Here is a 72,089-nt window from a genome sequence, read left to right as displayed (position 1 = left end):
TTTTGACAAAGTAACCCTTTTGGCGAAGAAAAACACAGAATGAGCCACACAAAAAGGTTAGTCCAGTGAAATAGATTGCTCAGAGGGTCAGTCCATGCTTTTCTTTGCCAAAAGGGTTATTTCTGTCAAAATCTCCGCACTGCAGGTTTGCAGCACTGAAAAACCTTGCGTGCCAGTCAACATCACTTCCCGGAAAGGTTGAAGCATTTCGAGGCCGTGACTGCTCTCCCTTCCTCTTCTCCTTCCGTGTGATCCCTCTTCCACCTTTTATCCTTTGCAACATATGCAAAAAATTGTCCGTGACTTGTGCTCACTGAAGTGTGGGACCTCACGCATGGGAACCACACGTAAGTGACAGACCTGTTGGTGTAATAATTCGGGTGATCATTATACTGTATTAGAACTTCGTACAAAGTTTCGTATGGATTCAAGGGTAGGAAAGCCAAGTTAGTAACTCACTTTTTCCGCGCGTGAAGGGAGGGGGTGGGCAGTATGCTACCCTGAATTTGTGTGACCCCCAAAAACTAGCAAATACGAGAGAGGCATCGAAATAAACACACTTGTCCCCTACCTCCCCTCCCCACTAAATTTGAAATCAAGCCAAACAAAAAAGGCAATCGAAAAGCATGGATTGTTCATCTTTTTCTATATAGTTAGGGTTAGGGTTTAGGGTTTATAGAGATGTACATACTTTCATTTTACATTTGTGATGTACCATAATACATAGGTAAGATACCAAGCATGACCTTTGTTAGAATAACCATTAACGTGTTCTCTCACCTTTAGATTCAAATGGGCATAAACATTCAGAAAAAATCAAAAAACAATGAAAAACCAAAAGCGCACATATATAGTCTTCTTATGTCATATAGTAGGAATTGAAGTTAATAAACAAGGTCTAGACATATTCAAACCAAACAAATCATGTATCTACACCTAACCCTAAACTTTGTCTTATGAAGTCAAGCATGGAGAGAAATGGTTTTGGGTTTCAAACATGGAAATTTCAAAAACCTCCCAACAAAAGCTTCATTTTAGAGTGACTAATAAGGATACACGCTTACCTTTTCATTTTCATGTTTTAAACTTGTTTAAATCTAGGCCAAACCTAGGATTTGACCAAGATTCAAATGGGCATAAACATTCAGAAAAACAAAAAATGAAAAACCATTGCACATAGAGTCTTCTTATGTCATATAGCTAGTAAGCATTCAAGTTGATAAATAAGCATGTATAGACAAATTCAAACCTGACAAATCATGTATATACCCCCTAACCCTAAACTATTTCTTATGAAGTCAACCATGAAGAGAAGTGATTTTGGGTTTCAAACATTATATTGAGATTCAAGAACCCCCCAAAAGCTTCATTTTAGAATGACTAAGAAGGATCCAAGCTTACCTTTTCATTTTATGTTTTAAACTTGTTTAAATCTTGGTCAAACCTAGGATTTGACCAAGATTCAAATAGGCATAAACATTAATTCAGAAAAAACAAAAAAACAATGAAAAACCAATGCACATATAGTCTTCTTATGTCATATAGTAAGCATTCAAGTTGATAAACAAGCATGTCTAGACATATTCGAACCCGACAAATCATGTATCGATCTACCCCCTAACCCTAAACTCTGTCTTATGAAGTCAACCATATGAAAGAGAAGTGGTTTTGGGTTTCAAACATTGAGATTTCAAGCACCCCCCAAAAGCTTCATTTTTGAATGACTAAGAAGGATCCATGATTACCTTTTCATTTTCATGTTTTAAACTTGTTTAAATCTAGGTCAATCCTAGGATTTGACCAAGATTCAAATGGGCATAAAAAAATCAAAGCACATAGCCTTTTATGTCATATAATGAGCATTCAAGTTGATAAACATGGTCTAGACATATTAAAACAAGAAAAATCATGTATCTACCCTGGCCCTAACCCTAAACTCCTATCTTATGAAGTCAAACATGAAGAGAAGTGGTTTTGGGTTTCAAACATGGAAATTTCAAAAACCTCCCAAAAACTTCATCTTAGAGTGACTAAGAAGGTTCCATGCTTACCTTTTCATTTTCATGTTTTAAATTAACTTGTTTAAATCTTGGTCAAACATAGGGTTTATGGTTTAGGGATCATCGATCGAGTGCACACACACATTATTAGAGGCACATGCGCCTTTGCGCATAAAGTGCATGCGTATATATATAAGTGTGTTTCTTGCCCACCAACGATATATAGATCTAGAGAGAGAGATTGAAATATATTTAGGGTTTAGGGTTAGGGTTTAGGGTTTAGTGTTTAGGGTTTAGGGCTTAGGGTGTAGTGTTTAGGGTTTAGGGTCTAGGGTTTAGGTTTTAGTGTTTAGGGTGTTTAGGGTGTACGTTTAGGGTATAATTAGGGATTAGGGATTAGGGTTTTAGGGTTTAAGGTTTAGGGATCATCGATCGAGTGCACACACACATTATTGGAGGCACCCACGCCTTTGCGCATAAAGTGCATGCGTATATATATAAGTGTGTTTCTTGGCCACCAACGATATATAGATCGAGAGAGAGAGAGATTGTAATATATATATATATATATATTTCCCCAAGAATATGTTCAAATATATATTGAAATATATGCACGAAATGATATGCAAGGTATGCCATGCGCGCATAGCATGAAGAGAAGTCGTATTGGTTTCAAACATTGAAATTTCAAGAACCTCCCAAAAGCTTCATTTTAGAGTGACTAAAAAAGATCCAGGCTTGCCTTTTCATTTTCATGTTTTTAAATTGTTTAAATCTTGGTCAAACCTAGCTAGTATTTGACCAAGATTCAAATGGGCATAAAATTAAAAAAACATAAAAATGAAAAACCAAAGCACATATATAGCCTTCTTATGTCATATAAAATAAGCATTCAACAAGTTGATAAACAAGGTCTAGACATATTCAAAATAGAAAAAGCATGTATCTACCACCCCTAACACTTAACTCTGTCTTATGAAGTCAAGCATGAAGAGAAGTGGTTTTGGGTTTCAAACATTATATTGAGATTTCAAGAACCCCCAAAAGCTTCATTTTAGAATGACTAAGAAGGATCCAGGCTTGCCTGGTCAAACCTAGGACTTGACCAAGATTCAAATGGCATTAAACATTCAAAAAAATAAAAAATGAAAACCAAAGCACATAGCCTTCTTATGACATATATATATATATATATTAAGCATTTAAGTTGATCGATATGAACAAGGTCTAGACATATTCAAAACAGTAAAAGCATGTATCTACCCCCTAGCCCTTAACTATGTCTTATGAAGTCAAGCATGAAGAGAAGTGGTTTTGGGTTTCAAACATGGAAATTTCAAAAACTTCCCAAAAGCTTAATTTTAGAGTGAATAAGAAGGATCCAAGCTTACCTTTTCATTTTCAGGATTTATGCTTGTTTAAATCTTGGTCAAACATAGGATTTGACCAACACACATATAGTCTTATTATGTCATATAGTAAGCATTCAAGTTGATAAACAAGCATATGCATGTCTAGACATATTCAAATTAACCCGACAAATCATGTATGTACCCCTAACCCTAAACACTGTCTTATGAAGTTAACCATGAAGAGAAGTGGTTTGGGTTTCAAACATTGAGATTTCTAAGAACCCCCCAAAAGCTTCATTTTAGAATGACTAATAAGGATCCAGGCTTACCTTTTCATTTTATGTTTTAAACTTGTTTAAATCACTGTCAAACCTAGGATTTGACCAAGATTCAAATGGGCATAAAAAAAAAACAAAGCACATAGCCTTTTTATGTTATATAATGAGCATTCAAGTTGATAAACATGGTCTAGACATATTAAAACAAGAAAAATCATGTATCTACCCTGGCCCTAACCCTAAACTCGATCTGTCTTATGAAGTCAAACATGAAGAGAAGTGGTTTTGGGTTTCAAACATGGAAATTTCAAAAACCTCCCAAAAACTTCATTTTAGAGTGACTAAGAAGGTTCCATGCTTACCTTTTCATTTTCATGTTTTAAATTAACTTGTTTAAATCTTGGTCAAACATAGGATTTGACCAATAAGATTCAAATGGGCATAAACATTCAGAAAAAAATTAAAAATAAGAAACCAACACACATATATTCTTCTTATGTCATATAGTAAGCATTCAAGTTGATAAACAAGCATGTCTAGACATACTCAAACCTGACAAATCATGTATCGATCTACCCCCTAACCCTAAACTCTGTCTTATGAAGTTAACCATATGAAGAGAAGTGGTTTTGGGTTTCAAACATTGAGATTTCAAGAACCCCCCAAAAGCTTCATTTTTGAATGACTAAGAAGGATCCATGCTTACCTTTTCATTTTCATGTTTTAAACTTGTTTAAATCTTGGTCAAACCTAGGATTTGACCAAGATTCAAATGGGCATAAAAAATCAAAAAAAAAAACAAAGCACATAGCCTTTTTATGTCATATAATGAGCATTCAAGTTGATAAACATGGTCTAGACATATTAAAACAAGAAAAATCATGTATCTACCCTGGCCCTAACCCTAAACTCGATCTGTCTTATGAAGTCAAACATGAAGAGAAGTGGTTTTGGGTTTCAAACATGGAAATTTCAAAAACCTCCCAAAAACTTCATCTTAGAGTGACTAAGAAGGTTCCATGCTTACCTTTTCATTTTCATGTTTTAAATTAACTTGTTTAAATCTTGGTCAAACATAGGATTTGACCAAGATTCAAATGGGCATAAACATTCAGAAAAAAATTAAAAATAAGAAACCAACGCACATATAGTCTTCTTATGTCATATAGTAAGCATTCAAGTTGATAAACAAGCATGTCTAGACATATTCAAACCCGACAAATCATGTATCTACCCCCTAACCCTAAACTAGATTGGTCATCTTAGAGTGACTAAAAAGGATCCAAGCTTACCTTTTCATTTTCATGTTTATGCTTGTTTAAATCTTGGTCAAACATAGGATTTGACCAAGATTCAAATGGGCATAAACATTCAGAAAAAATTAAAAAACCAACGCACATTAGTAGCCCAAAATCGAACCATTCAAGTGGATATTTTTGAACTTGATCTGTAGTAGTGGGCAAAACCCTAGATTAACCTATATTTAATCATAGATTCGTAGGTCGATTTTTCTACTTTTTTATTATTACTATGCAGCACATGTGTGTTTGCCCGTCGCGTGAAACTCGGAGGAAGAGGGATCACTCGGAAGGAGAGAAGAAGGGAGTGCATTATGGTGTCTCCCCTTTTTCGGGTGATGATGTTGACTGTTGTGCAGGTTTTGTCAGTGAGCAGGAGGTGCGAGCGAGCGAGCGAGTCGAAGCGAGGCCGAGAATGAGAGAGATTTTTTTTGTGAGAGGGACAACCGAAGGATCCTGAAGGACCCACAGACTTCCAATACGCATCCTGATGCGTCTTCTCTTGACAAAGAAGATGGCTGGGAGTTTGCGTACCTACTGCACGTGACTTGTGCTCACTGAAGTGTGGGACCTCACGCATGGGCACCACACGTAAGTGACAGACCTGTTGGTGTAAAAACTCAGTTGATTATTATAGTGCATTAGAACAAAGTTTCCTATGGATTCAAGGGTAGGAAATCCAAGTTAAAACTCATTTACATGACATTAATTTTTCCATGAAGCAAAGTTAACACATCTATCAATTGGTACATTTTGGAGTGACTAAGAAGGATCCATGCTTAATTATTCGTTTTCACGTGTTAAACTTGTTTAAATCTTGCTCAAACCTAGGATTTCACCAAGATTCAAATGGGCATGAAAATGAAAAAATGAAATACCAATGCACATAGTCTTCTTATGTCATACAGTAAGCATTCAAGATGATAAAAAAGGTCTAGACATATTCAAACCAGGCAAATCATGTATGTACTCCCTAACGACCCTAAACTCTGTCTTATGAAGTAAGGCATGAAGAGAAGTGGTTCTGGGTTTCAAACATGGAAATTTCAAAAACCTCCCAAAAGCTTCATTTTAGATCTCGGTCAAACCTAGCTAGTATTTGACCAAGATTCAAATGGGCATAAAATTCAAAAAAATTAGAAAATGAAAAACCAAAGCACATAGCCTTCTTATGTCATAAAGTAAGAATTCAAGTTGATAAACAAGGTCTAGACATATCCAAACCCGACAAATCATGTATCTACCCCTAACCCTAAACTCTGTCTTATGAAGTCAACCATGAAGAGAAGTGGTTTTGGGTTTCAAACATGGAAATTTCAAAAACCCCCCAAAAGATTCATTTTAGAGTGACTAAGAAGGATCCATGGTTACCTTTTCATTTTCATATTTTAAACATGTTTAAATCTTTGTCGAACCCATGATTTAACCAATATTCAAATGGGCATATGATACGTCTCCGACGTATCGATAATTTCTTATGTTCCATGCCACATTATTGATGTTATCTACATGTTTTATGCACACTTTATGTCATATTCGTGCATTTTCTGGAACTAACCTATTAACAAGATGCCGAAGTGCCAGTTCCTGTTTTCTGCTGTTTTTGGTTTCAGAAATCCTAGTAACGAAATATTCTCGGAATCGGACGAAATCAACGCCCAAGTTCCTATTTTCACCGGAAGCATCCAGAACACCCGAGAAGGACCCCGGAGGGGGCATCTGGGCCCCCAGACCATAGGCCGGCGCGGCCCAGGCCCTGGCCGCGCCGCCCTATGGTGTCGTCGCCCCTTCGACCCTCCTGCGCCGCCTCTTCGCCTATTTAAAGCCCCTGGATCGAAAACCCTGATACGTTCGACGAAAACCACAGAAACCTTCCAGAGCCGCCGCCATCGCGAGGCCAAGATCTGGGGGACAGGAGTCTCTGTTCCGGCACGCTGCCGGAGCGGGTAAGTGCCCCCGGAAGGATTCTCCATCGACACCGCTGCCATCTCCACCGCCATCTTCATCACCGCTGCTGCTCCCATGAGGAGGGAGTAGTTCTCCATCGAGGCTCGGGTCTGTACCGGTAGCTATGTGGTTCATCTCTCCCATGTACCTCAATACAATAGTCTCATGAGCTGCTTTACATGATTGAGATTCATATGAGTTTGTATCACAATTTATCTATGTGCTACTCTAGCAAAGTTATTAAAGTAGTTCTATTCCTCCTGCACGTGTGTAAAGGTGACAGTGTGTGCACCGTGTTAGTACTTGGTTTATGCTATGATCATGATCTCTTGTAGATTGCGAAGTTAACTATTGCTATGATAATATTGATGTGATCTATGCCTCCTACATATGCATGAAGGTGACAGTGTGCATGCTATGTTAGTACTTGGTTTAGTCTTTTGATCTATCTTACACTATAAGGTTACTAAAATATGAACAAATTGTGGAGCTTGTTAACTCCGGCATTGAGGGTTCGTGTAATCCTACACAATGAGTTCATCATCCAACAAGAGTGTAGAGTATGCATTTATCTGTTCTGTTATGTGATCAATGTTGAGAGTGTCCACTAGTGAAAGTGTAATCCCTAGGCCTTGTTCCTAAATACTGCTGAGTTACTACTGCTTGTTTACTGTTTTACTGTGTTACTACTGCTGCAATACTACCACCATCAACTACACGCCAGCAAGCTATTTTCTGGCACCGTTGCTACTGCTCATATATATTCATACCACCTGTATTTCACTATCTCTTCGCCGAACTAGTGCACCTATTAGGTGTGTTGGGGACACAAGAGACTTCTTGCTTTGTGGTTGCAGGGTTGCATGAGAGGGATATCTTTGACCTCTTCCTCCCTGAGTTCGATAAACCTTGGGTGATCCACTTAAGGGAAAACTTGCTGCTGTTCTACAAACCTCTGCTCTTGGAGGCCCAACACTGTCTACAGGAAAGGAGGGGGAACGTAGACATCAAGCTATTTTCTGGCGCCGTTGCCGGGGACCAGAAAGCTACACCACAGGGATTTCCTCCCTCGTCAACCCCGCGCCAGTCCTGGACAGCATCAAGTATTTTCTGGCGCCGTTGCCGGGGAGGAAAGGTAAAAGGTACTCACACTCCGGACCTCGGCTACCAAGCTATTTTTCGTTGTTGTAAGTACTCGAAGCTATTTCCTTTAGATCCTGCAATTGCAACTTTTTGTTTCTTGTTTACACTAGTAAGGCATAATGGACAACAATGAGCTTTTTACTCTATTTCCTGATTTAAGACATGGATGGTTTGATCCGAAAATTAAAAAACCCATGGAACATATTAATATGAACACTTTGAACACCATTGTTGCTAATGATATGGAAAATTCTAAGCTTGGGGAAGCTGGTTTTGATGAGCATGATCTTTTTAGTCCCCGAAGAATTGAGGAGAAAATTTTCTTTGATGATACTTTGCCTCCTATTTATGATGATTATAATGATAGTAGTCTTTTGGTTCCACCTACTATGGAGAGTGAATTTGATTATGATTACAATATGCCTCCTATATTTGATGATAGCTACTTTGTTGAATTTGCTCCCACTACAACTACTAATAAAATTGATTATGCTTATGTGGAGAGTAATAATTTTATGCATGAGACTCATGATAAGAATGCTTTATGTGATAGTTATATTGTTGAGTTTGCTCATGATGCTACTGAAAGTTATTATGAGAGAGGGAAATATGGTTGTATGCATCTTAATAATATTAAGTTTCCCCTCTTTATGTTGAGAATCTTGAAGTTACTCGTGTTTTATCCTCTTATGCTTGTCACTTTGTTCTTCATGAATTCATTTGTGTACAAGATTCCTCTGCATAGGAAGCATGTTAGGCTTAAATGTGTTTTGAATTTGCCTCTTGAAGCTCTCTTTTGCTTCAAATACTATTTCCCGCGAGTGGATCATTAAAACTGCTGAGCCCATCTTAATGGCTATAAAGAAAGAGCTTCTTGGGAGATAACCCATGTGTTATTTTGCTACAGTACTTTGTTTTATATTTGTGTCTTGGAAGTTGTTTACTACTGTAGCAACCTCTCCTTATCTTAGTTTTGTGTTTTGTTGTGCCAAGTGAAGCCTCTAATCGAAGGTTGATACTAGATTTGGATTTCTGCGCAGAAACAGATTTCTATCTGTCACGAATCTGGGCTGTTTTCTCTGTAGAAAAATCAGAAAAATATGCCAATTTACGTGCGTGTTCCTCAGATATGTACGCAACTTTTATTAGTTTTGAGTTTTCTGATATGAGCAACGTAAGTATTTATTAAAAATTCGTCTTTACGGACTGTTCTGTTTTGACAGATTCTGCCTTTTATTTCGCATTGCTTCTTTCGCTGTGTTGGGTGGATTTCTTTGTCCCATTACATTCCAGTAGCTTTGAGCAATGTCCAGAAGTGTTAAGAATGATTGTGTCACCTCTGAACATGTGAGTCTTTGATTATGTACTAACCCCTCTAATGAAGTTTATGAGAAGTTTGGTGTGAAGGAAGTTTTCAAGGGTCAAGAGAGGAGGATGATATACTACGATCAAGAAGAGTGAAAAGTCTAAGCTTGGGGATGCCCCGGTGGTTCATCCCTGCATATTTCAAGAAGACTCAAGCGTCTAAGCTTGGGGATGCCCAAGGCATCCCCTTCTTCATCGACAACATTATCAGGTTCCTCCCCTGAAACTATATTTTTATTCCATCACATCTTATGTGCTTTACTTGGAGCGTCTGTATGCTTTTATTTTTGTTTGTGTTTGAATAAATTGGATTACATCATGCTTGTGTGGGAGAGAGACACGCTCCGCTGGTTCGTATGAACACATGTGTTCTTAGCTCATAATATTCATGGCGAAGTTTCCTCTTCGTTAAATTGTTATATGGTTGGAATTGGAAAATGATACATGTAGTAATTTGCTATAATGTCTTGGGTAATGTGATACTTGGCAATTGTTGTGCTCATGATTAAGCTCTTGCATCATATGCTTTGCACCCATTAATGAAGAAATACATAGAGCATGCTAAAATTTGGTTTGCATATTTGGTTTCTCTAAGGTCTAGATAATTTCTAGTATTGAGTTTGAACAACAAGGAAGACGGTGTAGAGTCTTATAATGTTTTCAATATGTCTTTTATGTGAGTTTTGCTGCACCGGTTCATCCTTGTGTTTGTTTCAAATAAGCCTTGCTAGCCTAAACCTTGTATCGAGAGGGAATACTTCTCATGCATCCAAATACTTGAGCCAACTACTATGCCATTTGTGTCCACCATACCTACCTACTACATGGTATTTCCTGCCATTCCAAAGTAAATTGCTTGAGTGCTACCTTTAAACAATTCAAAATTTATTACCTCTGATTTGTGTCAATGTTTTATAGCTCATGAGGAAGTATGTGGTGTTTATCTTTCAATCTTGTTGGGCAACTTTCACCAATGGACTAGTGGCTTCATCCGCTTATCCAATAATTTTGCAAAAAGAGCTGGCAATGGGATTCCCAGTCCCAAATTAATTAACAAAAATAGACACTCCTCCATGGTATGTGATTGTTGGACGGCACCCGAAGGATTCGGTTAGCCATGGCTTGTGTAAGCAAAGGTTGGGAGGAGTGTCATCATAATAAAACTAAAATAAAAAGGCACTCCTTCATGGTATGAGATTGTTGGCAGGCACCCGAGGATTCGGTTAGCCATGGTTTGTGAAAGAAAGGTTGGAAGGAGTGCCACCCAAAATAAAATAAAATGGGAGCCGCTCTTTGAAGGTTTGTCTGGCAAGGGGGTTAGAGTACCCGCTACCATTCGTTGACAACAACATACACCTCTCAAAACTTTATTTTTATGCTCTCTTTATGTTTTCAAAATCAAAGCTCTAGCACAAATATAGCAATCGATGCTTTTCCTCTATGGAGGACCATTCTTTTACTTTCATTATTGAGTCAGTTCACCCATTTCTCTCCACCTCAAGAAGCAAACACTTGTGAACTGTGCATTGATTCCTACATATTTGCATATTGCACTTATTATATTACTCTATGTTGACAATATCCATGAGATATAAATGTTATGAGTTGAAAGCAACCGCTGAAACTTAATCTTCCTTTGTGTTGCTTCAATGCCTTTACTTTGAATTATTGCTTTATGAGTTAACTCTTATGCAAGACTTATTGATGCTTGTCTTGAAGTACTATTCATGAAAAGTCTTTGCTTTATGATTCATTTGTTTACTCATGTCATTACCATTGTTTTGATCGCTGCATTCACTACATATGCTTTACAAATAGTATGATCAAGGTTATGATGGCATGTCACTTCAGAAATTATCTGTGTTATCGTTTTACCTGCTCGGGACGAGCAGAACTAAGCTTGGGGATGCTGATACGTCTCCGACGTATCGATAATTTCTTATGTTCCATGCCACATTATTGATGTTATCTACATGTTTTATGCACACTTTATGTCATATTCGTGCATTTTCTGGAACTAACCTATTAACAAGATGCCGAAGTGCCAGTTCCTGTTTTCTGCTGTTTTTGGTTTCAGAAATCCTAGTAACGAAATATTCTCGGAATCGGACGAAATCAACGCCCAAGTTCCTATTTTCACCGGAAGCATCCGTAACACCGGGAAGGACCAGAGGGGGGGCACTGGGCCCCCAGACCATAGGCCGGCGCGGCCCAGGCCCTGGCCGCGCCGCCCTATGGTGTCGTCGCCCCTTCGACCCTCCTGCGCCGCCTCTTCGCCTATTTAAAGCCCCTGGATCGAAAACCCTGATACGTTCGACGAAAACCACAGAAACCTTCCAGAGCCGCCGCCATCGCGAGGCCAAGATCTGGGGGACAGGAGTCTCTGTTCCGGCACGCTGCCGGAGCGGGGAAGTGCCCCCGGAAGGATTCTCCATCGACACCGCTGCCATCTCCACCGCCATCTTCATCACCGCTGCTGCTCCCATGAGGAGGGAGTAGTTCTCCATCGAGGCTCGGGGCTGTACCGGTAGCTATGTGGTTCATCTCTCCCATGTACCTCAATACAATAATCTCATGAGCTGCTTTACATGATTGAGATTCATATGAGTTTGTATCACAATTTATCTATGTGCTACTCTAGCAAAGTTATTAAACTAGTTCTATTCCTCCTGCACGTGTGTAAAGGTGACAGTGTGTGCACCGTGTTAGTACTTGGTTTATGCTATGATCATGATCTCTTGTAGATTGCGAAGTTAACTATTGCTATGATAATATTGATGTGATCTATGCCTCCTACATATGCATGAAGGTGACAGTGTGCATGCTATGTTAGTACTTGGTTTAGTCTTTTGATCTATCTTACACTATAAGGTTACTAAAATATGAACAAATTGTGGAGCTTGTTAACTCCGGCATTGAGGGTTCGTGTAATCCTACGCAATGAGTTCATCATCCAACAAGAGTGTAGAGTATGCATTTATCTGTTCTGTTATGTGATCAATGTTGAGTGTGTCCACTAGTGAAAGTGTAATCCCTAGGCCTTGTTCCTAAATACTGCTGAGTTACTACTGCTTGTTTACTGTTTTACTGTGTTACTACTGCTGCAATACTACCACCATCAACTACACGCCAGCAAGCTATTTTCTGGCACCGTTGCTACTGCTCATATATATTCATACCACCTGTATTTCACTATCTCTTCGCCGAACTAGTGCACCTATTAGGTGTGTTGGGGACACAAGAGACTTCTTGCTTTGTGGTTGCAGGGTTGCATGAGAGGGATATCTTTGACCTCTTCCTCCCTGAGTTCGATAAACCTTGGGTGATCCACTTAAGGGAAAACTTGCTGCTGTTCTACAAACCTCTGCTCTTGGAGGCCCAACACTGTCTACAGGAAAGGAGGGGGGCGTAGACATCAAGCTATTTTCTGGCGCCGTTGCCGGGGACCAGAAAGCTACACCACAGGGATTTCCTCCCTCGTCAACCCCGCGCCAGTCCTGGACAGCATCAGCATAAAAATTCAGGAAAAAACCAAAAGAATGATAAACCAAAGCACATAGCATTCTTATGTCATATAGTAAGCATTAAAGTTGATAAACAAGGTCTAGACATATTCAAACCAGATAATGATGTATATATCTGCCCCTAACCTTAAACTCTGTCTTAATTATGAAGTCAATCATGAAGAGAAGTGGTTTTGGGTTTCAAACATGAAAATGTCAAAAACTTCCCAAAAAATGGTACATATTAGGGTGACTAAGAAGGATCCAGGCTTACCTTTTCGTTTTCATATTTTATACTTGTTTAAATCCTGGTCAAACCTAGGATTTGACCAAGATTCAAATGGGCATAAAATTCAAAAAAAAAAATAGAAGAATGAAAAACAAAAGCACATAGTCTTCTTATGTCATATAGAAAGCATTCAAGTTGGTAAACAAGGTTTAGACATGTGTTCAAACCAGACAAATCATGTATCTACCCCCTAACCATAAACTCGGTCGATCTTATGAAGTCTAGCATGAAGAGAAGTCGTATTGGTTTCAAACATTGAAATTTCAAGAACCTCCCAAAAGCTTCATTTTAGAATGACTAAAAAAGATCCAGGCTTGCCTTTTCCTTTTCATGTTTTAAAATTGTTTAAATCTTGGTCAAACCTAGCTAGCTAGTATTTGACCAAGATTCAAATGGGCATAAAATTCAAAAAAAAAACCAGAAAAAAAATGAAAAACCAAAGCACATAGCCTTCTTATATAGTAAGTAATATGAACCTAAAAATGATTTTGGGGGATTTCTATGACCAAGTTATAACACACCTACATTTCAAATTTGAATTACTTCCAATAAATCAGCATATAGTCATTTAAATGTGTGAAACTGGCTAAAAACACTAAAAATCGTAAAGAGTTGGGAATTGGCACTAAAATATGTCATAGTTTATCTTAAAAATGTAGAGGCGCCATTTTGACCCGTATCTTATGTACCCCATTCGTTAAATGATAAACTATCACGAATTACCTTTTATTTTAGGCATTACTTTTCACGGTAAAATGATAAACTATATCACGAAGTTCCATTTCCGTCAAAATAGTCCGCGTTACTTTTTTGTTGAGATATAAACCCCCACAACGGCCATCTCCTCCTTAATTTATTGTGTAGAACCCCCACAACGGTCACCTCCTCCTTAATTTATTGTGTTAACCCCTACAGCGGTCATCTCTTCCTTATAAACAACCACAACGGTCATCCCTTATGTCAATAGGTTCTGCCTCTCTCTTCTTCGTTCACATACACTTGATCCCATTGCCATGGCTTCCACGTCTCGGACGCCGACCAGAAGGGGAAGGGGAAGGGGAAGGGGAAGGGGCGGCCAGGGTGATGGATCATAATCATTGCCACCACCACCGTCAACACTGCCTTTGATCATAGAGGAGTTCTTCATCGTCGTCTATGAAGACCCTTTGGTCAAGAAGGTACGTACGCGTTCCCACATATATGATGCATGTGATTGATTATGGGCATGTTCTAAAAAACCTTTAATTTTAAACGATCGGCGCTCGATCTCTTTGCAGGCTCTCCCAAAAAAGTTTGCAGACTATCTTGACGGCCAGGAGCCAGCTAAGGTGTATCTGCGAGCAGCTGACTGCGGTCCTCGTCTCTGGACCGTGGAGGTCCTATTTCACGGACAAGGCCGGATGTACCTCGACAAGGGCTGGGAGAATTTCGCCATCGCGCACGGTGTGGATTTCGGCTGCTTCGTACACTTCAAATATGAAGGCGATGATGTGCTCACAGTGAAGGTGTTCGACGGAACAATGTGCAGGAAGTACTACTACTCGGACGACGAAGATAATGACGATGAAAGCGACGACGACGTGAAGCCATGCATCCATCATCTTTAGATAAGGGGATTATGACCAAGAATATATATGTAGCCGCTACATATGCATCGATTTTAGAGGTGGATAACTGGAGAGAGAGAGAGAGAGAGAGAGTCTTGATGCGTCTTCTCTTGACAAAGAAGATGGGAGTTTGCCTACCTACCGCACATGACTTGTGCTCACTGAAGTGTGGGACCTCACGCATGGGAACCACACATAAGTGACAGACCTGTTGGTGTAATAACTCAGGTGATCATTATACTGTATTAGTACAAAGTTTCCTATGGATTCAAGGGTAGGAAAGCCAAGTTAACTCATTTACATGACATTATTTTTTTCATGAAGCCAAGTTAACTCATCTATCAATTGGTACATTCTGGTTATATTCGAAATTTTACTTGAAACTTGTTGGTCATGCCATTTTACTACTCGCCTAACACTTTTTCCGCGCGTGAAGGGAGGGGGTGGGCAGTATGCTACCCTGAATTTGTGTGACCCCCAAAAACTAGCAAATACGAGAGAGGCATCGAAAGAAACACACTCGTCCCCTACCTCCCCTCCCCACTAAATTTGAAATCAAGCCAAACAAAAAAGGCAATCGAAAAGCATGGATTGTTCATCTTTTTCTATATAGTTAGGGTTAGGGTTTATGGTTTATAGAGATGTACATACTTTCATTTTACATTTGTGATGTACCATAATACATAGGTAAGATACCAAGCATGACCTTTGTTAGAATAACCATTAACGTGTTCTCTCACCTTTAGATTCAAATGGGCATAAACATTCAGAAAAAATCAAAAAACAATGAAAAACCAAAAGCGCACATAGTCTTCTTATGTCATATAGTAGGAATTGAAGTTAATAAACAAGGTCTAGACATATTCAAACCAAACAAATCATGTATCTACACCTAACCCTAAACTTTGTCTTATGAAGTCAAGCATGGAGAGAAATGGTTTTGGGTTTCAAACATGGAAATTTCAAAAACCTCCCAACAAAAGCTTCATTTTAGAGTGACTAATAAGGATACACGCTTACCTTTTCATTTTCATGTTTTAAACTTGTTTAAATCTAGGCCAAACCTAGGATTTGACCAAGATTCAAATGGGCATAAACATTCAGAAAAACAAAAAAATGATAAACCAATGCACATATAGTCTTCTTATGTCATATAGCTAGTAAGCATTCAAGTTGATAAATAAGCATGTATAGACAAATTCAAACCTGACAAATCATGTATATACCCCCTAACCCTAAACTATTTCTTATGAAGTCAACCATGAAGAGAAGTGGTTTTGGGTTTCAAACATTATATTGAGATTCAAGAACCCCCCAAAAGCTTCATTTTAGAATGACTAAGAAGGATCCAGGCTTACCTTTTCATTTTATGTTTTAAACTTGTTTAAATCTTGGTCAAACCTAGGATTTGACCAAGATTCAAATGGGCATAAACATTAATTCTGAAAAAACAAAAAAATTAAAAACAAACGCACATATATTCTTCTTATGTCATATAGTAAGCATTCAAGTTGATAAACAAGCATGTCTAGACATATTCAAACCCGACAAATCATGTATCGATCTACTATACCCCCTAACCATAAACTCTATCTTATGAAGTCAACCATATGAAGAGAAGTGGTTTTTGGTTTCAAACATTGAGATTTCAAGAACCCCCCCCCCCCACCCCAAAGCTTCATTTTTGAATGACTAAGAAGGATCCATGCTTACCTTTAAACTTGTTTAAATCTTGGTCAAACCTAGGATTTGACCAAGATTCAAATGGGCATAAAAAAACAATGCACATAGCCTTTTTATGTCATATAATGAGCATTCAAGTTGATAAACATGGTCTAGACATATTAAAACAAGAAAAATCATGTATCTACCCTGGCCCTAACCCTAAACTCGATCTGTCTTATGAAGTCAAACATGAAGAGAAGTGGTTTTGGGTTTCAAACATGGAAATTTCAAAAACCTGCCAAAAACTTCATCTTAGAGTGACTGGGCAAAACCCTAGTTTAACCTATTTAATTATAGATTCGTAGGTCGATTTTTCTACTCACCTTTTTATTATTACTATGCAGCACATGTGTGTTTGCCCGTCTAGCTAGTGAAACTCGGAGGAAGAGGGATCACTCGGAAGGACAGAAGAAGGGAGAGCATTATGGTGTCTCCCCTTTTTCGGGTGATGATGTTGACTATTGTGCAGGGTTTGTCAATGAGCAGGAGGAGGTGCGAGCGAGCGAGCGAGTCGAGCGAGGCCGAGAATGAGAGAGATTTGTTTTTTTTTGTGAGAGGGACAACCGAAGGATCCAGAAGGACCCACAGACTCCCAATACGCATCCTGAATCCTGATGCGTCTTCTCTTGACAAAGAAAATGGCTGGGAGTTTGCGTACCTATTGCACGTGACTTGTGCTCACTGAAGTGTGGGACCTCACGCATGGGCACCACACGTAAGTGACAGACCCGTTGGTGTAAAAACTCGGTTGATTATTATAGTGCATTAGAACAAAGTTTCCTATGGATTCAAGGGTAGGAAATCCAAGTTAACTCATTTACATGACATTATTTTTTCCATGAAGCAGAGTTAACACACCTATCAATTGGTACATTTTGGAGTGACTAAGAAAGAACCAGGCTTACTTATTCGTTTTCACGTGTAAAACTTGTCTAAATCTTTGTCAAACCAAATTGGCAGAAAATTCAAAAAAAATAAAATCAAAAACCAAAGCACATAGTCTTGTATGTCATATAGTAAGCATTAAAGTTGATAAACAATGTCTAGACATATTCAAACCATACAAATCATGTATCTACCCCCTAACCCCTAAACTATGTCTTATGAAGTCAACCATGAAGAGAAGTGGTTTTGGGTTTCAAACATGGAAATTTCAAAAACCTCCCAAAAACTTTATTTTAGAGTGACTAAGAAGTATACATGCTTCCTTTTTCATTTTGATGTTTTAAACTTGTTTAAATCTTGGTCAAACCTAGGATTTGACCAAGATACAAATGGGCACAAAAAATAAAATAAAAAAGAAAAACAAAAGCACATAGTCTTCTTATGTCATGTCGTAAGCATTAAAGTTGATAAACAAGGTCTAGATATATCCAAACCAGACAAATCATGTATAGATCTACCCCCTGTCGATCTTATGAAGTCTAGCATGAATAAAGATCGTTTTGGGTTTCAAACATGGAAATTTCAAGAACATCCCAAAAGCTTCATTTTAGAGCGACTAAGAAGGATATAGGCTTCCCTTTTCATTTTCATGTTCTATACTTGTTTAAATCTTGGTCAAACCTAGGATTTGACCAAGATTCAAATGTGCATCAAAATTCAAAAAATATAAGAAAAATGAAAAACCAAAGCGCACATAGTCTTCTTATGTCATATATATAGTAAGCATTAAAGTTGGTAATTAAACAAGGTCTAGACATATGCAAACTAGACAAATCATGTATCTACCCCCTAACCCCTAAACTCTGTCTTATGAAGTCAAGTATGAAGAGAAGTGGTTTTGGGTTTCAAACATGGAAAATTCAAAAACCTCCCAAAAACTTCATTTTAGGGTGACTAAGAAGGATACAGGCTTCCCTTTTCATTTTCATGTTCTATACTTGTTTAAATCTTGGTCAAACCTAGGATTTGACCAAGATTCAAATGTGCATCAAAATTCCAAAAAAAATCAGAAAAATGAAAAACCAAAGCACATAGTTTTCTTATGTCATATAGTAAGCATTCAAGTTGATAAACAAGGTCTAGACATATTCAAACCAGACAAATCATGTATCTACCCCCTATCGACCCTGATCCAGCCTTACCTTTTCATTTTCATGTTTTAAACTTGTTTAAATCTTGGTCAAACCTAGGATTTGACCAAGATTCAAATGTGCATCAAAATTCAAAAAAAAAAACCAAAGCACATAGTCTTCGTATGTCATATAGTAAACATTCAAGTTCATAAACAAGATCTATACATATTCAAACCAGACAAATCATGTACCCCATAACCCTAAACTCTGTCTTAATTGTATATGAAGTCAAGCATGAAGCAGAGAAGTGTGGTTTTGGGTTTCAAACATGGAAATTTCAAAAACCTGCCAAAAGCTTCATTTTAATTAGACTGACTGGTTAATTAAGAAGGATCCATGATTAATTACCTTTTCATTGTCATGTTTAAACTTATTGAAATCTTGGTCAAACCTAGGATTTGACCAAGATTCAAATGGGCATAAAAATTTAGAAAAAATCGAAAGAATGAAAAACCAAAGCACATAGCCTTCTCATGTCATATAGTAATTATTCAAATTGATAAACATGGTCTAGACATATTCAAACCAGAAAAATCATGTATCTACCCCTAACCCTAAACTCTGTCTTATGAAGTCAAGCATGAACATAAGTGGTTTTGGGTTTCAAACATGGTAATTTCAAGAACCTCCCAAAAGCTTCATTTTAGAGTTTCTAAGAGAAGGATCCAGACTTACCTTTTCATTTTCACATGTTAAACTTGTTTAAATCTTGCTCAAACCTAGGATTTACCAAGATTCAAATGGGCATAGAAATCAAAAAATGAAATACCAATGCACATAGTCCTCTTATGTCATATAGTAAGCATTCAAGTTGATAAACAAGGTCTAGACATATTCAAACCAGGCAAATCATGTATCTACCCCCTATCGACCCTAAACTCTGTCTTATGAAGTCAAGCATGCATGAAGATAAGTGGTTTTGGGTTTCAAACATGGAAATTTCAAAAACCTTCCAAAAACTTCATTTATGGTGACTAAGAAGGATACAGGCTTCCCTTTTCATTTTCATGTTCTATACTTGTTTAAATCTTGGTCAAACCTAGGATTTGACCAAGATTCAAATGTGCATCAAAATTCCAAAAAAAATCAGAAAAATGAAAAACCAAAGCACATAGTTTACTTATGTCATATAGTAAGCATTCAAGTTGATAAACAAGGTCTAGACATATTCAAACCAGACAAATCATGTATCTACCCCCTATCGACCCTAAACTTCGTCTTATGAAGTCAAGCATGAAGAGAAGTGGTTTTTGGTTTCAAACATGGAAATTTCAAAAACCTCCCAAAAGCTTCATTTTAGAGTGACTAAGAAGGATCCAGCCTTACCTTTTCATTTTCATGTTTTAAACTTGTTTAAATCTTGGTCAAACCTAGGATTTGACCAAGATTCAAATATGCATCAAAATTCAAAAAAAAAATTAAAAACCAAAGCATATAGTCTTCTTATGTCATATAGTAAACATTCAAGTTCATAAATAAGATCTAGACATATTCAAACCAGACAAATCATGTACCCCCTAACCCTAAACTCTGTCTTAATTGTATATGAAGTCAAGCATGAAGCAGAGAAGTGTGGTTTTGGGTTTCAAACATGGAAATTTCAAAAACCTCCCAAAAGCTTCATTTTAATTAGACTGACTGGTTAATTAAGAAGGATCCATGATTAATTACCTTTTCATTGTCATGTTTAAACTTATTGAAATCTTGGTCAAACCTAGGATTTGACCAAGATTCAAATGGGCATAAAAATTTAGAAAAAATCGAAAGAATGAAAAACCAAAGCACATAGCCTTCTCATGTCATATAGTAATTATTCAAATTGATAAACATGGTCTAGACATATTCAAACCAGAAAAATCATGTATCTACCCCTAACCCTAAACTCTGTCTTATGAAGTCAAGCATGAACATAAGTGGTTTTGGGTTTCAAACATGGTAATTTCAAGAACCTCCCAAAAGCTTCATTTTAGAGTTTCTAAGAGAAGGATCCAGACTTACCTTTTCATTTTCACATGTTAAACTTGTTTAAATCTTGCTCAAACCTAGGATTTACCAAGATTCAAATGGGCATAGAAATCAAAAAATGAAATACCAATGCACATAGTCCTCTTATGTCATATAGTAAGCATTCAAGTTGATAAACAAGGTCTAGACATATTCAAACCAGACAAATCATGTATCTACCCCCCTATCGACCCTAAACTATGTCTTATGAAGTCAAGCATGAAGATAAGTGGTTTTGGGTTTCAAACATGGAAATTTCAAAAACCTTCCAAAAACTTCATTTAAGGTGACTAAGAAGGATACAGGCTTCCCTTTTCATTTTCATGTTCTATACTTGTTTAAATCTTGGTCAAACCTAGGATTTGACCAAGATTCGAATGTGCATCAAAATTCCAAAAAACTTCGATACCGATTGACGAAACTCCAGAAAGACTCCAGGGGCGCCGCCGCCATCGCGAAACTCCGTTTCGGGGGACAGAAGTCTCTGTTCCGGCACCCTGCCGGGACGGGGAATTGCCCCTGTAGCCATCTCCATCGACACCACCGCCATCTTCATCGCCGTTGCTGTCTCCCATGATGAGGAGGGAGTAGTTCTCCCCCGAGGCCGAGGGCTCTACCGGTAGCTATGTGGTTCATCTCTCTCTCCCATGGTGTGATCTTTATGTGATCATGAGCTTTGTATCACTATTAATCTATGTACTACTCTAGTGATGCTATTAAAGTAGTCTATTCCTCCTCCATGATGTAATGTTGACAGTGTGTGCATCATGTAGTACTTGGCGTAGGGTATGATTGTAATCTCTTGTAGATTATGAAGTTAACTATTACTATGATAGTATTGATGCGATCTATTCCCCCTTTCATATCTATTGTTGACAGTGTGTATGCTATGTTAGTACCCGGTCTAAATTGCAACGGTCTATTATGCACTCTAGAGGTTACTTAAATATGAACTCCGGATGTTGTGGAGCTTGTTTACTCCGGCTTGAGGTGTGCTTTTGTAGCCCTACACAATGAATGGTGTTTGTTATCCAACAAGAGAGTGTAGAAAGTAGCATTTGTTTATTCAGTTATGTGATCAATGTTGAGAGTGTCCACTAGTGAAAGTATGATCCCCAGGCCTTGTTTCTAAGCATTGAAACACCGTTTCCAACAAGTTCTGTTACATGTTTGCTTGCTGCCATTTTTATTTCAGATTGCAGTTACTACTTATAATCATCCATATTACTTGTATTTCACTATCTCTTCGCCGAACTAGTGCACCTATACATCTGACAAGTGTATTAGGTGTGTTGGGGACACAAGAGACTTCTTGTATCGTAATTGCAGGGTTGCTTGAGAGGGATATCTTTGACCTCTACCTCCCTGAGTTCGATAAACCTTGGGTGATTCACTTAAGGGAAACTTGCTGCTGTTCTACAAACCTCTGCTCTTGGAGGCCCAACACTGTCTACAGGAATAGAAGTGTGCGTAGACATCAGTGGATACAGGGCTAACCGTCCTAAGTGGCAGGCAGCTGAGGCGGAACTGACCAGGAAAGGGATTAGATTACGGATACACGGTTGGAATGAACGGTCGAAGGAGTGGTTCTACGGGATTGGGGGGAAAGTTGGATCCAGAAACAGGGAAATGTATCTATAAGAAAGATCATCTGAAGCACCCCATTGAAGCCCTGGAACAAGCACATAAGGACGTGGAGGAGGGGAGCTTCCAGCCCGAAAGAGAGAACGATGAGCTGACACACGCCCTTGGGAACAAAAAACACGACGGACGAACATGGGGCACAAAAGGCTCCGTTCCGTGGAAGTATGGCTTTCCTGCGGATAGGAAGAGATTTCCTGATAAAGACCATGAGAGGAGAAAGGCAAGGGAAACAGACCGCATAGCGTCCTTTGAGGATTCTATGAGAACCATGAAAGCCCAATTTGCCCTAGTAACCCAAGTACTTACATCCCAGATGGTTCAGGGGCAGGCTGTAGATCCTGCATTGCTCGATGCTATCGTCCCGCTGCAATCTCAACACCGGAAAAGCAGCGCGGCTTCCACTCAACAGGATAATGATGATGATGAGCAGGTGGTCGAGCCTCCTCGCTACCCCCCCCCCCCCCCCCCCCGTGGATGATCTCACTGAGAGCCGTCCTTGTGAGCTGCATGTTAAATGTTTCAACCTATCCTTCAAGGCGGCGGTCGGCATTCTCTTACCTACAAGGACTTACCATTGCCGTCCGGTCCAAGATGACTTTCCTGTTGTGATGGTGGATGAAGTGATGAGAGATTATGAGCAGTTGGTCCCTGAGCAACCTGTAGGTGAAGATGGGGAAATCAAAGAACTGAGAGAAGCCCGTAGAACCATCATGCAATGGCGGAAGGAGAACATTGTGTTTCCAGGTGAGAAGCCACCAACAGGCCACCTCGTCGGCCTCCTCCGCCACCAGCGCAGTCTCCTCCGCGTGATGATTTTCCTATGCGCGATGATGATTCCCATGTGCATGAGCAGTCTCCTCAGGCTTCGCCGTCTCCTCCGCGTGAAAATACTCCGCCGCCTCCTCCTCCTCGTCAGGAGACTCCGCCGCCTCCACCTAAGTAAAACAGGAAGCAACTGCGACACCTCCTACAGCTCCGAAGAGATCATCAACTCCGATGAGGGCACAGGCTCCATAGTTGTTACCACATGTGCAGACTGATGCGCAAAAGGCGTTTCTTGCGCCGAAGAAGATGTTTATTCCACCGCATACAATGAAGCACTTTGCCGAGACGAGAATAAAGAGAGCTGAGCTGAGAAGTGATTATGACCGCTCTCTTGGACAGTCCTCTAGAGCAAGCAAAGCGAAAAATGTCGCCCAGCTTGGACATCAGGACAATCAGTCCATACCCCACTTCGTCGTGCAGTCCTATGATGATCCAGAGACGGTATCGATGATCGAACGGGAGGCTAGAGGTCAGGGAGCAGATTTTCAGTACGAAGATTACTATCCAATGGCTCAAGTCGTAAACAAGTATAGATACGGATATTATCTCGTCAAACCTGGCGAGCTCACGCGTCTAGGGACTCAGATGCGAAGGTTGCATGAATTGTACCTGCAAGCCTGTCGAAGGAGTGATCTCTACCTCACGGTGCATCTTAGAGATGAGCATTACTTCTGGGGGCGGGAGGAGATAAACCTTGAGTTAGAAGAACTGTTTCAGTTATTCAATCAAGACGCCCTTGACAAATCTGTCATCAGTTGCTACTGCGTGTAAGTGATTTATTTATGTAGTTAAGTGTGTAGCTCAGCTCATTCATTTGCACTAAGAATTATCCTCACTATATTCTTTGTGTACGCTATATATTAATTATGCAGAATGAAGAAGCTCGAATGCAAAAGAGGCAAGCATACAAAGAAGATATATTCTTTCCCTACAACTTCAAGTAAGTGTTATAACATACATTATTCTTATGCAGTTTCCACTTTATTCTCGTAATCATTGAGCTATGCTTGTGCAGATTCCACTTTATTCTCCTAATCATTGATCTTAACAAAGGAGTCGTACTTGTCATGGACTCGGAACGTAAAGAACATGCGGAATGGGCAAACATGGCTGCCATCCTCCAGAGGTAATTTCAATCAATTTCGTATCGGCATCTTCATCTGTTATAATTCGACGATATCATCAACTAATCAATAACTCATTTACTCATTTTTTCTTTGCTGGCAGGGCTTGGAAACGGTTCATCAATACTGTTCCGGGTAAATGGAAACCGGAGCTTACATTTAAAGATTACCCTGTAAGTAGTACTATATATAGCTACTAGATTTAGATGTGCGCCTTGGCGCACGACCCTGTGGAGTGCCACCAATTTACAATTTGTATAACAACAATGAAAATCAGATGGTAAAATTATAATATGCTTCTTATAATAGGATAAAGCACATGAAACCATAGAGTAGCAAACATTTATATACACAAGGTATTAGAGAATTATATTACGGATACACCTTGTCATCCGCACTCGTAACAACTGGTCAAATGTGTCGAACATTTACACAAATGGATGATAATAATCGGAAAATAAATCAATCTATCCACCCGCCACCCATCCTTTTACATAGTCAATCGCTAGGTAGATTTTTGTGTGCATCATTAGTAGCACGACATGTGTTTACAATACAAACCAGATGAAAAATGACGTACTTTTGAAGTCATCATGATAGACGACCCAACAATGTGAAATGTGAGATAAGCTTGTTCAATATGAGCTACTCAAGATATTTACAATACTACGAAACTATCATAACAATACATCAAGAGAGGAGCTGATTTCAGAACTAAGCCATTGAAAACTGTCCACATCATTGTGGATTCAAATAAAAAGCCATGCAGTCCATGTCTGCACATATAAGAGAGGATTCCAATTAGAAGCATGCAATCCAATGACAGATGCCAGAAAAGTACACACCGAGGGAATGAATCATTCAACATATATTTAAAGATTTTAGTCTGGAAGTGAAATGGTCTATAAAAGGATCTGATCCTATAATCTGAAGGGAGACAATCCTACAACATGAAGAGACACAACTAAATCTTGATTAGCCCATTAAATGTGAAAAGGAGGAAAGTAGTGCTTCACCTAATGGAATCATTGCAAGGATGGGACTGGAATGATAGAGTTGAGATCTCCAACACTATTGGGGTACAAAAGCAAGCTAAATATGCCATAATATTGTAAAAATAATGTCCTAAGTCCTTCTAACCATCAAAGTATAATATACCCTGAAGCATGACAGTGTCAAAGTAACTAAGGTGGATGCATTATTCATAAATGCCAAACTGTGCTTAAATTCTGCAGCTGCCTTATGTCTGTTAACCAAAGATTCTTGGAAAATGGCACGAAAACCAAAAGATATCAATATGAATTAGCACTTTAGCACAACAAAAATAGAATACATATTGATATCTTCCCGTACAAAATTGTATAATAGGTAAAGACTATAAGATAATGGATAACACGAACTGATCCAAGGTTGAAGGCATGGAGTGCAACTTACTTGGTTACCTAAACCTTATGATCCAATATGTACTGATATATGAAGTCAAAGATGGTATTGGCTGCAGCTTACCTAGATACCACTGACAATTGAAATGATTTTCTCACGTCAGGTACCTGCAAAGACAAAAAAAAATTAACACAACATGGAAATAGGCATATAAAATCAACAGAACATAAGGCCATGACAATGTTCAGTATATTGCTATTGGTATCCTTGAAAGACAGAGGATTTATCTTGTAAGACGAAATGATATTCAGCCGGCACATACCTTCTCATTTTGGCCAGGCATGTATCTTGCGAGATGAACGAACACGTTTTGCCAGTCTCTAATGTACCAGGCACCAGGAGTAGCACTTTTGCATAATTAGGGCCCAGTTGGTCTACATATTAACAAATAGCATAGCAAAAAGGCACACTATCAAAGTCACTTTAGCCGGTACAGTTTGGATTATATGTAGCGAGGAGTTACAAATATATAGACAATGAGCAAAGACATGACACGACAAGCGTAAAAAAAATCCCGATTAGCTGTAAGATACACGTGGCAATGTCAATCAACAATATTCCAGCGAAAAGTTGTAGAAGTAGATACCTACTAATAAACCCAGCTCCATTGTGGCATGCCCACATATTAAAATGGGAAAAAAATGTGTAGTTGGTAGAAGTGCCTAATAACCAGTACCACTACAAAACAATCAAGATCCAGAACAAAAGGCTTACCAAAACATTGGAAAATCTAATCAAGATTCAGTATGTATGAACATTGTGATTACAACCCAGAAAACCAAAAGAAAAATCTAAATAGAGTATCAAAACTGATTAGTCTTTATTCTAGCATTACACAGTTGTAGTACATATCTGTTAGTAGAAATTTTCTTTCATATTAGTAGAAACAAATAAAAATTGTGCTTGCATTATATCATCCTATCATGGAATATCATATAAAGAGAACACTCAGTAGCACCCTAAAAAATTATGTCGATCCATCTTTGCAATGGAGCACCCAAAAATCTAGAGCCGGTTTAAAAATCCTAAAACTATGAGCCAAGACCACAAGGCTGAATTATTCCAGCAGTAAATCATTAGCAACGACGGTGAACCAAACAAATTTAAGGCATCATTTTATTAAATAAATATTGATCTGCAATAGAATTATTGCCTGATGGAGTGGATCTAGAGATGAACAAATGAAAGAAGGACAATTTTTACCTAGCACTTTGGGCCGATGCAAGTCGTGTATGGAGGAATCTAGGCATGCCTCTGAGCTCAACGGCGTAAGGAGGCGCTGCTCCCGGCAACGATGACATGAGGTTGCGCTGGCGTTGATGACTTGAGGAAGTGCCGCTCTCGGCGATGGTGACGACAAGGCGATGTTGTTCCCGAAAACAGGAACATCCAGTCAAATATTTTTCAGAAGGCTGGCAGGAGGTAAATTAACTCTCTAATCATCATCTTTAATGGATCTTAGTAATGTGATGTTCTAAGAAAAAATTTGGCATGCCTTCAATGCTGATGTTGAACTACAACCTGAGCATATACTAATACAATAATAATGAGCAACAATATACATGCTAAATAGAGAAGATGAACCTATCAAGTTTGGCATCTAATCACCCTCTTCAAACAAAAGAAGATGCACACACCTGATCATCTTCCATTAGTAGTCTTTGCCAGTAGGCATTCACACAAGCAACTTATGTACACAGAGGATCAAGCTCAAGTTCACCACCGAGTAGACGATATCTTACCTTCCGGTGAAGCATTTAAGTTGAATTTTCAAGGATCCAGGACATTTCATATCCCTGCAAGGTATTTGGAAATATAAAAATTCATACAGAGATGTACTACCGAAAAGTTTAGTCTGCTTAGTTAGTTCTTTGGTATGGGGATGGTTTACCACTTTCCGATTCTTTAACTCATGTCCTAGTTAGTTTCTTCGGTATGGGGATGGTTTACCAATTTCCGATTTTGCTATTCACTGACTCCTGTCCCAAGTCCTGACCACCAATGGCTTCCTTTCCATATCATTCTTTGAAAAGTATAGCATGTGCAGGTTTTCACTATATTGGCAAACTAAATCTAGTTCATTGTAGAGAAATGCTAAAAACAAATATTAACATAAAAAAAGTCTAGCCATTGGAGGGCTTGCAATATAGCTACGAGTAGACCAAAATAGCAAAGATAAGCAGAATATTAGCACAGAGAGCTAGGACAATTGAAAAAAAAAAATCTTTAATGAAGAAGCAACCACAGTGATCATGTGGCCTGAAGAATAGTTTTGACTGCCCAGTGGTAAATTGTTCCCCAACCAATATGTTATAGTAGCTATTTCTATATGTAATTGGGAAGCCATATGCAACTAAAATTCGTCAATCATGAGAACATTTCGTACTGAACACCAAATATTGAGTTACTGGTTTCATATTCGAGTATGATGTGACCAAATTGAGTTTTGGTAATATTGCAACAAATATCAAATGACCTCTAGAATAAACTGTGCGAGAATAGGAAAGGTACAGCCGGCAATCACTTCCTTGTTTTGCAGAAAATGGCTTCCATTTTTGCCTAATTCGCAGTATAACATATGGTCACAGTTCTATACAGGTTTAGATCTCTTCTTGCCTACTGCATATCTCTCTGCCACATTTAGATCTGAAGAAGACAAAAAGCAGAATCATTAATGACATTACAAAGAGAAGATGTTCAGCAGGTTGGGGACTTTCGATCTAGCCCAACATCCTAGTGGCTGACTTCTCCGCTGCCAAGAAAAGCAGCTCCAATAGGGTCGGGTATGGTCGCTTACCCGTTTAACCAGTGCAGGAAGGATTTGTTCATGAGTGAACTTTTAGAGAGAGAGAGAGAGAGGTAACCTGTAGAAACAGTAGGCTTCATCATTGTCGAACCGACGGGTTGCTTCGGGTGGAATCGACGTGGCCAAAGGAGAGGTAGAGGGCGGCACTGCGCCACATCCAACTCTCCTCCTCCAAAATCTCACGAAAGTAAATCTTATACTCCCTCCGATTCATATTAATTGACTTCAACATAGATGTATCTAGAATTAAAATGTGTCTAGATACATCCATATTAGAGTCAATTAATATGAATCGGAGGGAGTATTTTCTCATGTAATAAAATTTCACAACAGCATTGGTAGCGTCTCCAAACAAATAATGCATCCAACAATCTGGAAGATTAAGTATGTTGGATACGTTATCCTACATATTATCAGCACCAAATGCACCACAACACTTAAACTAATTACATTAAGTAAGCATTTTACAGAGTGGCATAGCTTGTACTTTCTGACTGTGGTTTGAGGAGGTTGTAAGCAACAACACTTAAACTAATTATAGTAAGGAGACATTTGAGGGGGTAGCATATCTATTTTCTGGCCATGGCTGGCGGAGGCTATCATCACATTTCTGCTGTGCTCCTACTGGTAGGGATGGCAAAGTATGGGGCGAAGGCAAGGAAGCCGTACCAGCTGGACGATGGAAGCACTGATGTTGTTGCCTGTCGCTGCTACTTCTAATGGTGCTCCAGTAGGGGCTATATAGAGTAGGGGCTAACAGCAAGATAAATACATCTACAGCAGTGGTCGACACAAGGACAAATAGAAATTGCAAGTTATTACTTGAGTTAGCTCACCAACCAACTTAGGTCCATTTTTTTATCTTCTGTCAACCAAACGATCAAATAAGCTCGGAACAAAATATGAAAGCAACCTTGTGTTAACTGTCGAAGACGTAGTAGATGGCGCAGGGGAGGGTTTGGATCATCAACAATATTAGGTACCTTCACAAACACAATGAGCTCCACCAACAATCCTAACAAAACACAATTAAGCAACAATTTAGGCAGTGTACGGAAATAGCTATACTTGGTGAATATACAACAAAAGAAATCTAAGGGCATGAAAGCAACAACGAAGCAAGAGGTAAGATCAAATGAATGAAATGCATTGATGCCTTTTCCATAAAAGCAACAATGAAGCAAGAAAAATATTTGGTGCTACATTGACATAGGACCGAATTAAACAACCATAAGCATAGCAAGCTAGCAGTACACTCTTATTTATAAGTTGTATAAAACAAGCAGTTAGCAACTTCAGATATAAAGAGAACCACTGAGGATGGACTGGAAACTTAATTCTGATGTTTCTTTGAACCTTATTAGTGCCTTTTCGACATGTACTGGAACATGGCTTTACTCAAACATTTGGGCAATGAGGTTGCTTCATCAAGCTAGAAAGAGGGGAACTAAATATTTACAGAGGCATGTTAGGTAACTAATTGGAACCAAAACGTCAACCATGATATAGCAGGGATTTTAGTAATTAAAACGAAAAGTAGAAAACCTAGGATCTTGAGAGAAAATCAGAGAACCTGAAAGGAGGGAACCTGAACGATCTGAGCCTTCTAGTGATCATTTTCTCTGCAATCGAAAAAATGCTACTGATAAGCTTAATCATGCAACCAGATGCATCAAGCAGCACCGCGAAATACTAAGCACTTCATGAACTTAAATGAACACACAGTTCAATCACTTGAGAAATTAACCGAACAAAATATGGCTCATTAAAATAACCTTTGTCTTCTTCTTTAGAAAAATCCTCCTAGATGTGCATGACAGTAAATAATTCAGAACAATGGAACACACTAAATCTAGAGTTGGCTAAATAATTCCTAGCACTATCTGAACTAAAAACGCATGGATGAATTGTTTCAGTAAACCATAAGTATTTTGTTGCAAGGGCATCGCTACATTTCTTACTAAACAACCTAATTGATGTAAGTGCTCAATTACACACTCAGGTGTAATTAGGACTAACTAAGATAATTTCCACGGACTATTTCTTGGTTATGTATCTTAATCATCAGCACCAAAAGAGCAACACACAAGTTTTTAATTACAGAAACAGAGGTGTGAACCTGAGAAATATTTGCATATTCGTTCTAACAACCTGCATATGGCACATAAAACAAGTAGGTACTGCTAAAAACAGTAACAAAAGAGTTTGAACTGCCTGTGTATGGCACCTAGCAAATTCCTTATGTTTTTCTGATAGAACAGTAAACATCTACTATGTCACTGAAATGGAGGAGGGGTGCAGATTGCAACTTAAAAAATAGGGAAGTAAGCAGTTACAACATAAATGTTCAGTTATATTCAGAAATGCATGTGTTCAGACAAGTTAGAACACATAGGTTCAGTTATCTACACTACTTAAAAAGAAGGAATAGGTTCCTTATTCTGCCAGACGTATTACGACCAGTTTTTGGTCGTCCGGCTCCCTGGCTCCGTCGTTTCCTCCCATCAGCGCTCATGGGCCAAGCCCAAGAAAACCCACCCACGTTCCAACCTCACCCTCGCTTCGCTTTCTCCGAGAGACGCGAAACCCTGCTTTTCCTCGATGAGGGAACGCAGCCGCCGCCCGGGAACGACCAGTGTCCTCCTCGCGCCGCGAGGGGAGCCCCCACTTGATCTTGTCCTCCTCCGCGTGCGGGATCCGCGGTCGCCGGCGTCCTCCTTGCTCGGCCATGCGAGCGCGCCATCAACATCCTCACCCGGCCGGCCAAGCTCGCCATTTTCTTCCAGGCGCGGCCCGTCGAGGGCACACCTCACTCATCGCCGCCGTCCTCCGGGCGTGGCCACGAAAGCTTCCACTTGATCTCGTCCTCCTCCACGTGCGGGACCTGGAGGTCGCCGGCGTCCTACTCGCCGGGCCATGCAAGCTCGCTTCACCATCGAACTCAGCCCCATGTCCAACCAAGCAACACTCAAGTACCACCTGATCTCCGCCCACTGCCGTCGAGGGCACATTGCACCCGGGACAAGTCAGATCTGGGCAAGGAGGGCCGGTATTTGTCTGAACTTTTGAATATTGTTACTTTTTAATGCATGTGAATCTTTATTGTTACTTGTCAGTTTCAATTTATGCCATATGCATTGCTTCTACAAGTAGAACAGAGTACTATTCCACTGCTACACGAGTGAAACTGATGTGTTTACCTTGATACGAAATATGTGGTTAGTACAATCGACAAAGAGTAGTAGACCTTGATACGAAATATTGTCTGACCTATTATAAATAGATTTTTAAGAGTGGTGTAAGCATTTGAGAGATGAATAACTTCTGAAATTGCATACAAATAACACACCCTCATCATTGAGTTCAGATGGCTACCTGATTTTGATGTTAGAACACGATTTTTTGTTTATCTATTATTGTGGTTTCCATTGCAGTCCACCATTGGCACTGATATGCTCAGGGGAAGGTGGGAGTTGAATAGTTGGAGGGTTGTGCTATGTGCAACTAAAATGCTTTTGTTTGATGCTACTGTTGGATATGTTGGTCGATGATCTTGCTGTCAAGGTAAGTTGGCACTAGGTTCAACTTTTCTTTAGGAGAAACAACTGTTGTAGTTAGTGGTAAATTGACGTGTGATTTCACCCTTCATTTATGTGTTCTGTAATTTTCTCAGTGAAATTGTTAAGAAACTACAACCCTTGAAGCATTATCTACTGCTGTAGATATAAATTCTTGCAAGTTGACTGGCGTGACAATAAAATTCACATATGTATGGTCCTTTGTAGGTGAAACTTTGAATTTGAGATCTCAACTTATGATGACTGCCCAGTACAATCGCTGCTTCAAAATTCTTGCGTGGAGAGGGCTAAAGGCAAGATCTATGCTTTTTCATGTTCCTGTCACAGTCAAGGCTTGTTTTTTTTTTACTGTAGTTGCTACTTTGGATGTGTTGGTCGATGTGGCCTATTTTTTTCTCCCTTTTGAACGACCACGATGTTCTTCCTCTAATTAACCTCCTGATTTGGTTCGTTGTGCAGGTTACAGTGGTTGCCAGGTCACGATGTGCTGGACCTGGAGTGTTGATTCCAGTAAGCTTTGTGGTTCAGGCTATCGACACGGTGGAGGGACAAGCGTGGAGATGGACAGGGTGCGCCGCTCTGCTCTGTGGTGGTGACCATCGAGACTAAGCTGAAGAATATGGGGTCCCTGGTGAGAGCACGGCGCCTAAGCTCCCCGTTCAGAGTTCCTCCCCAGCCCTTGAATTTTCTTAACCCTGGACATTTATTATGAGCAGTAGATTCTATCTACCTTTAATACAAGAAACTATTAAAGGGGTATGAAAAGCAGGCAACAACTAACTGCTAAAAAAATGTCTTCTCAAGAAAAAAGAAGATTGCACTGCCAACGGTTGGAAGTCTTGATTCATTTGTTCAGTGATTTTGGTACCACCGTAATATCTCCTGAAAAACGAAATACTGTCATGCATATATTACATTCTATACTTTCGGAGGAATGTTAGCTTTATGTACCATGTTCATCCTCCGTAAAGCCTTAGGCTGAACCTGTATCTAGGGTCATCCTCGGTAAATCCAGGTATCCACTATACACTCCTTCCGGAACTAGACAACCAAACCTACATGTGTAATTAAGTATCTTCCATTGAATAGAAGCTATCTCTTTTAATTTAAATAGAAGAGGAACTCTGGATATCTGTTGAAAGCATTCACTACATTTCTTGCAATAGAGATATGCTGATACTTCCAGGATCATGTCAGTGGAATTCTTGGCATTTACTGCAAGGGAAATGGTTCACAAATAAGAGTTCGGAAGAAATCCCTGTCGGAGGTATCACGTAGGAGGTTTCTGTTGTTTGAGCTTAACATTGGAGTGCCTTAGGTTTTGTTGTATATTTTTCTCAAACAAAATATAAATAGACGGGATCATTACCACTGACCTAGACACACTGCTCCCTTTCCTAAGGATCAATATTTCGTCAAGCTTTTTATTTCTCTAAATTGCCTGCAGCTGTAGCACGGTATGAATAAGATGCTGCTACTATTAGTTTTTGAATTTTCTGTAGTAAGCCATTTTACTGCTTGAACTTTTACAATGATTTAGGAGTAACAACAATATTTTGTCAAGGTTTTTTATTTCTCTAAATTGCCTGCAGCTGTAGCACGGTATCAATAAGATGCTGCTACTATTAGTTTTTTGAATTTTCTATAGTAAGCCATTTTACTGCTTGAACTTTTACCATGATTTAGGAGAAACAACAATCTTCCATTTCTCGTGCTACTTCTATGTCCGTGTTTTATTTTGTCATCTAATTTATGAACTGCTCCTCCGTTTTTTCTGGTGAATAGAGCAAGCTAGCAAGATATTTAGTAAAAGGGAGATGGTCCGCATATGTTCTTTATTGTGTGTTAAACCTCAGCGCAAAAGCTAAGGAGAAGGGAGATGGCGATATCACTCTTAAGCTAGATATTTAGGGCATTTGATCTCAAGTAAGCACTGCATAGTTCTAATTTTGTTGTATGCTACATGTGCAAATTTTATTCAATTATTGTTTCGTTGTTCTAACATGTTACCTTTTCTCCGTTGATACCCTGCAATATCTTCTTTTCTAGGAGATGCATCAGTTCTAAATAAAGGTTGGATTTATATAGTTGATTTGTATCATTTAGATTGCAATAAGAAGCATGAGGTAACAAATATTTCTTTTATGTTGTTTCAGAACTGAAACACATTTAGGCATCCACCCCTTATTGATTAGTACATTTTATTTGTTTATCCTTAGTTGCAAGAGATGCAAGCCAACATTTTCCATTATGCTCGCTAGGACGGTAAGTGATCTACCCTCTCCCTGTACCTCCTCGTCCAATTGCAGACTTCATCACTTGAGTGATTTCACTTTGAGTAAGCCCTTCTTATTTTGTATTGTTCCATACTGTTGTTTATCACCCAAAATACTTTCCAGTACTGGGTGTATTGTTCCATGGTAAATCTATAGCTGATGGAACTCTTCAGTGCTGCAATCATATCCAACCTGGACGAGCAGAATGGCAACTGTCAGGTCACTTTTATCGTTGGTATCGCATCTAAGTAGGGCCGGTCGAATATTTTGAAAATATTGACAATAACGAACATTGATGCGGCCGAGTCTACACTGAATAATCATGGTTAACTACTGTGTCGACACTTGACACAAGGGGTAAGTTTTCTCACTGACATTTGAGTTTTCGGTCAGTCAATGCTAATCAGTGTAACCTTCAATTGTGTGCTAAAATATGCTTGACTAATCTTGCCTTCAATTTTTTTTTCCTGTCATCTTCATTTTTTAAATTCCGAGTTGATTATTAAATGGAAAGTTAGCACACGAACACTGCAATCAGTTTGACGTAACTTATGGTAACTACAGTGGGATATTAATTCAATTTTTTCTATTTTTTCTTCAAATAGGTTAATGTACCCAGCACCATCACTTCGATATCTAACACACTTTTTGTTCAGTATTTCTCTGGTTTGATTAGCTTAAACATAGAATTATTGAGATATTTATTAAAAATTATCCTATTTTTGTAAAGATTATGTAAATTTGAAGCATGATATTCTGGTGCAAAAGACCAAATAGTTACCTGATTTATTTACAGACAAGTTCAATCTCAGAGATCTCCGTGCAGAATATCAATTATTGATGCCTACTATTCATGTATCAAGCTTTGAAATTTGGAGGTTCTCATTTTGATGAGCTTCATTAGCTCGAGAAGCTGAAGTATGATAATTAATCAGCCATGCATCTCCGATGATGTACATCAACTATATACTATGTAAAAAAATTATAGTTTGATATAAATAGGTAAACTTATCATCCATTGTAATATCTAAAAATACAATTGTATAAAGTCCAGGAGAGTCCAGGAGATATTTCTTTTTTTTTGAAGACATGTCTAATTTTCCACATTTTCTTTCGTTTGATAGGAGATTGTGTAATTTGAAGAACTTTTATGTCCTAACATTTTATTTCTTTCATTGGAATGTTTAACTGACATCCGGATATTTTGGCAATGGTTCCTTTTCTAATTTAATTGAATATCATTTTGCGAGTTAAAAGTGATGCGAAACATGTGGTTTGATATTAAATTGTTAGAGCATCTGTAGCAGAGCCCATAAATACGTGAATTGAAAACTCGGAGATTGGTTCACTGAACTCGTGGGAACTCGTGTTTACGGGGTTGGAAAAATGTTGTCACAAATCAGAAACTGTAAAACAAGAACTAAAAAAGTGAATTTGAAATGTCGTGGGGAAATTGGTCGAAATTGGTCGATGATCATATATATAGATGGATTTGATGCTCCGGATTTGATGCTCCGATTGAGCATAAAAAGTTATATAGTTCGGTAAATTAAACCTATATAGTTCGGTAAATTAAACCTAAATTACTTAGTAGACCGGTGGGCGCTACTAATTTTAACAAAAATGCGGCCTAATGTCCTATGCGCGCGGAGGTGGCGGAGCGTTGAGGCGGCCGACAGCGTCGACGCTGGCGTCGAGGAGCTTCACTCCTCGACCTCAAGCTCGACTATCTCGAGCTTGACGCGCGTACGCGTTCCTCCCGACGGCGCGCCTCATACTCACGCACTTGGCAGATGACGTGCGCCTCCTCCCGGCGGAAGCGAGTGCGGGCCTTCGCCTCGGAGATCGCCTCTACCTACGCGAGCACGGCCTCCTCGTCGGAGCCGTGGACGTAGTCGCCCGCTGAGATCGTCGACGAACGCGCGGGGACGAGCTCGTCGTCCTCAGACTGGAGTAGTGGTGCGCGACTGGAGCCGCCAGACGATGACCCCTCGCCGGCGTTGACGAACCTCGCCATCTTCCCTGGGGCGTGAGCCCCCGGTTCGTCCACCGGCGGGCGCTGCGCTGCGCTTGCGCGCGCCCTCCGACCTCTTCCACTTCCGGCGTTCCGCGTCAGTGCGGAACACGGGGGGACGCGGCGGCGAGTCCCCACCGCCCAATCTCGCGCCGCTTAGGAGGATGGAGGGGTGGCTGCACATAGCTCGATTGCTCACCGAAATATGTGTGAGGCGGCGGCGGCGGGAGTGGAAGCGGCGGAGGGGAGTAGGGTTTAGAACCAAACTCCCCTCCGCGGCCCCTTTTAATACGGGGCGGCCGCCCAGTTTCTCGGGGACCCGAACTCGTTATACGGGCCAGGCCGCGAGTTCGGGCTCAGTTCTGGCTCAGTTTGGTCCGAACCCGTATTTCCGCCGGAGTTTTTCAGTTTCGACCTGTTTTACGGGCTCTGCTAGAGAGATACTCTTATACATGTAGGTATGACCAAATTGCACAATATTAGTATTCTATTCCCTTATTTGTGATAACTCTTATCGATGGTTGGTCTTATGCAGAAAGAGGTCACGAGTAGAATACGAAGAATTTGATTTTGGACAGTTAACAGTTCCAAGAAAATGAAGAGGTCACGAGTAGAATACAAAAAGTTCAATTTTGGACAGTGAACAGTCCCAAAAAAACGTCAACACGAGATGATCTAAACTGAAGAGCTTAGGGAAACCTAGAGGGTCAGTTTGCCTTGCTCGTGGCGGCTTTCATATAGTAGCTCAGATATATAGTAGCTTGGATATCGGAAAATCCATAGTTGAACCGGCGGGCATGTGTACCTGCCGGAAAGCGGGCTTCTATTGGTCCAGGTGTGCGGTGGGCCCCACATAAGCAGTTGAGGATTTTTTTTGATACAAAGGGATACGGATACAATACATAGGAGTGGTCCACACTAATGAGAGAGAGAAGCACGGTGACCTCCGGCGCATCTCCGGTGAGCAACCGCCCCACTCCCCAATCATTTTTTCGCGCCGCCCCCAAGCTCATGCGCACCGCGGGGCCCGCGCCGCCTTCATGCTACCGCCGCTCGTCGCGGCGCCCTCCGCCGCGAACCTCCACCACGCAGAGGCGACCACCATGGCGTGGCAAGCTTGGGGCGAGGCCGGCGTCGGGGACAGGGGCGGCGTCGACGTGGCGTCGGGGACGGGGCGACGTCGAGGTGGCGTCCGGGCGAGCTCGGGATGGGGACGACATCGGGGACAGGCGGCGTCGAAGTGGCGTTGGTGACGGGGTGGCGTCGACGTCCAGCGAGCTCGGGACGGCCGGACGGGGCCGACAGTCGGGGACAGGCGGCGGCGTCCTGTGGCGTCGGGGACGGGCGGCGTCGAGGTCCCGGCGAACTCGGGACGGGGACAGGGCGGCGTCGATGTGGGGGTCGATGTGGCGTCGGGGACGGGGCCACGTCGATCTGGAATTCTTGATCGACCACCGGCGGCGGGCGCTTGCCGTCGAGCTACGGCATGCGGACGAGGAGCAGGAGGCCGTGGCGCTCTGGTCCCGCACGAACTGCTCCCGACCTGCTCGCGCATGCGGACGACGAGCAGGAGGTCTGCCCCGGCCGCGCCGACCTGCTGGCGCACGCTGCGCGCCACCGCGACGCTCCTTGTCGGCGCGGACGAGGGCGTGGACAACCCTCCGTCCCCAACGCCGCCGCCTCCCGAGCTGGACGAGCTGTGGCCGTGGTGCTCCGCCGTCGCGCACGCCGCGTGAAGCGATGCGTGAGGATGAGGATTGATGGGTCGGGGGAGAAGATAGATGAGCCCCACACGGGGTATGCACTGTCGTTTTGTACCAGTTAATGAAAAACACCCATACACCAGTGGACCCCACGCAAAAAATCTGGACCAATCAGAACCTGACTTGGCGCAGGATCAAATGCCGCCAGGTTCCATTCGTTCACTCTCGTATCCCTTGGATATCTTCACGCGCATTACTTTTATATATTGTGCTAACCAAAGATGTTTTGAGCCCCGTGGCAACGCACGGGCATTTGTACTAGTATCCAGAAAAGCATGAATGATATAACATGAACTCTTCATTCATACTCAGTCTCAATTAATCTCTTTAATTGAAAAGCATAAGTTCCAGTGCATATCTACAATTAGTAACACAATTGTACTAAGCCAGGTAAACTGACATTTTAGTCTCTGTTGTGCAGGCTGAAACATTATTTCTTGATATCTCAATATAATCAGGCCCAGATCGTAACTATTTTGACCCCTCCTCTCTTTTCTTTTTTTACTTCTGTGTAGTTCTAAATGGTTTCTCTGGTTCACCACCACTAATAGGAGAAGGCACGTGAAATGTTGAGTAGTGATAATAAAAATCGATCGAAGACAAAGCAGCCAAAGGCCATCCATTCAGATAAAGGGCAAGATATTTTTGCAAATGAGAAGTCAGAAGTGTCACCTATAGATAAATAGGACTTGCAAAAACAAATAGGTTGGAGCTCTCACAGCCAGGACTCGAAACGGCCAGTGACCAAAGAAATTTTTGCAAGTCTGGTTATGTTAATTAGAACTGCAGGCTACCTGTGATAAAAGGTAGATCGTAAGCGCAGAGCAAGAATCCGAAGAATAGAAAGTACGTACTAACAAAAATTATGCGACCATAAAGTGCCGACCTACACGTTCGATTGACCAAACTCTTGATGCATGCATGATGCATCGATGAACATTACGGCGACAAATATAGCTATTTACCTCTGGCGGGAACTTCATCTTGTAAGGATATTGTTTTGATCAACCATAACACATTTGCTCTGCTCTGAGTAACCACATGCTGCTCAAACGTTTCTTTCTAAGACGTTGCTTCTCACTGGCACTCCACCAGGCTTGTCCATCTACGACCTCCATATCTGTAACAAAAACAAGTACTTCAGAAACTATTTATGGCATCATGCGTTTGAATCACAAAGGTTCGCATTTATAATTTACTTTAGAAATCAGAGCTTCAGGTAAGGTAAGATGAAACCTGCATTGAATCAACTTCTCGGTTTCATGATCACACCAAGATTATCTTGAACTGCTTTAGGAAAATTCAAACATAAATATCTTAGCAAGAATCAGTATTTCATTAGCTAGCTGCACCAAGATTATCTCGAACGCACAGTGCATACATAAACACCTTCATACTAAGTAATCAACTTCTCGCTTACATGAAATATATTGTAACTATTGCATGACTTTGTTTTAATCTGTTTGTAGGTGGATACATGATCAAACTTCAAACCAATGATCTTTGCATGTTATTTTCCAGCAGCCATATAAAAGAAAACAAACACAGGAAGCAATACTAAAGAAAAATCATGAGCTAAGCAACTACATAAACACTACAGACCAGTTTACATGTTTCCAAATTAGTGTGCAAACATGAAACATTCGATTTATATGCACAAAACAACCAATTATCGGAAATTTCTACTGATAATAAGTATAATTTGTATTACCCTAAACCTCTGCATCAACTTCTAAATTTTCATACATGTGTATGGGATTAACTTCTGGCTAGGAAGAGTAACAAGGCAGCGAGCAGTGAAGTACATCACCTGCCATGGGAAGAGTGTAAGGAATAACATATATGTTCAACTAAATTGCAAAAAATGGAATTGTGCAGAGCATGGTCAAGTCTTGTGAAAAAAACATGGAGCAGTAAATCACAATGGCATGCATCAACTGACATGATAACATAAAAAATAATCCCTTTCATATACCAGTGATAAGACATTTCAGATAAATGTAGCATTATATAATGCTGCAAAATGAAACAATTGTTGTATTAGCAATCCAAAATCCAGGATCATGGTCCATAAATTATAAAACTAAGAAATATTTACAGTATAGGCATATACTGTAAATATCATGAGAAGGGAAATACATTTTGGGATGCTTTGCACCCATTCAGATGCTAGACCTTCTTAGAAAGCATTGATGCCAAGAATATGGTTGTTGATTACCAGCAGCGTGCTCAGATGCCACTCGAACCCTTCTTGCCTACATGAAAATAAAAGAAAGTAGTTGTTAATTCCCAGTGATGTATAAATTATAGTGAAACTACTAATGAGTAATGAATACATCAAGAAACAACACATGCCCTTCCCTTCCTCAAAATAAATAACAACCAATATAGGACATTGAATTTACATATTTAAAGATAAAAAAGAACATTGGAATGCAGAATTTCCACTCTTCAACTTTAATGACCATTCATATAGGGTACAGTCTATTGCTCACCATTTTTACTACCTCAATGGTATTTTAGAGTAGAGAAAAAAAAAAGGGGATCAATACGATGCAACCTACCAAGATTTTTACTTGCAAGCAAATGAAATTACAAAAGCTTAGTGCATTAGCAATATTTGGGCCCTGGACCTGCTTGCAGAGTATCCACAACATCGCTTAAATCTCCTACACCTCACCATGATCCACTGTTTCCATGTCATCGCTTAAACTTCCTCCTAATTTAAATGTAATGAACACCTAAGATTTTGGCACCTTGGAGAAATGTAAACCAAATGGAAACAAAGCGGTTTACCAGGATATAAAAAGTGACCTGATCTGATTCCATTTTTAGATCAGGGCATTGATTGGATAGACAAATCATGAATGTCCAAATCCAGCTTCCGTTACACAAAAAAATTGAGGACATGGGAGATGCAGGAAAGAGAGATACCACCAATGCAGGGTCCATGTGACTCTTCAGATGGAGGAACGCAAGAGCATCACATCGAGGTTGGCAGAGGCAGCAATTTCTTCAACACGGCTAGGTATGCCATCAATGAACAATGTGGTCCCAATGTGTGTCACATTGCTGCAGTTACAAGCTCAAGGGAGGAGGAAGTAGAGAAGGCAGACGACAGCCCATAATTCATTCCATCAAAATTCCACACACCTCGGCCAATAACTGAAAAAGGACAACCATGTCACAAAATCGAATCTCACGAATGAAGGTATAAGCACTCCATCTCGTATGTGAACATAATTCTGTACATACCTTGCAAGGAACACCTGGAAAGGAAAAGAATCATACACCTGGCAGATGACGACCACGCCAGGACGGGCTGTTCCGTCTCCGCGTCACCGCCTTCTTGCGGCTTGCGTGTCGTAGCTTTCTCCCTTGGTCTGGAACTTTCTAGAGCAGGTCCTGCCGTCCAGCCGCCGCCGTCGCTCAAAACCTCCCTGCAGCCGCCGCCGCCATGTCCAGCCATCGCCGCCGCCCCGGCGCTTGCTGCAACCGCCGCTGCTGCATCCAGCCGTCGGTGTTGCTCGAGCGGTCGCTACCGGCACAGCTCCTGCCCACTCCCTATAGCCGCTGCTCGAGCGTGCCGGCGGTGGCGGCCGAAACCCTAGGTCGTTCCACCTCTCTCTTTCCTGCTCCCCCACGTCAAGCTCTGCCTCCTCTAACCATGGCACCATGCTGATCTCCCCCTCCTCCTGCCGGCCCCTCATGTGCTCCTCCCAACGCCCGAAGGCCTCCCGACGAGCGGAGGCCATCATCCTTGATGGCACCTTGGGGCCACGGCCGGTTCTTCTCTAGTACCGAGGGAGGGGCGACGAGAAGAGGAGAGCACGAGCAAGGAGAGGAGGAGCACGGGAAAAGGCGGGTGGTGGTGGAACCTGCGCAGAGGAGGAGGGTGGCTGGCGGCGGTGGCGGCGCCGACGCAGAGGAGGAGGATGGGGATGGAGGAGACAGGCATTGGGCAGCGATTGGGGATGCTGTCTAGGGTGGGGATTGGGTGGAGATCTGTGAGATACGAAAACCCCAAACAACCCCTCGGGAACGAAGCCACGCGCGATTGACCCCAACCAAAACTTGCCCCATGCGAATGACGAGCGGACCCGGACAAAGGTGGGTCCCAAACGCAGCTGCAGGCGGGTAGACCATGGCCGTTGCATGGCTTTACCTAGTAGGATTCTGCCCAGAATAAACGGCCAAGATGCACTTATGGAAAGATCCGACGGTCCAGAAGCTGAAATCGCTGTGAGAGCCCCATGGGGGTGCAACAATTATACCTTTAGATGTCCTTGAATCTCTTTGATATTTTCTTTCAATACGATGCTTGATTATTGGTTTGATCGAACTATTTTTTCGTAAAGTGTATGAGGCAGGAAACCGTGAATAACTTATGTGGATACTACGTCTGCGACTTCATTCGTGAGATGGCCTGTCACATGGATGCGGATGAAGCTATACACCACACTCGTGTACGTGAACAATATTTCATAATTAATCTTATTACCATCAACTGTATTGAGTTCCATTCATATATATATTGATCTCCTTTTTTTAATATAGATGATACGCCTGCGGGACACTCTTATAACGGAGGATCGCATACGAGCAATTCAAGAGGAACTCGCAGGAATCTTTCTTAACGAGGCCATTTCCCCAACTGGAAAGTACTATCGGAAGTTCATAGATCTTGATCGTGTACTTCGTAGTCGTTAGGCATATGAGATAGATTTAGTAAATAGGTCCGACTTTATATTGTAAATATGCATGCATTACGTGTACTATTGACGATCGATGTCTATATATTCATGACGATGTTTTGTGGTTTCTTGAATGATATGTATGCATTGCTGAAACTCAGCCGCGACAGAGAAACGCCTAGTTTCTCTACCGCGGCAGAGAAACGCTGCTCCAACCTATACCTGTGCCGCGGCAGAGAAACGACAATTTTCTGCCGCGGAAGAGAACCTCCAGTCCAGGTTCGTACCACGAACCGGGACCAAAGGTCCTCCACCTCGAACGCCCTGGCCGCACCACGTGGCGGGGCCTTTTGACCCGGTGCATATTTAAACCGGGACTAAAGGGGACGTCTTATTGGTCCCGGTTTGCAAACCGGGACTGAAGGCCCAAACGAACCGGGCCTGTAGCCACGTTTTCCACTAGTGAAAGCATCTGGTGGTCCGTTAACTCGATGTGTACGACATGAACAAAGCTTAGAAAGGAAAGTACGAACTGTTGTAACCTACTTGGATTTAACCTGAGACCTGGCTTCATCTATAAAAGATAGGATGGACCGCCAATGCGAGCATAAGACAATAGAGACGCACATCAAACCCTAGCTAAGAGGCCTAAAGCTAGGTAAAACCTCTTCTGTCCCATGTGGGTTGTGCTTGTACGCCATTGAAACCAGCATTATGTTTCTTCCCCAAAATATAAGTCCGTCACGTATGGACATTGCCATGGTTACCCCACGTCACATTACCTATTGCATTAATTACTAGATCAAGAGATACACTTAATGTACCTTAGTTTGAAAGTGATGAGATTCACTTCAGCAAAGAGCGGACCGATGAAGATGGTAGATTGAATGGGGTAGTAGGCAAAAAAATTATGTATTTGTACTTTATGCAGAAGGTTCATAAAATTTGTTAAACATATGTCCCTATTATTTTCGATTGTTTGACAACACATATGTTGTAGTAGATGGTTTAAGCTATGTGTGAATGTTGGCAAAATGGTCCTTCATGATCCATATTAATCTTGTGCGGGAGGGGGGGGGGGGGGGCATATTACAAACCTTCGACTTACCTTAAGCGAGAAAAAGAGTATTAAATAAGATTCGGGCCGGGCCTAACAAAGCCCGACGCAAAAAAAACCAGGCCTAGGCCCGGCCCAGCCCGACCATCGGGCCTACAATTTTGGCCCAAGTCCGGCCCACCACAATAAATACTCATCGGGCTTCGGGCCTCGGGCCGAGCCTCTTCTGACACATTTCTCAGGCCCAGGCTCGGCCCAGCGCAACCGTCAAGCCTAAATTTTCGGTACAGGCCCGGACCACAGGCATGCTCGAGCTGGTCCAAGCCCAAAAATTTCAGGCCGGGCCGGGCCGATCGGGCTGGGCTTTCCATGGCCAGGTATGACATGAGTACATGACCAATAACGGTGTGGATTCTTGCCCGGCTCCGCTCGAAATGCATTTGTCGATTCTCGGTTTCCAATTTTCCATACCTGTCGTTTCATCTCGATTCCTAGTCATCTCAGTTCTCAGAGGGACAAGAGGTAGTCAGAGATCACAGAAAAATTGGGTGGAATGGTTGGGCTTGGATTAGCGTTATGGGTTATTAGGGTTTGTTCTCTTCTCCCAACCCCCACACGGCCACGCCGCCGCCGCTCAGGTCGCCGCCCGTGGGGACCGGCTGCCGTTCGTGCTCCGCCTCCTTCGATTGTCTCCTCCGCCCCTTGGCCCCAAAGTCAGGGTGGCCTCGGCCTTGGGGCCCAATGTGGGGTATCGGCTCCATCGCTAGCATCGGCATCGCAGAAAGGAAGCGTTGATGATTATGCTGTGGAAGATGAGGATGTGACGGGTCAGCAGAAAGGTGAGCAACAAGCTGGAACCAAGGATTCCGTTACAATGGAAGATCACTGTACAAGTGAAAAACAAAAGGCAATCATGCACGCCAATGTTGTGGGATCAAAGGAGAAAGAGGTGGTGGCAATAAGGTGCCCTCGGCAAACAGAGTACAATCAGAGTTGGGGAATGGGGATGCAGTGGACATGGCAACATCTGAAGGTGTTATGGCCCGCCATCCCCGTTAGGGTAAATGGTGGTCATGGGCGTAAAGTAACCAAGGAAAAGGTTAATGTATGTATTTGGTACCTACAAAAGGCCCGGAATACCAAACTACCCGTATTACATGTCAAAAGGGAACTGCTCATACGGATATTCATGCTGCTACAATCTTCTGCAGGTAAAATTTCAGTTTGCTCTCAATGGTCATTTGATGTCTTCTTTGCTTCCTTTTTATTATTGGCGAGAAAGATTTCTTAATTACTAGAATGCAGCATTGCCTTTCCTTCAGAAAAGAAAAATGCTATGTAACTGATTTTTGGAAAAGCAAAATGGAAAGCCTTTTCTTGTTTCGCTTATATGCTAGTTGATCTTTTGACTAGTGACTACTCCACTGGGGCATACCCTTTATGGTGCCCAAATTAGTAGGACGTGATGTCCTGATTTTATCATATCTGCAGTTAAACAAAGTGGTCATTTCAAAACCTGATTATATTTGTACCTCACGTGAATGAATAATCTAGTTATTTTATTTCCTTTTTTTGTTGAAGTGTGTTGTCATCACCACAGCTTAAAGCATACTCATACCTTATACCCAAACAAGAAAGTCATGGAGTTGCCGTAATTCTTAAACTGAACCGCATTGGCCTTTCTCAATTCAGAAGTATGCTTTTACTTCTTGTCATCTACGGAGGTTTTGTTAGCAAATTAATGATTTGCACTGGAAATTGTTGACACCGAATTTTAATCATTGCAAAATTTACTTTTAAGGGACCAAGAAATTTTACCTATTACATGAGAAATGGTGCTTGCAGTTATGGAACCAAATGTCACTTTCACCATCCAAAGCAGGTCATAGATGCTCAATTAATATGTGCATATCGTGATATATTGCTGAATATCTGTAGCGCCATTCAGGTGTTCTTTTAGACAGTATTGCGGTCTATGACTTTTCAATAATTTCTTATTTCTTCTGCTTCATGTAGAATTCAATCTGGCCATCGGCTTCAGATGATTCCATCGGGTGCATGCTGTTCAGCAGATGATGCAAATGGACCTCTATGCAAGCAGGACCATATGGACTACCATGAGAGGATTGGCAGACCGGAAAGTTTTTTTATATGAGAATTCGGTGATTGTAAATTTTCAGAAGCATGCAATTATAACGATGGAAAAGACAGATTCCATACTAGATGCCATTCTAGAGACCCATCACTGTATAAAAGACTGAGAAATATCTGGAGAGGCCTGGTGAAACAAAATGCCCTTCTATATGAAAAGTACATACAAAATCGTGGAAGAATAAAAGTTTTATCACCCAACGGATTTAACTCCGAGCATGCACAGCTCAACAGATTCAGAAAAGTCGGTTGAAACTGACAGCTGACCAGCATTCAGAATCACACTGAAAGACCAGAAGTGCCAGCAACAGCAGTATCCTGTGAGACCTGGTCAACCAGACTGCCGGGACTACATGCAATTTGGGAATTTTTATCATCTATCATCATGTATATTTCATCACCCAAAAGACAACAGTTCTGACCTGTTGTCATCCCTTAGATTCATCTCACTGTGAGACCTCTCCAAGAGGTGCTGATTAGACTGAAATACATGGGCACATGGCCTTCCAGAATACTCATTCTATATAGAAGGTGGGAGATGCCAGTTTGGTTCAGTATGTGAATTTCTTCATCTCAAAGGTACTTGGTCAACTACAGAGGTATGCATTCTTTTACCGTTGTCCAAGTAACACTGTAGGTGCAGTCATCATTTCTATGGCTAGTTTTGTTTTGCTAGCTGCACTTCTCGAACTGTTATTGCATAATTTAAAAGGATGAAGCAATGATGAATGATTGAACATAAACAAATATTTCAAAATTACTTGTGGTGAAATTTTGGAGCTGGCATTAATGTATAATGGTGCCAATCAGGTAAGTTCTGTGAGCGCCTTTGTCCACCCCATTTACATGATGTTAATGATAAGCTTGCTCTCCCATTGTTTCCTCTACATTTTACTTCTTTTTTTCTGGGATCAGTTTGGTTGCGCCAAAAATAAATCAACCAATTACATCCTAAAAATACAAATCAGTTACTGCAGTCCTTTCAGCCTGTGAAAAAAACAGAGACATGATAATCTGTGCCAGGCTGCCCTTGCCCCTTTTTGATTCATGTAGTCAACAATTATCTATCTTTTACTGCCCATTTGCTCACACTATGTTATGAGATTTTCTTTATGTGGATTAAATATAATGGTGCCAATCAGGTAAGTTCTGTGAGCGCCTTTGTCCACCCCATTTACATGCTGTTAATGATAAGCTTGCTCTCCCATTGTTTCCTCTGCATTTTACTTCTTTTTTTCTGGGATCAGTTTGTTTGCGCCAAAAATAAATCAACCAATTACATCCTAAAAATACAAATCAGTTCCTGCAGTCCTTTCAGCCTGTGAAAAATCAGAGACATGATAATCTGTGCCAGGCTGCCCTTTTCCCTTTTTTGATTCATGTAGTCAACAATTATCTATCTTTTACTGCCCATTTGCTCACACTATGTTATGAGATTTGCTTTATGTGGATTAAATATGTGTTATCTGTTTCAGCTAACGTTATGTTATTAGTCATTTCTTTTATGTGGATTAGTATTTATCATCTGTTTTTATGTGGGTTAGTATTTATCATCTGTTATAGTTGTGGGAGGATTTTATATTGTGGTGGAGTTATATGTTGTGCACAATTAAGATGGCTCATAAGTCGGTTGTGGCTCGTCTTACGCGCTGAAGGCACTTCAGAACTGCTGTGCTGCATTGTAGCTGCCGTTACCTGCCGATCCAACAATGCCACAATCCCAGCTTGCTCCAAGTAGACAGCGCGCTCATCGTCCTCCCAGATTCCCTTCCCTGGTGCCAGAACAGAGCCCGTCGCATTTTCTCGCTCCAAAATACGGAGTCCATCACTTGCTAGCAGGGGGATCATGTCTACTTGTTCTAGGGCGCCATAATGGGGGCAAAAAGTGTCCAGGTCCAGCCGGCGACAGTCATCGTTCCTTATTCTAGGGCGCTAAAAAACAGGCAAAAAAAACGTCCAGCGCTTTGGCCGCCGGCAATCAACCTGGAAGATGGCACTTCCCTGAGGCTGCCAATGATCATCCCAGAGGAACCCGGTCACACTCTGAACCAACTAACTTCGCATAAGAATTAAACTTAGACGTACAGAGAATTGAGGGTGTGCATCTGGACTGCTCATTAAGTTTACTAAGCCCTCTTCCAATACTGTTACTACTCCATGTCTCACAAAGCTAAACACTGAATCCACATTGTTTTACAGAATTTCAGAGAGGAAGTAAAAGAGCAAGAGTTGCTGTTATAAAATATGTAGTGCTCCCAAAATTATCATCAATCATGGAACCATGGATGAATGGGACTTCTGAAAATTCAAATGCTCTAAAAGTCTTCTCTCCATCATTTTTTTTTTCTTTTGCGTTTCATTTCATTGAAAAGACGGAGATTTTGTTACAGGCTTCCTAGGAATCGGGTGTTACATCAGTTTTAACTTAATGCACGTCCTAGGTCGAGATGGCAGGACTGCCCTAAGGCCCGTGGCACCGGCTCTAGCCCAAAGCATTGCTTCATCATTAATCCGGGAGACCAAGCCATCGATTGATGGCTGGGAACTTTTGAAGATGCAATCACTTCTTTGCTTCCACACCATCCAGGGCGTGAGAAGTATCTTAGAGGCCAGGCCTTGCATAAAGGTTTAGGAGTGTCCTGGTATGCCTTGCTCCACCATTCCATCAGGGATCCTTCTTGGTCTGGGGGTGTGCAGGTGAACCTGAGCCAAGATAGAACCTCATGACAGACTTGTCTGGAGAAGGGGCATGCGAGGATAAAGTGCTGCATTGTCTCAGGTGCCTGGCCGCATAGGAGGCAAACTCAGTGGTGCTTAGAAGGCTGCATTGTAGAGAACATTTTCTTAGAATATCAATGCATTATTGAGTGTTGATTATACTAGTTCGATACACTTGCACATGAAGCATGCCATTAACAGATCAGTAAACCTGAGCCAAGATAGAACCTGAGCCAAGATAGAACCTCATGCATTATTGGGGGTGTGCAGGTGAACCTGAGCCAAGATAGAACCTCATGACAGACTTGTCTGGAGAAGGGGCATGCGAGGATAAAGTGCTGCATTGTCTCAGGTGCCTGGCCGCATAGGAGGCAAACTCAGTGGTGCTTAGAAGGCTGCATTGTAGAGAACATTTTCTTAGAATATCAATGCATTATTGAGTGTTGATTATACTAGTTCGATACACTTGCACATGAAGCATGCCATTAACAGATCAATAAATCTTCTCATGAACCCATGACCTTGAGAATTCACATGAACCAGCCATGGCATGATTTTGCACGTCGATATGGTTTTCCATTTTACATTAGATGGACGATGGTGCCTCAGGCAGTTTCACACCAAACTGAGATTGTGCGAAAGAAAATAAGAAAGAGAAGATAATTCAGAGGAAGAAGATGCAAACTAGATGACGTCCAAACAATAGATTAATTGTACCTTCATCCACAGATTATGGCCTGATTATCCAGAGTAAGGAGATGCCGCCGGCCGGCCAGTGGCCAGGGCGTCGCGCCGATCAGCGATGGCCAGGCAGACGCGCTGTCTTCGGATCAGTGGTAGCCGTGGTAGCGCGCCGTCTTCCTGGACGATTGCCTTCCCTCGGCCCTGCGCTGCTAGCCGGCCATGGACTCTGGTTTTTGGCGCGAGAAACTGCGACGGGTCTGGGATGCTGCTGCGCGCGCTGTCTGCTTGGAACGAGCTGGGAGCGTGGCATCATTGGATCGGCAGATACGATGCAGCACGGCAGTTCTGACGTGCCTTCAACACATTAGACGAGCCGCGTCCTCATACGGGCATGATCTTAGAGCATCTCCAGTCGTGTCCCCCAAACCGATTTGGGGCGCGCCGGACAAAAAAACGCTTCCAGCGGCGTCCCCAAAGCTGATTTTTGTCCGGCGCGCCCTGATACGGTGTCCGGCGCCCCGAGCCCGTCCCCGTCCCACAGGGGACGCACCGGGCACGCTGGACACAACGAAAAGCGAGGCGAAGCGAGGCGGGCCCGACGCGTCAGCGGCACGGAAGCCTAAAACCCCGTCACCTACCTTTGGTCAAGCGACGTTAATGACATCCATGGGTTCCCAGACAACGCAGGGACGCGTCTCGTCGTGCATGGCCGCGTGGCCGTCCGCGCCGGCGTTATTGCGTGCAACCACCCGCTGCCGCCGTTGTACATTTAAAGACACCCTGCGGTTCGTCCCAATCTCTCACCGCTCCCAAACCTTCTCGTCGCCGCCGCCTCCCCTCCGGATCTTCTCCTCGCCGCTCCAAACAATGTCGACCTCGTCCTCCCGCAAGATTGCCGCGATGAACGCCTTCGGCCGTGGCAGCCTAACCGTGCTGGAGGCGTGGGCACTGTACCACGCGGGATATCCTGTCCCGCCGGACATGCGCCTGCCAAGCAGCGGCGGCGGCTGGAAGATGGCCGTGAACGGCATTGGCGTGCTGCCGCCACCGAAGTCGGGCACGGAGCAATGGAGGGACGGCATCAAGGCCCAGCGGGTTCAATTCACCTCCGAGGAGCGGGCGGATCCGACATGGGTGGCCAAGGACAACAACGACTGGTGGGTCACGTATTTCAAGGCCAAGTACGACGTCGAGATGCACATCACCACCGGCCTCATCGGCGGGCCCAGCAGCTGGAACAGGGACGGCCGCACCCTGTTCTGGGGCATTCCGAGGCGCACCCTCGATAGCGTCATCCGCGACATCCGCAACGGCGCTCCAAGGTTGGAGACGCCGCCGTCACCTGTCACCGTCACCGTCTCCTCGAGGAGGACCACCGCAATGGCAGCCGAGCAAGACCACGTACTCGTCCTCCTCGAACTCTTCTCCCTCTGGACCGGCCCGATCGACGCCGTCCTTGTCGTACCGCTCAGCGCCCTACACCGTCCCCAAACGCGGGGTGAAGGAGGAGCCGGCGACGCCCGTCAACACGAGGCGTGCCGGCAGCGGCAGCCGACAGCAGCAAGAGAGGCGTGGCACAGCCCTCCTCATCCCGAAGCCAGAGGTGAAGGAGGAGTCGGAGGAAGCGGCGCAGGCGGCGCTGCTGGCAGAGTACGAGCGGCAGCAGCGGGTCATCGCCAGCAGTGACGACCCCGAGGACTGCCCAGGGCTGCGAGCGGCGTTCTTGGCGTCGCTCAACGACAAGGATGCCTGGAGGGGCGACGTCGAGACGGCGATCGCCATGTCCATTCGCGACTCCGACAAGCCGCTCGTGGACCTCACCGACGACGGCGAGGCAGGGCCAAGCGGCCTAGTGAAGGACGAGCCCGACGAGCGCGTCAAGCAGGAGGTCGTCACCGACGACATGTACAACTTCCACCAGTACTACGATGCCTCCGGCCGCTGCAAGTACTTCTAGATTAGGTTTAGTTTAAATTTAGTCAAATTTCGTTCGAATCTATATAATATATGCCAAATTTGGATGAATCTAATCGAATCTCGCTTAAGTTTTAAATTTCCGAATTTTTGTTTGGGGGACGCGGCTGGGGAGCTACGTCCTCCAAACGCGGCACGAACGAAACACATCCTCCAAACGCTCAATTCGGCGCGGTTTGGGGACGCTTTGGGGGACGCGACTGGAGATGCTCTTATAAGCTGGCTCTTGTGTTATTAAGTTTTTCTCCGATGTTAGTTTGCTTGGCATTTGCGACAAAGATTTTTCATCCTCTCCGAGCTTACCAAAATAGAATAAGTGTAGAGTTCAGTTTTGACTTCAAAGTTGTAAGCATGCATTCTAAGCTGCTCAGTTACCGTGAGGTCTGAACATATTGTTCTTTTTCTGGAGCTCAACGAAACTTTGTTCAGTTCCTAGCTTGATTGAATTCAGGGTGTTAAGCAATAAACCAGAGGCTGTCGCGAGCCTGCCGTTCCAATCGAACCAGCAGGGGTGCCTGCCGTTGAAATCGTGGATACTGCAGGCCTGCCGAGCGTTGTAACTGCAAAGGCTGCAGCGGAACTAAGCACATGCGCACGATTTTAATCGTATGACTCACAGTGACATGATGCCCTGAGGTTGCCGGATGCACGAGATACGATGGGCATCAAACATCTTTTTCTCCCCTCCTCTCCACGATCGACAGCTCAGTCTACCCAGCTACGCAGCTAAAAAAAAGTCTACCCTGCTTGTCTGCTACACCTCCATACCTGAATAAGCATCTTCCTCCTGTCGACCTCTCCCCCTGGCTCCTCCACCGGTACCACCAAGCCACAGTTGTTCTTCACACCCACACTTTGAACTCCGTTCTTCCAGCCGATCCGCGATGCCATCCTTCACCCACCTTTCCCTCACAATTCTCCTCTTCGCCCTCACGTTCTTGCATCCTTCTTCATGCCATCCAAATCCAAAGATAATCTTGTTAAGCGAAACTGGCACGGAAGTACCCGATGTGTTTTTTGTCATCATGATGAAACTATTAAACACCTCTTCTTCCGGTGCCAGTTTGCGAGATCTATTTAGTCTGTCATCCAAGTAGCGTCTACCTTGTATCCTCCCACTAGTGTAGCCAATGTCTTTGGTAATTGGCTTCATGGAATTGATTCAAGGTTCAAGTTGCTTCTTAGGGTGGGGGCGCTAGCAGTTATCTGGGCGCTTTGGCTGAGTAGAAATGACAAGATTTTTAATGACAAAAATTTCTCTTTGTTGCAGGTCATCTACAGATGTACAGGGATTCTTCGTTCATGGTTACCTCTTCAGCGCATGGAGAACCGAGACCTATTTACGGAGGTCTGTACACGGTTGGAGGCTACGGCGAGGGATACTTTTTCCCTACATGGGTGGCAGCATAGTCTACGGATTGAAGCCCCACCCACACCTTAGGCGTTATACAATTCATCGTTCAGATATGTATTTCGCCTAGATATTTTTTAGTTTGACATCTTTTTTGGACTTGAGACTCATAAACGGCTGTGTGCATCCTGGTTATGCAGAGGCTGGATGTAATTGCTTCCCCAAAAGTAATAAAGCATCCTTTATCAAAAAAAAAAAAATCCTGACCAGACAAAGCCCTACAGTACATACATCCTCCTCCTCAAGCCACGCACCGACGCTAGCAGCGACGACGAGCATCGTTGGTGGCACGAATCTTTCTTGCCGAGCCCACTCGCTGGCTCCGACGAGGCACGGCTCGTCCACAACTACACCGAGGTCTTCACCGGCTTTGCCGCGAGGCTCACCGAGGCTGAGCTCGAGATGGTGTCCAAGAAGAGATCCTTCGTGCGTGCCTTTCCGGACCAGCTGTGGCACCCCTCCACCACGCACACTCCGGAATTTCTCAGGCTGAAGAAAGGTAGCGGCATATGGAGGAACGTCAGCTACGGCAAGGGGGTCATCATCGGGGTTCTGGACACCGGCATCTACGCAGCACACCCTTCCTTTGATGATGGTGGCATCCCGCCACCGCCATCAAAGTGGAAGGGTTCATGCCATGGCGCTTCTCGCTGCAACAACAAGCTCATTGGTGCTAAGTTCTTTAATTTTTATGCCAATGACTCTGGAGATGATGCAGGCCATGGTACCCATACCGCATCCACTGCTGCTGGGAACTTCGTCCGCGATGCCTCGGCCGGCGGCCTCGGCAGGGGCACGGCGTCAGGGATTGCTCCAGGTGCACACCTGGCCATGTACAGGGTGTGCACACTCTTTGGATGTTACGTATCAGACATAGTAGCCGGGTTCGACGAAGCTGTCAAGGACGGGGTAGATGTGCTCTCAGTTTCCCTCGGCCCGGCTTATAATGTCAACTTCACTGGAGACCCTGTTGCCATTGGCGCACTTAATGCCGTAGCAAAGGGTGTCGTGGTCGTGGCTGCAGCTGGGAATAACGGACCCAAGGCCTATCTTGAGAATTCTGCACCATGGTTGCTCACAGTGGCAGCTGGCTCGGTGGACAGAAGCTTTCAGGCTGTTGTGCAGCTTGGCAATGGCAACCGCATCGACGGGGAAGCTTTTAACCAGATTTCAAACTCAAGCTCGTGGCTGTTTCCTCTTTATTTGGACAAACACTGCAAGTCGTTGGCTAGAAGAAACGTGTCTGGCAAAATTGTGATATGCCATAACACAGGATCAATGAATGGCTCAAGAACAGGATCTGTAAATAAGACTGACATCACTGGCATCATGAGTGCTGGAGCCGCTGGCGTGGTGCTGATCAATAGGAAAGATGCTGGCTTCACCTCCGTTCTTGAGGATTATGGTCCCAATGTTGTGCAGGTGACCGTGGCTGATGGCAACAGTATTAGTGAGTATGTGAGGACAACCAACAAACCCAGTGCCAGTTTCATCTACAAAAACACTTTACTTGGTGTCCGTCCATCTCCTACTGTCGCCGCATTCTCGTCCCGTGGTCCCTGCAGCTTCAGCCCTGGCGTGCTAAAGCCAGATATAGTAGCACCAGGACTCAACATCGTTGCTGCATGGCCACCACTCACCATACTTGGTTCCGGGCCATTCCATATCAAATCCGGGACGTCTATGTCGACTCCACATGTCAGCGGCGTTGCTGCACTTGTCAAGAGCGTCCATCCCGACTGGTCTGCGGCTGCTATCAAGTCAGCTATCCTCACTACAGCTGACATCGTAGACAGCAGGGGTCACCCGATCTTGAATGAGCAGCATCGGATGGCAAGTGCTTATGCCATGGGTGCTGGCCATGTCAATCCCGCAAAATCTGTTGATCCAGGTCTTGTGTATGACCTTGGCATTACTGAATATGCTGGTTACATATGTGCTCTTCTTGGTGATCAAGGCTTGGCAATCATTGCGCGTAACCCGTGGTTGTCCTGCACGAAGCTTCCCAAGATACCAGAAGCCCAACTGAACTATCCCAGCATAACGGTGCCACTCAAATCAGTACCATTCACATTGAACCGAACAGTCACAAATGTGGGGCCAGCAGATTCAGTGTACACACTGAAGTTGTATACTCCAAAATCCCTTACTATACGTGTCTCACCGGAGAAGCTGGTGTTCTCCAAGGCTGGACAGAAGATCCAATATAGCATAACGGTGACCAGCCATGCAAATGATGAGAAAAAGTTCATGGAGGGAAGTTTGAGCTGGATTTCAAGGAACCATGTTGTGCGCAGTCCGATCGTGGCTGTTGCCGATCTTGATTCTCCACCACTGTAATCAGGAAGAGTGTCATGATATGTTGGATCATCGCAGACATACTCCTTCCTTAATTTATATTCTAGAGCAGTGTCCGTCTTTTAACTAGAATGGTTTCCATGCCTGCAAAATAACTGAAGTTTGGACGTGGAGCATCCATTGCACTCTTGTAAAATACTGCCAGTTTGTGATGTGGTCTGTGTCCTCTATAATTATGTTCCTTTGAAAATATAAATGATGTGGTATAGCTTGCATTCAATTTTACTTTATTATGCTCAATCCAGCTGCAGTTGTTCTTAAACATTGCAGAAAAAACATCTTGAATCAGTCACTCGCTTTAAATTTATTTGTAGCATAAACATGTGAAATATTCTAAGCTGTCTCTAGTAGTGTTGACAGTAATTGTCGAGACAGTTTTGTATATTAAAAAGAGCAGAATGGAGACAGTACCGTAACTGTCATATCATTTCCACTGCGCAGGGATGAATCTTGATAGATAGTCAACTTGTATGGAGGAGAAGCTGATTAACCTGAATTGAGTTTGGTACTTTGCAAAAATGGTTGCACACAGCTATGACAGGCCCAAACTCACATGAGCTTCTCCCGTCTTTAGTTTCTTCATTCATCCCATTTTTATTTCTGTTCATCAGTTCAGTTCAGCTATTAGGTCCTAATGCTAATCAATTTATAGTCATCGATTGGTGTCCATGAAAGCTGCTCTGATTGTAGCTCGTGTTTTCTTTTGTAGCAGGTTAAAGAGCTTCAGGTCATGGCTTTTACTCCACTCGAGAATAGGTTCCTTTGTCCTATTCAACAAATTGAGTTGTTTGCTTACTTGCAATTTTAACGGTCAACTCATGTAGAACGAGCAAATCATAACAGAGTCCCTTGGAAAAAATATTAATACCTTGCTGAAACAAAATTACAAGAAAGGGAATTTCTTGCCCTTTTCATTTTTATCCATTGCACATACCTCCTTTGGTATCCCTATCTATTTTAAATGTACCGATTAACGGTTTTCTGTCCCCTTGACTGAAGGTGGAAACATTGTTTAAATGCTATTGGCACCGTATCAATGAGCTCATGTGATGAGGTCTAAGACCTAGGATGTGGCCCAATCTTGCGAATTCGACCCGAAATCGTAAGGGGAAAAGAGGGGAAACGAAGAATGGGATGAACACGAAGAACACACACACCATAACCCAATACAAACCAATTATACTCCCTTGCTTGGTTAGACCAAGCCAATAAAATCAATCCTTGGAGAGACCCTTAGGTTGAATCCAAGAAGAGAGAGATTGGAGGAGGAGATCTACCCTAGAACTTGGATGAGAGAGGTGTTGCCTTGAATCATCCATGGAGAGAGTAAGATTCTACTAGAGTGCCTTGGATACAAAGAACATAGTTCTAGGGAGACAAAACTCAAATTATTCTAAGCCAAATCTTGTCTAAAGCTTACAATGAGGAGGTACGGGGGCACATATAGGCCAAATTCGGGCATGGATAAGATAGGGATTACAACTGAATAAATGAGGGACGTTTAGATGAGGCTGAACGGCTCAGATTGGGATGAGTTTGGTGCGAGCGGTACCTCGGCCGGAGGTACCGGTCAGTGGTACCGGAAGAAGCACTAAATATAAGCTGAGATGTCCAGGGAGCTCGACGGCTGAGCGGTACCTCGGCCGGTACCATGGCCGGAGGTACCGGCCAGGCCTTGGGTGGAGGCTCCGACCTGGGGTACCGATCCCCCTGCCTCCCGCGTGCACGACCTGGTTAGGATGGTGCCGCCCGGCTCTGCCCGGTAGTACCGGCCATGCATGGCCGGTAGTACCGGCCTTGGGCCTTTCCGCGTGTGGCCACCTCCTGGGAGTGTAACCGGCCATGGGGGCCTGGAGGCTCCGGCCAGGGCAGCCTGGAGGCTTCGGCCAGGACTGCCTGGAGGTTCCGGCCAGGATGGTGGCCGGCCTGGGTAGCCTGGAGGCTGCGGCCACCCTTGGCTGGAGGTACCAGCCTCTCTCCTTCTTCTCTTTACTCCTTTTCCTCTTATCTTCTTTCTTCTTCTTTTCTCTTCCTTCCTCATTTCCTCTTCTTCTACCTTGTGCAATGCTAGTTCCTCCTCTACAGTTCCTTGTCGAAGCTCATACCTAATAACACATAACATATCGGAATGAGGTAGCACTCCATCCAAAGTTGTATCGAGATCGAGGGTAGAGAGGATTGAGTTCACCTTGTCGTGTATGGCTTGGGTTCGGGTTGTCGGTCCACTTGGGGGACCCCTTGGCCATGATGTAGGGTCGTCGTTAGGCGGGGCTACATCATCTCCCCCCTTGGGGAAGAGTCGTCCTCGACTCTTGTTCCTCCTCATCTCCATGATGTGGCGAGAGGTCCGAGATGGTGAACGTCTTGCTCAGCAAGTACTTTGAATTTTGTTTGTCGATGATGTAGTCGTTGATCCTTGTAGCTTGGTGAAGGACATGTTCTTGTATAGTTGCCCATGTATCCTTATGGATGTTCGTCGTGGTGCGGGCGTCCTTTTTGTAGTCCATGACGGTTCTCCCATGAAGTGCTGGAGGGATAAAGTCGCGGTCGAAGAAAAACTTGGGGAAAAGCAACTTGCGAATAGAGAGCTTGTGTATGCCACTTTTGTTATCGGTGAATAATAAGCTCTCATGCAAATACGAAGCATCAAGTCCTTTCTCAAGGGGGCATTTGGCAAAAATGGGAACAAAAAGAGTGTTGGTGTATTCAAAATTTGGTAGAGCGAAAGTTTGTGCAAAATTCTTGTGAAAGTTGTCAAAAATGTGTTGTGTAGCGTTGTCCCAAACAAATGGAACATTCAAAAGGGAAGAAATTGTGGCAAAATTTTGGGAAAAATTGCTATGTGCAATGGCAAAGCTATGGAAACTGTTAGCTTGGGCCATTATGGTTGGCGTGAGCCGGGTATGAGTATCCTTAAGTTTCAAAGAATCCATTTCAATTTCCATAGATGAAACGATAAATCCAAAGGATAGCAAATTGTTGTGTGACAAGTGGCACAAGATGCATAAGGTGTCTCTCACATGTATGACATGGTCCTTGAGATTCTTGGAGTGTATGATGATATCTTCAAGACATACAACAACCATTGTGCCAACAAGATGTTTAAAGATATGTTGCATAAGACGCCAAAGTGGTGAAAAAGCATTGGAACAAAATGCAAGTATGACAAGAATTATCGGAAACACACGGGGGCGAAGGCTTTTATGAACATACCCGTGGGCATCAATATCATGAGTTTGATGATGCCTCACGTCCTTGTTGGGGTAGCTCTCTAGAGCTCGTTTCATTAGCTCATGCTCCGTAGAGGTGGACATTGTCGTTCTTGTACCTATACACACAATAGAGAAAACAAATAGCGTGTGTGCATGGTAGATGAACAAATCATCCATCATGATGTTCCATATCTTGTGCACATCACCGTTAGTGTCAATCAAGGCTTTATGAAATGCATGGCGAGTGTGCATATGGCATGAAGGTGCATTTATGGTATGTGGTAACTTGGAGTCATCAATAATAGATAAGGCTATGGGGCCATCTCATGGACAATGAAATAAGCAATTTTGCATACCAAGCATAAGAAAGAGCAATTGTTCACAATCTTGGACGCAAGGATCATGGAATAGTGCAAACATTTTGGGCAAAGCATGCAGAAGCTAATGTCATCATTGTCAACAACACATGTGAAAGAGCAAGTTGTCCTCATATTGCAAGCAAGAGGAAATAATTCATCATTGGTCATGTCCACATCAATACCTTTAGTGTTACCTTGGTAGTCCGACTCATTTGATGTAGGTATTGTGGTAGTTGTATGCTCCACATGGTTGACATCGTCATCGTCATCGAAGCATGGTGTGATGTGATCTTTTTGCACCATGTACATCTTCTTGTCCATCATTGGCGCTCCAACATCCATGGAACCTAGTGCAACACGAGGAAACACAAAAGAGGGAGAGGTTAAGGTGTTAGCAAATGTGATGGCCTCCATGGACCTATCAACTACCTTTCGCAACTCGCTCGGTGTCTCACTCATGTCCTCCAATTGGAAGCACTCAAACTCACATATGGGGTGGAAGTCACTCAACTCACTATCGCTCGCACTCAAGTGGGCTAAGTGGCTCTCATGCTCACATGGGATTGGTACCAACTCATCGATCAAGAATATAGGAGTAGGCTCAAGTTTCTCATCTCCATGCGCCTCCATTGGTGAAGGGAGAATCCCATGCTCACCCTTCTCAACTCCATCGCCTCCCAAGTCATCCTCAAGTGGTGGCGCCATAGTGTCATTGAGAGCTAGGCTCGGATCAACTTCACCCTTGAGTTGACCTTGTTGATCTTCATCTTGAAGTGTGGGCGCTATAGGCTTCTTGGTGGCTTGGGCTTGTAGCTCGTCGAAGTGGAGCATGTCAGCGCTTGGCGTTGTGCATTGCCACAACATGTGACCCTTGGCCTTGCACACCTCACATAGGAGATTGGGACATTCCCGTGGAAGGTGGCCTTGTTGCTTGCACTTGTAGCATCGGAGTCCATAGGCATATGACGAGGTAGGGGCCATTGTGGTGGTGGCACAAGATGTGGGAGTTGCCTTACTAGGAAGGTCCGCTTGACGTGCCCTCTCCACCCTCGGAGTGGTAGACACCCTATGATGGTGTTTGTCGCCTTCATGTCGAGGCTCTCGTCTTCGTGCATCATCACCATGGCTTGATGGGTGTCGTCGAAGATCCTTGGAAGATGTTGGTCGATGGCGATCATGGGGCGGCTTGTGTCGTTGATGATCATGTGGTGACGTATGTCGATGGGATCCATGAGGTGGTGGTGGTCGACGACGATCATGAGATGGTGTGTGTCGATGACGATCCTCGACATGCCTAGATGATGGCTCATGAGACTTGTCATGTTGCTTGTGGCGCCTTGTGGAGCTTGAAGGAGAGTGTCGATAACGATCATGTTGGGGACGCTCTTCATGATCCATATGATGGAATCGATGTAGATGATCATGTGCATAAGCACTCTCATGGTGGCGCCATCTTGGAGGTCCTCTATCTTCATATGTATCTCCATTGGCCAATCGGGGGTACTTGGGAGCACCGGTGTTGCTCATGGGGAAGTCGAGGTGAGGCTCCACCATGGTGTCGAGGTTGTACTCGTGGTGTTGCTGTAAGGGTATATTGCCCCTATGTGTGGTTTTGGTAATTAATGACAACCCCTATGGACTAATGTTTTCATTGAGTTTATATGAAGGAATATTCCATAGGATCTACTTGCTCTCCATGTGTTGGATTCAAGTATGGATGCCATGAAGATAAAGATATACCTTGTGATTTGGCATCAAGATCATCGGTATGAAGATATATATGTGATATGATCAAGAAGAAGAAATGAAGATGGAGTTCTTATGTGGAACTCAATATTAGCCATGCTCTATCTTAAGTGAGTATGAGAAGATACAAGGTTGAGTTGGGCAAGTTCAAGATGAGCATCTTGAGTGGATCACATGCTTGAAGCTTGCCTTCCATTTGGCGATAATGGACATATGACGATGTGCATCAATGGAGCTTTCCCATCATAGTGTATGGGGGAGCATTTGTGAGTATACACGAAGCGACAATGATCAAGTGATGCATTCCGGCTTGAGTGGAGCGTGAAGTGTTATCATCAAGATCAAGCGGGATGCGCAAGGCAAAGGTATGACCTTGATAGGTTTTCCTTTTACCGGTCTCGAGGTGGTTGATGGGAGACCGGATTATAGGATAGATAGCCGCACTATTAAGAGGGGCTTTCGGTTGGGTAACTTGACCACATCGTCTTAGGGAGCTCAATCCTTTGCATACTTTGCATATTCTTATTGCTTCTTGGTATTTTTCGGTGTGAGGTTCTTGAGCTTGTTGCTAGCTTTACAACAAGCCCAAGTTCATCGAAAACGGAGTTCGCATGCATCTTCTATTGCGTTTTTCGAGGTTGGGCGATTTTACCGGTTATTCATGATATAAGGTTCTACCTTTTATATTCATGATAAAATCCCCTCCTACAGATTCTTGGGTTTTCACTTTCTATAAGATAGCATTTGTTGTTATCTTCCAAAAAAATTGGTTTCATGCGAATCGGAGTTCGGGAGCATTAGTTGTTAAAGAAAAAGGTAAGGGGAGAAAAGAATAAAAAGAGAAAAAGAAAAAAGGGGGGGAGGGGCCAGCCGGCCGACCGGCCCAGCCACCGGCCCACCCGGTCCGCACCGGGTCCGGTGCTGGTGCCATCCGGGGGCCGCATCCAGTGGGCCTCCCGGTCCAGTCCGGCCACGGGCCCGGCAGCCGCCGGCCCGCCGGCTCCCGCCAGACCAGCCGGCCTCCCGCCCGGCCGGGGCCTTAGCCCCCGCGTGGCCCATCTCCCCGCGCGCCTTGCTTCCTGCCGCCCTGCGCGCCTGCTCCTCATCCGGTCGGTGGCCCGGCTGGGCCGGATGGCTGGCCGGCCTCCTCAGCCCAGCATCCGGTCAGCCGGCTGGGCCGCCGGCCTGGGACGTTTTTCTGACTTTTTTTCTGCCCGTTTTTTCTGTCTTTTTCCCCAACAGTTATTTTTCCACTTGGGCTATAAATACCTTTCTTCCACCTTGAGCCCAAGTAGTTCTTCCTATTCTCTCACCTCCATTGTTGCTATTTGAAGAACTTGCTCTCCCCCTTGATTCCTCCAACCATTCTTGCTCATATTTGAGGATTTGAGAGAGGAGATCTAGATCTACACTTCCACCAAACCATTTCTTCTCTAAGTGAGGGAATCTCTTGGGATCTAGATCTTGGAGTCTTTGGTTGACTTTCCCCCTTGTTCTTCCTCTCCAATCTCATCCTAGCATTCGTTGCTTTGGTGGGATTTGAGTGTGAAGGACTTGAACACCTCCGGTGTTCTTGCTTTGCATCATTGCATAGTGTTGAGCTCTCCACCACGATTTGTTCGAGTGAGAGGCCGTGAGCTTGTTACTCTTGGAGGGTGACCTCCTAGTTGGCTTGGTGATTGGTGCTCCGGTGATCTCTTCAAGAAGATTGTGAAGAGGCCCGGGTTTCTCCTTCGTGGAGCTTGTGAAGTGGTTGTGGAGCTTGCCATCTCCGGAGCGGAGGAAAAGCTAACCATAAGGAAAGGGCCATTATCCTTCGTGGGTGTGGTTCGGAGAATAGGGTGAGCCTTCGTGGCGCGGGGAATCCTTCGTGGGACCTCCACTCCTCCAAACGTGACGTACCTTGTTGCAAACCAAGGGAACACGGGAATACATCCTCGTCTCCGCGTGCCTCGGTTATTTCTATACCCGAGCTCTCTTTCCTTGTGATAGCCATCGTGCTTGAAGTACATATATCTTGCTATTACTTGTGCTACATATATCTTGTACCTATCTTGCTTAGCTCTAGTTGCTATTGTTACACTTAGTTGAGCTTAGCATATTTAGGGTTTGTGCTTGTAAACTAAACGATAGTTTAATTCCGCATTCATACAAGACAAATCTGCAAGAGTTTGTAATTGCCTATTCACCCCCCCCCCCCTCTAGGCGACATCTCGATCTTTCAATTGGTATCAGAGCAAGGTCTCTCCTTGTTTTAGGCTTCACCGCCTTGAGAGTAAAGATGTCGGCTAGTAATTTAGTGCACAATGACACAATTATCTTTGTTGGCACAAATTATCATTTGTGGCGAAATTGCTTCCTTTGTAAACTTCGGACCTTGTGTCCAAACATTGAGCAATTTCTAGATGTAGGTTTTTCTCCTCCGATGGATCCTCAAAATCTATCTTTAGAGGATGAGAAAAACTTACATCTTGAAGCTCAAGTATCTAATGAGCTTTTATTCTCCTTGAGACCCGATTTTCGTAGGTTCTTGATATATATAAAGCGAAAGTCGTCTCATGAGATGTGGATCAAGCTTAAGGAAATGTTTGGTGGATCCACTTCTCATTTGGTCGGTGGTGACTCCGAGGAGCTCTCTTCTTCTTCACATCATGAAGAGCTCCAAGTTGCTTCCACCTCCGGCCGTGATGAGTCATCATCTTCTTCCACTTCACCAACGTGTTGCAAGACACAAGGTAATGATATGGTGAGTGGTGAGGGAAATTGCAATGTTGATATTGTGCTCAATAGTGATGACTCTTCATCTCTATCTCATTGCAATGTTTCCTCTTTGGACTTAAACACATCTTGCATTGAAAATAATCTACATGCTTGTGTTGATAGTCCTTGCATATCATGTGTAAATTGCTTACATAGATCTCATGAGGATATGCTTGCCTTGTCTTGCTCCCATAATCAAAATATTTCTATTTCCTCTAGTTGCTTGTTGACTAACATTGTAGAGGAAACCGAACACTCTATGGATCAAGACATGATTTCAAATGAGGATTCAAGAATATCTTCATCTTCATCCTCCGGTATGCACATGTGCCTTATGGCAAATGGACCAAAGGTATCTCCTACTTTGACTCCTAACACATCCTCTAATGATGAGAGTGATGATGATGATAATGATGAAGAACATAATATCTTGGTGCATGATATGGCAATGGTATATGCTTCTCTTCATGGTAATAAAGAAGCTCGTGCTTATCTCGAACACTCTATGGATACCTTGAATAAATATAGGGAAACCATAGTGGAGTTGGAGTCCCATGTTGAAAATGAGGAAATGAGATTCACTCTCCTCAAGCATGAGCTAAAAGATGAGAAGCATACTAATTTTATGCTTACACAAAAAATTGAATCCTATATGCATGAAAATGAGAAAACTATTGTTGATGCTTGTGCTACTAACTCTAATTCTTGTGAAGCATCTACCTTAGAGGAGAATGTTGAGCTAAGGGCTCAACTTGAGTTGCTAACTAGCAATTATAGGGAATTGGAAGAAAGTCATAAAAAGCTCTCAAGCTCTCATGATGATCTTCTAATTTCCTATGATGGGCTAAAATTAGCTCATGAGGCAAGTATCACTAAGGTAACATCTTGTGAGCCTCATATGGATGTTAGCACAATCTCTACTACTAATGCTATATTGCCATGTGCTAGTCCTTGTAATCCATCTAGTCAAACTAGTGATACACCTTGTGTTGGATTACTCACTTTGCCTTGTTGCTCTAACAATGAAGATTCTACTTCCTCTAGTACTTGTATTTCTACTAACCATGTAGAGGAAATAAAAGAGCTCGAGGCCCAAGTTCTTTCTTTGAAAAAAGACTTAGAAAAGCGTCATGGAGGGAAATCCGCACTTGACAAGATGCTAAGTGTGCAACAATCCCCCAATGACAAGAGTGGACTTGGATTCAACTCCAATAACAAGAACAAGTCCAAGAGCAAGAGCAACAAGAAGAAGGGCCAAGATAAAGTCAATGATCCGGCCAAGTTGGTTTGCTTCAAGTGCAAGGTTGAAGGGCATCATGTTAGATCATGCCCATTGAAGAAGAAGAAGCACTTGAGTGAGAAACAACAAGGGAAACGGCCGCAAGGTCAAGGTCAAGCTCATGCTCGACCTCAAGTTGAAGATAGGCCACTTCCCAAGAAAAATCAAGATAATGTTCCCCAAGAGAAGAAATCAATAAAGAAGAGAAAGGGGAACACTTGCTACTTATGCCGTGAGAAGGGGCACTTTGCTTCTTCTTGCTTAGGTGGTACCTTATCTAACCCTATAATTGTTGATGATGATTATTCTCTAGGGAAGGATAAGAATGGCAATGTGTTTGCCAAGTTTGTTGGAACTCAAAGTGGTTTCAAGAAAAGAACCATTTGGGTTGCCAAGCCTATTGTGACTAACCTCTTAGGACCCAACTTGGTTGGGGACCAACAAGCTCAAATTTGATCAATAGGTGTATGTGGAGGTCATTGGAGACTTGGCTACTTCATGAAGAATTAAGGGATCTTCATATATTATATTTTGACCAAGTCAAGTCATATGGATTATCATCTATATCTTATATCCAATGTTCCTCCTTGCGGTAACTTATACTTCAACTCATCATATTTATTGTAAGTTACTTGCCCCTTTGCATGTTTGGTTTTGTACCAAATATTTGTGTGTATGTGTTGTGTCTTACTTACCTATCTTGTGTATTCAAGTATGTTTGTTTGACTCATCATATACTTGTGTATTGTTTTGGAGCCTAATGCATCTTGATGATATCTTATTTGGCTCTCTTTGAAGTGATTAATGGAACATCCCATTTTGGGGGAGTGATATGCTTTGTGCATCTCTCTTTCTTTAAAATATGTGTACATGGATACCACCACTTAGTATTGATATTGCAAGATTATCTAGTCACTATGTGGTGTGTCATACTCATGAGAAATTCAAATTCTAAAATATCCATTAATCATCTCTAGTTGAATTTTAGTTGCCTCTTGTCTTAGAAGAAATGTTTTATCACATTATGGGGGAGTAATATGTTTTGTACATATCACAAGCCTAGAAAATGTGAACATATGAGGTTATGCCACTTAGAGTTGATACTCTTAACTATCTTGTTCCTAGGTGGCATGTTTGCTCAAACAAGCTCCATTCCTAATAAAAATCCTTTATTACTCATCTTATGGGTTCTTGTTTGAGTAATAAATTCTTGGTACGGTTTTCCTCAAATACATATCTCTATATCTTATTTGGGACACCGATTGCTTCAAGTTATTCTAATCATTGCCGTGCGTGATTGTTTGACTAGTTGAAGCTATCAAGAATCTTCATCCGTGCATAGTGCTTAATTCTATATACTTATCCTATGCCTTTTATTGTGAAGTTAATCCTTACTATCATTGTCAATTCACCACCAGAAATTATTTCCAATATACCCATTGTCTTTGACAATTGATAACCTTGTATGTGGTTGAATTCATGGATCATCTTCACCTTGGATTGCTTCTTATTTACTTATTTTATTTCCAAGAAATCTTCGTTGCTCCCATGTGTCTTCCTTGTCCCTTTGAAAAATCTTTTGATAAATTCTCTTAATTCATATCAAGTGTTTGTTTTGGAAGACAAACCTTTTCCTTACGGTACATTGTGCCATTGTGAAAAGTGTAGAGGGTTTGGTTTATTTGTTTGAACCTTGCTCTTTTGGAAGTTTTGCTATCTCATTCCTTCTTACATGTTTTATTTGCTTAAATGAGATAAATCTTTGAGCATGTTTGCTTTATTTCATCCTTTATGCTCAATGGTTTCTTCTTAGTTCATTTGTTGAACTTTGTTGAACAAATCTTTTGTGATTTGCGTCTTTGATATATTTTGGACAACAAATTTGTTTGTTCACACCTTTATGCCTTCTTCAATTCATTTGGTGTTTTGTCCAAAGTATATCTTTCTTGGATCTTTAAAGTCTTTATGCGTGCTTATATGTAATTTGTTTATATTTGTAGCATGTTTGCCTTCTTTGATCCATTATATAGGGTATACTCCATCAAATCCTAAATGGCTAAGATGTGCATGAAATTCAAATTTCATCTAAATATGCACATATTTATATGGAGTGTGTCCTATATATTGTGGTTAGTCTAAACCATGTTGGACCCAATGAGTTTGGGGACCAAGATGTACTTGAATATTGTTTTAGGTACATTGGAGATGCAATGGAGGCTTGTCTCATCTATAAGGAAGGTGTTGTCACCATATGATAATTGGAGTCAAGCTAGGATGTTCGATGAAATCTTATCTACTACATCATGCCATTGCTATCTCGGTAACAAGTATCTTATTCATGCATACTCATATAGCATCCAACCTCTTGTAGGTTGCATCTTGGCATGAAATTCTTTATTTCGAAAATATTGCGATTCTTGAAAAATACTTTTAAAAGAAAACTTCTTACTGTACATTTGAGTAATTTGAGAAGATGCATATGATAGGTTATATATATATATATCATATTTATGATTCACCTATCACAAATATGCCCTCTAGCAATTTATTGCATATCAATTCCTCAAAGAGCTCATGTGTACAATATTGATGAAATTGTGAAATAAATCCGTATTTGTGATACTTGTTGCCTCTCTCAAAACATTCCAACTAGCTTTACTTCCCTTATTGTTAGTTGTGATATTTTTGAGATTTTCTTGGTTGAAGCTCATTCATATACCACAAGTGTGTAAATTGGAGCCATAGGCTATATATGCTTTTTAAGCAAACATCCTTGGCATATTTTATGACTTCATCTTGGATATCATGTCTTATTTATTTTTGTTAACCTCTTGTGTGTGCATGTTTCTTTATGGATCACTATGTCCACTTTAGAAACTTATATACATGAGAGCGTTAATCCATCAACTTGATATCCTTGTTCCTTGCCAACCATCTTTTACCCTTTTGCTTTTAGTGGTGTTGGTAAAGAAGATTTATGAGTGCTTGGTTTACTTGTTTTTCTTCATGCACTCATATCTCGTAATTGTTGGACTCAAGTTTTTCTTGATAAACATATTATTTTTATCTTGGGTGTGCTCTAAATGATATAGAGGGAGTGAGGATTCCATGTTTGTGCATATTGTATTCAAATGCAAACATTATAAATTATGCACGAACCTTGGGGAGCTTTCTTATTTTATTTTAGAGCACTATATCTCTCTTATCATGATATCTTTGTTTGTCCAATTGGATCGTTGATTGCTTGCTTTATTTGTTGAAGCTCACTTCACCATGTTATCTTTATGCAATCTTTGATCCTCAATATAGTTTGACTTCCTTCAAGTATTCATCATTGGATATGTGCACTTGATTCCACTCAAATTATGAGAAGTGCACACTTTGGGGAGGAACTCATATTATATTGGCCTTCTAAATTTTTCACCCATTTTGACAATCGATGCCAATGGGGGAGAAGTTTAGAGGGTTTAAGGGAATGGTTTTATATACTTAAGTTTGGTTTGTGCTTAAGTGTTTTGCCTCTCATGCATTCCATATTTATATGTCTTGCATGGTTGTATATATATATAGTGGAAACTATCCCAAAGGTTAATCTTGACAATATATGCAATGAATTCATGTTCATCACACGTGCATACATTGTGGGGAGTTTTCACTATATATATTGGTTCTACTCACATCTCTTGCATTTGTTGTAGTTGTGTGAGTAGAGCCGGTTTTGATATGGGCTAGTAGCTTTGTGTTACTTGACCATATCAAATACAACCTCTTGTATACAACTTATTCTCGGATAAGTTGCGTACTTGTTTCTAATATTCATTATATAAACCCTCTTATTGTGGTTGTCATCAATTACCAAAATGGGGGAGATTGTAAGGGTATATTGCCCCTATGTGTGGTTTTGGTAATTAATGACAACCCCTATGGACTAATGTTTTCATTGAGTTTATATGAAGGAATATTCCATAGGATCTACTTGCTCTCCATGTGTTGGATTCAAGTATGGATGCCATGAAGATAAAGATATACCTTGTGATTTGGCATCAAGATCATCGGTATGAAGATATATATGTGATATGATCAAGAAGAAGAAATGAAGATGGAGTTCTTATGTGGAACTCAATATTAGCCATGCTCTATCTTAAGTGAGTATGAGAAGATACAAGGTTGAGTTGGGCAAGTTCAAGATGAGCATCTTGAGTGGATCACATGCTTGAAACTTGCCGTCCATTTGGCGATAATGGACATATGACGACGTGCATCAATGGAGCTTTCCCATCATAGTGTATGGGGGAGCATTTGTGAGTATACACGAAGCGACAATGATCAAGTGATGCATTCCGGCTTGAGTGGAGCGTGAAGTGTTATCATTAAGATCAAGCGGGATGCGCAAGGCAAAGGTATGACCTTGATAGGTTTTCCTTTTACCGGTCTCGAGGTGGTTGATGGGAGACCGGATTATAGGATAGATAGCCTCACTATTAAGAGGGGCTTTCGGTTGGGTAACTTGACCACATCGTCTTAGGGAGCTCAATCCTTTGCATACTTTGCATATTCTTATTGCTTCTTGGTATTTCTCGGTGTGAGGTTCTTGAGCTTGTTGCTAGCTTTACAACAAGCCCAAGTTCATCGAAAACGGAGTTCGCATGCATCTTCTATTGCGTTTTTCGAGGTTGGGCGATTTTACCGGTTATTCATGATATAAGGTTCTACCTTTTATATTCATGATAAAATCCCCTCCTACAGATTCTTGGGTTTTCACTTTCTATAAGATAGCATTTGTTGTTATCTTCCAAACAAAATTGGTTTCATGCGAATCGGAGTTCGGGAGCATTAGTTGTTAAAGAAAAAGGTAAGGGGAGAAAAGAATAAAAAGAGAAAAAGAAAAAAGTGGGGGAGGGGCCAGCCGGCCGACCGGCCCAGCCACCGGCCCACCCGGTCCGCACCGGGTCCGGTGCTGGTGCCATCCGGGGGCCGCATCCAGTGGGCCTCCCGGTCCAGTCCGGCCACGGGCCCGGCAGCCGCCCGGCCCGCCGACTCCCGCCCAAAGCCGGCCTCCCGCCCGGCTGGGCCTTAGCCCCCGCGTGGCCCATCTCCCCGCGCGCCCCCTTGCTTCCTGCCGCCCCTGCGCGGCCTGCTCCTCATCCGGTCGGTGGCCCGGCTGGGCCGGATGGCTGGCCGGCCTCCTCAGCCCAGCATCCGGTCAGCCGGCTGGGCCGCCGGCCTGGGACGTTTTTCTGACTTTTTTTCTGCCCGTTTTTTCTGTCTTTTTCCCCAACAGTTATTTTTCCACTTGGGCTATAAATACCTTTCTTCCACCTTGAGCCCAAGTAGTTCATCCTATTCTCTCACCTCCATTGTTGCTATTTGAAGAACTTGCTCTCCCCCTTGATTCCTCCAACCATTCTTGCTCATATTTGAGGATTTGAGAGAGGAGATCTAGATCTACACTTCCACCAAACCATTTCTTCTCTAAGTGAGGGAATCTCTTGGGATCTAGATCTTGGAGTCTTTGGTTGACTTTCCCCCTTGTTCTTCCTCTCCAATCTCATCCTAGCATTCGTTGCTTTGGTGGGATTTGAGTGTGAAGGACTTGAACACCTCCGGTGTTCTTGCTTTGCATCATTGCATAGTGTTGAGCTCTCCACCACGATTTGTTCGAGTGAGAGACCGTGAGCTTGTTACTCTTGGAGGGTGACCTCCTAGTTGGCTTGGTGATTGGTGCTCCGGTGATCTCTTCAAGAAGATTGTGAAGAGGCCCGGGTTTCTCCTTCGTGGAGCTTGTGAAGTGGTTGTGGAGCTTGCCATCTCCGGAGCGGAGGAAAAGCTAACCATAAGGAAAGGGCCATTATCCTTCATGGGTGTGGTTCGGAGAATAGGGTGAGCCTTCGTGGCGCGGGGAATCCTTCGTGGGACCTCCACTCCTCCAAACGTGACGTACCTTGTTGCAAAGCAAGGGAACACGGGAATACTGATGACGGGAAAATGGCGGCGACAAAAATAGCTAATGCGCGCGTCCACGTCATAGAGACAGATAGTATATAAATTTAAAGTTGCGCGAATGTAAATGACTAATATCAAAGATTGCGGTTCATTACTTCCGGAACTCATATATTTGCATATAAACTCCGTTAATTACATCTCCGAAGAGAAAACCCCTGATTAAGAATTCCAACATATCTATTACATAGGATTACATCATATGACTATTACAAAAATGTGAAATAAACTAAGAAGTCCTCCTCGCGGTCGTCGATGAAATCTGCTCGCCGAACTTGAAGTTTGTCTTCCTAGATATTTGGCATCCTTTTTTGATATATGTTTTCCTAGCATGCTTCCTTTATTTTACTACTTAAATATATGTAGCATATAATGAAGTTTTGATATAGCTAGGCATAGTATTTGATTTGATCCTACATTTGCTGGATAGGATATATGCGCATGCATCATTATTTATTCTTGCACTAGTATTATCAGTACAAGAAGCGCATGCAAATTTAGCTATGGATCATGCACAGAACTTTTCTACATGCATGAAGCGACAGCTGCATATACTTGGCCTTTTATATTTCTTTTAGTACTAGTGGATGTAGTACTAATTTAACTTTGAAGATTTTGAATTATTTGCACACCACCGGGGCATGTATATTTCATTTTCTCACTTGTATTACTACTACATCGTGTAACACTAATATAGTGTCCGCAAGCAGCGTAACTAAGGGGAAATTTATGACATGATTTAATCTAGCCTATAATGCAATATGAGGCAGATTCTTGTTATAGTTTATTTCACTTGTATTACGACTAACGCCGCATAGCAATTAATGCCTGCGAGAAGTGTAACCAAGATGAACTTTTGATTTCTTTTATCCAAACTTGATCGCATCCGTCATTTGAGGACTGATCCAAGATATTATTTTTTATGGAGTTCTTGCACTAATGTAATTCTCTAGATTTGTTTCCACGTATAGGGACCAAACTAAGGAACGAGGCTTATACACACGTTCACCCTGGTTTGTATCGCTAAGGGGACCAAATCAAGAGAGGAACATCAGAGAGAAGCTATATGCAAACATACTCCTTGGTCTGTACCGTAATGGCCGAACCAAGTGTGCCAATTTAGAGAAGATGAACCAGCTCCTTAGTTTGTACCACAACGGCCAAACAAAGGACATGGGATTTAGCAGATATAAGGGAGCTCCTTGGTTTGTACCAATGGCCAAACCAAAAGGCTAAGAAGAAGGATGAAGATGGAGGCCATTTGGTTTGTACGCATGGCCAAACCAAAGGCTAAGGCAAAGCCATGGATCCCACCTTTTCCTGAACGCCGAAGTGCTCCTTCTCGTTCCCTTCTTCTCTTGTTTTTTGTGGGCTATTTGCTGTGGTGTGTAGACTTACCGGCAGCGAAGCAACGATGGAATTTGTGTCTGAAGTCTCCTTTTCTGATCAAGATGACCCTCGTATTTATAGAGGTTGGAGGCTTCCGTCGCTCGCCGCGAGCAGTTGCATCGCTGCGTGCGATCGTGCAGATCGTGGAGCGATTGTGGGAGCGTGGTGGGTTGCAGATATTTTGGATTTGGAGCGTTCAATATGGAACCGTATACACATGGGCCATGGGCTGGAT

At 42.5% G+C, this 72,089-nt stretch overlaps 2 protein-coding genes and 3 long non-coding RNA genes across 5 annotated transcripts; 4 read left to right on the top strand and 1 right to left on the bottom strand.

Moving 5' to 3' along the window:
* Positions 1-24,912: 24,912 nt before the first annotated feature.
* Positions 24,913-26,544, bottom strand: LOC127296259 (uncharacterized). Its single transcript, XR_007848372.1, has 3 exons — positions 25,888-26,544; positions 25,617-25,698; positions 24,913-24,958 (listed from the first exon to the last, which is right to left on the bottom strand). It is a non-coding gene; the product is annotated as an uncharacterized lncRNA (long non-coding RNA).
* Positions 26,545-31,038: 4,494 nt separating this feature from the next.
* LOC127349062 (uncharacterized) lies at positions 31,039-32,298 on the top strand. The gene is made up of 3 exons (XR_007880103.2): positions 31,039-31,480; positions 31,866-31,995; positions 32,217-32,298. It is a non-coding gene; the product is annotated as an uncharacterized lncRNA (long non-coding RNA).
* A 1,696-nt stretch (positions 32,299-33,994) lies between these two features.
* On the top strand, positions 33,995-35,451 carry LOC127349063 (uncharacterized). Its single transcript, XR_007880104.1, has 2 exons — positions 33,995-34,135; positions 34,229-35,451. It is a non-coding gene; the product is annotated as an uncharacterized lncRNA (long non-coding RNA).
* Positions 35,452-44,253: 8,802 nt separating this feature from the next.
* On the top strand, positions 44,254-51,052 carry LOC127347832 (uncharacterized). The gene is made up of 2 exons (XM_051373979.1): positions 44,254-45,024; positions 45,830-51,052. Exon 2 carries the CDS (start codon positions 49,586-49,588, stop codon positions 51,050-51,052), a length of 1,467 nt encoding a protein of 488 aa, XP_051229939.1. The 5' UTR covers positions 44,254-45,024; positions 45,830-49,585.
* Positions 51,053-53,020: 1,968 nt separating this feature from the next.
* On the top strand, positions 53,021-55,301 carry LOC127296260 (subtilisin-like protease 4). Its single transcript, XM_051326296.2, has one exon. The coding sequence runs from the start codon at positions 53,154-53,156 to the stop codon at positions 55,089-55,091; it is 1,938 nt and encodes a 645-aa protein (XP_051182256.1). The 5' UTR covers positions 53,021-53,153; the 3' UTR covers positions 55,092-55,301.
* The last annotated feature ends 16,788 nt before the right edge of the window (positions 55,302-72,089 follow it).

The sequence above is a fragment of the Lolium perenne genome, chromosome 4 (genome assembly GCF_019359855.2).
Source record: "Lolium perenne isolate Kyuss_39 chromosome 4, Kyuss_2.0, whole genome shotgun sequence".
Taxonomy (NCBI): domain Eukaryota; kingdom Viridiplantae; phylum Streptophyta; class Magnoliopsida; order Poales; family Poaceae; genus Lolium; species Lolium perenne.
This window is presented reverse-complemented; position numbering and strand designations above follow the sequence as displayed.

Coding starts and splice junctions, on each gene's coding strand:
- LOC127347832 (XM_051373979.1), top strand. CDS start 49,586: ATGGACTCTGGTTTTTGGCGCGAGAAACTGCGACGGGTCTGGGATGCT.
- LOC127296260 (XM_051326296.2), top strand. CDS start 53,154: ATGGTGTCCAAGAAGAGATCCTTCGTGCGTGCCTTTCCGGACCAGCTG.